The sequence below is a fragment of the Camellia sinensis genome, chromosome 10, assembly GCF_055761805.1.
Source record: "Camellia sinensis isolate YWXY chromosome 10, ASM5576180v1, whole genome shotgun sequence".
Lineage (NCBI taxonomy): Eukaryota > Viridiplantae > Streptophyta > Magnoliopsida > Ericales > Theaceae > Camellia > Camellia sinensis.
This window is the reverse complement of record NC_138970.1, coordinates 68713229-68785317: the sequence shown is the minus strand read 5'-3', so window position 1 is coordinate 68785317 and position 72089 is coordinate 68713229. Positions and strand designations below refer to the sequence as shown.

At 39.5% G+C, this 72089-nt stretch overlaps 1 protein-coding gene across 1 annotated transcript; it reads left to right on the top strand.

Annotated features, from left to right (window-relative positions):
• The first annotated feature begins 15186 nt into the window (after positions 1-15186).
• LOC114278285 (MLO-like protein 3) lies at positions 15187-52008 on the top strand. Its single transcript, XM_082891599.1, has 15 exons — positions 15187-15499; positions 15607-15664; positions 16072-16361; positions 17002-17118; positions 17315-17375; positions 21024-21112; positions 21526-21600; positions 21724-21815; positions 22318-22367; positions 26092-26132; positions 26254-26427; positions 26994-27029; positions 49905-49972; positions 50106-50166; positions 51417-52008. Exons 1-15 carry the CDS (start codon positions 15374-15376, stop codon positions 51795-51797), a joined length of 1719 nt encoding a protein of 572 aa, XP_082747725.1. The 5' UTR covers positions 15187-15373; the 3' UTR covers positions 51798-52008.
• Positions 52009-72089: the final 20081 nt, after the last annotated feature.

Genomic DNA, 72089 nt, shown 5'->3' with positions numbered 1-72089 from the left:
ACGTCGGCTAGACTGGCGACGTACCAAAAAAACCTGATCAAAATAGGTACTACAACGAGGACGACCTCTAGGTTTGGAAGGATAGGTGCCTACGGAGGGACGAAGAGGTAAAAGAGATGGCAAACAAATTGGCAGACCTGCAGTCGGTCGTCAATTTCATGATGCAAAATAACGCCATGCAGCCACCGTTCTCGCTGCAGGACACGCCGATTCCAGCGGCCAATGCCCAAAAGGGAGGGCAGAAAACAATCCCCTTAGCCCCTCAGCACGGGAGCGAAAGATACTCTCACCGACCTTCCAGGGAAGTCGGACGAAGAGAGTCAAGAAGAGAAGAATCACGGAGGACACATCGCACAAAGGAGGCAGACCCCAAAGGACATCGGAATGTTTAGGGACAGGCGCTGTGCTTCGACACAACTCATGGAGAAGGATCGAAAAGGGCTAACCACGAGGCCGAGAGTAGTATACCGAAAAGACTGAAGTTGAAAGATAGCCGAGCTCCTGGACGGACGAAGGAGGACTTAAGAGATTACCTCAAGAGGAAGCAACAGAATGCCGACGCCGAGGTAACCTCCCCAGAAAAGCCGATGACATCATTCTCGGTGGAATTAGATAGGTTTAAGGCGCCGAAGAGATTCAGTATGCCGAGGTTTCAAATATACGATGGTAAGTCAGACCCCAACTTCCATGTTGGACTATATTTGAACTCAATGGCATTATATAGTGGGAACGAGCCGTTGCTCTGCAAAGTGTTCCCCTCATCTTTTGGGGAGATTGCATCAGATTGGTTCCACAAATTACCAAAGGAAAGCGTAAAGACTTGAGAAGGCCTAGCCGAGATGTTTGTGGCCAGGTTCGTGACAAACAAGCTGCAGCCATTAAGGGTGGACGCACTAATGGACCTGAAGATCAGCAAGGATGAAGGCCTGAGGGCCTATGCAAAAAGATACTATAAGGTGTTCAATCGAATACCCGAATGTAATTAAGAGGTGGCGGTCGTATCTTTTAAGAACTGCCTGAAAGACAACTATCTACTACTAAAGTCTTTGGCAAAGACATTGCCGAAAAGTATGGAAGAGCTCATGACAAGAATCGAGAAGTACGCCAAAGCCGAAGAAGACACGTCGGGGACTAAGGAGATAAAGCAAGAGAAAGGAAATGGCTCGCCGAAGCGAGGCCGAGGTAACAATGGATCGAGCAAACAAGAGGCAGAACTGAGGGCCACACAAGCAGTAACAACTGTGTTCCGAATCCCGATTCCCGATTCCCAAAGTCTTGGACCGGATTCGGAACCAACCCTATTTTAGAACACCAGCAAAGGCACCAGGAGAGTTTATGGGAAGAAGCGTTGGCAGACATTGTGCTTACCACAATGAAAATGGGCACACAACTCAGGGTTGTAGAGCCCTGAAAACACACTTGGAAGAACTGGTGAGGCAAGGCCATCTGAGAGACCTCATCGATGAGGCCAGGACAAGGGAAGAACATGCAACATTGCCTCAAGCGGCAGCAGCTCCGCCTCCCCCAGCACCACAACCTCAGGCAAGAGGATCTCGGGTAGTTAATGTGATTCACTCGAAAGTCAACGAGAATGAAATTAGGGGGGAGACCCAGAAGGTGAAACACCTACAACATGTCCACCAAGTTGGGGAGAAGAGACATCGGGCAGAAGAGCACCAAGGACTAGTAGTGTCCTTTTCAGAAGCCGACCTTGAGATGGTACAGCATCCGCATAATGATGCCTTGGTAGTATCCCTCCAAGTTGGGGAGTGCTAAGTAAAACGCATCCTGATTGACCAAGGCAGCTCTTGCGACATTATGTACGTTCGATGTTACAAGGAGCTCGGCCTTCACCTAGACGATATGGAGCAATCCAATAGCCCAATGGTCGGGTTCAATGGAACGCCGACATGGCCACTGGGAACAACTAACTTGGAGGTGCAGGCGGGCACCAGGAAGGTAACAACAGAGTTCACCATAATCGACACACCCTCCCTTTACAACATCATCTTGGGAAGGCCATGGTTGCATGCAATGGGGGCAGTTCCCTCAACATTGCATCAACTATTGCAATTCCCAACAGAGCATGGGATAGAGGAAGCCAGAGGCGATCAGCTACAAGCGAAGAATTGCTCCATGGTAACAATGAAATCTACCTGCAGCATACGAGAGTCAGAAAAGGCAGAAATTGAAGATAAGGATGTGGAAGTCCTAGAAGACATCTGCAAGGAGCCAGCCGAGAAGAGCGAAGAAGCACTGAAGAAAATCCTTATCCAGGATGGGGATGAAGAACGCTTCTTTCTTCTCGGCTCGGCCTTAGCCGAAGAAGAGGAAAAAGAGTTGGAAGCTTTTTTGAGAGCAAATATTGAGGTGTTTACTTGGACACCTTACGAAATGCCTAGCATTGACCTCGAGGTCACTTGCCACAAACTGAATGTTGACAGGTCGGCCAAACCTGTAATTCAACGAGCCAGAAGACTGACGTTGATGCACGTCGAAGCAGTAGAGGAAGAAGTAGACAGACTTCTGGAGGCCAGGGCCATTAGAGAAGTTCACTACCCAACATGGTTATCCAATACAGTGGTGGTAAAGAAGAAGAACGGTAAATGGAGGGTCTGCGTAGACTTTACCAGCCTCAACAAAGCCTATCCCAAAGACAGCTTTCTTCTACCCAAGATTGACCAGCTAGTAGATGCCACTTCAAGACATGAAAGAATGAGCTTCCTAGATGCCTACAGGAGGTACTACCAGATAGCCATGTACCCTCCAGACGAAGAGAATATTGCGTTCATCACCCCAAAAGGCCTGTACTGTTACAGAGTAATGCCTTTTGGGTTGAAAAACGCAGGAGCAACTTACCAAAGGCTGGTAACCAAAATGTTTAAACACCTGATTGGCCAAACAGTAGAAGTCTACATCGACGACATGGTCGTCAAGACCAAGGAGCCTGAGGGTCATCTCGCCGATCTAAAAGCAGTCTTTGAAATCCTTAAAACATATCGGCTCCGACCCAATGCATCGAAATGTGCATTTGGAGTTGGATCTGGTAAGTTTCTAAGATACATAGTGACCAAAAGGGGAATCGAAGCCAGCCCAGATCAGATCAAGATCATCCTAGAGTTGAAGAGCCCGACGTCGGCAAAACAGGTGCAGATGCTAACTGGAAGGGCCGCTGCGCTGAATAGATTCATCAGTAGAAGCTCAGATAAGTGCAGACCTTTCTTCAACTTGGTGAAGAACGGACTTCCTGTGGACCGAAGAATGCGAAGCCGCTTTGGCCGACCTGAAGAAGTACTTGACCACAGCTCCAGTTCTTTCAAACCTAGAACCTGGGGAGGAGCTGTTCTTGTACTTAGCCGTTTCAGAACATGCGATAAGTGCAGTACTAATCCGAGAAGAAAAATGGGAGCAAAGGGCTGTTTACTATGTAAGCAAAACCCTAGCTGACGCAGAAACGAGATATCTACCCTTAGAGAAATTGGCACTAGCTTTAGTAATGGCTTCAAAGAAGTTGAACCATTATTTCCAGGCCCATAAAATTATGGTACTAACAGAGCACCCCTCGAAATCCTTACTGCAACAAGGAGACCTGACAGGAAGAATAGCCAGGTGGGCAGTCACCCTAGGCCAGTATGACCTGGAGTACAGGCCAAGGACAACAATCAAAGGCCAGGTTTTGGCCGACTTTGTGGCCGAGTTCATGCCAGAATCCATCGAACATCGGGCTCCGTTGAGCCAGGATGAACAATGTCCAACCAAGCAAGGAGAAACTCAGTCAAAAGCGAAAGAACAAAGAAAAGAGGAAAAACTCAGACCCTGCAGTATTTACATCGGCGACTCCTTTCGACTGTTCGTCGATGGGAGTTCAAACCGTCAGGGAGCGGGGACAAGAGTAGTGCTTATATCCCAGATGAACAGATAGTGGAACAGTCCATTCGTTTGGGGTTCAAAGCCTCAAACAACGAAGCAGAATACGAAGCACTCATTGCAGGGCTGAAGCTGGCAGCAGCAGTGCAAACAGATGAGATAATAGTTTTTTGTGATTCACAACTGATAGTTAACCAGACAACATGCGAGTTTGCAGCCCGAGATGAACGAATGTCGGCCTACACAAAGGAGGTCATCAAGTTGTCAGCCTTGTTTCAGAACTGTCGACTACTTCAGGTAAGCCGAGATGATAACAGCCACGCCAATGCGTTGGCCTACCTAGCTAGTGCAGTACAACCTGGAAAAGCAAGGACAATAATAATTGACTATTTGTCAGGCCCAAGCATCGAGCCACTGTCCACAGAGCATGAAGCAATGAGCGTAGACATGGACCAAGCTGGATGGATGCAATTGTTGCATTCCTAAAAGAAGGGAAGTTGCCAAACGATCACAAAGAGGCACACAAGATCAGATTGAAGTCGACGAGATTCAGTCTGACAGCAGAGGGGCATCTCTACAGCATGTCCTTCACTGGACCCCTTTTAAGGTGCGTACATCCTTTACAAGTTGAAAATTTTTTATATGAAATTCATGAAGGAATTTGTGGAAGCCACACTGCCCAGGGGTACTGGTGGCCTTACATGCAGAAGGATGCAGAAGCCTATGTAAAAAAGTGTGAACAATGCCAAAGGTTTGCACCTCTGATACACCAGCCAACAGCAGACCTGAACCTCGTATCCAGTCCTTGGGCATTTGCCCAATAGGGCATGGATCTCGTTGGGCAACTGTCCCAAGCAACTGGACAAAGGAAGTACTTGCTGGTGGCAACAGATTACTTCACTAAATGGATAGAAGCTGAACCTCTTGCCAAGATCCGAGATATGGACGTAAAGAACTTCATTTGGAAGAACATTATCACCAGGTTTAGAATTCCAAGAGCAATTGTTACGGACAATTGAACTCAATTTGACAGTAAGCTAATCAAGAACTTCTGTGCACAGTTCAATATCAAGAACTACTTTTCAATCCCAAGCTTTCCACAAAGCAATGGACAAGCAGAAGCATCCAACAAAGTAATTCTGGAAGGGATAAAGAAGAGGCTGTAGGTAGCAAAAGGAAAGTGGGTAGATGAATTGCCCAATGTACTCTGGGCATACGGAACTACGCCGGGAAGATCAACAGGAGAATCCCCCTTTGCCATGGCTTATGGCACAAAAACTGTCATTCCGCTGGAGGTCGGCATCCCTGGGATCAGAACCCAGGGAGTAGAAAACGGGACTAATCATGTACTCTTAGCTCGAGATCTGAATCTTTTAGAAGAAAGAAGAGAGAAAGCTGCAATCCAATTTGCAGCATACCAGCAGCAACTTGCAAAAGCTTATAACAAGAAGGTCAATCTAAGAGAGTTTTAAATCGGCGACCTAGTTCTGAGAAAAGTCGTCGGCAACAAGAAGGATCCTAGAGAGGGAAAACTTGGCCCAAACTAGGAAGGACCCTACCGAATCACCTCGGTATTGGGCAATGGGGCATATCGGCTTGAAGATAGTGGGGGCAAAGCATTGCCAAGACCCTGGAACACTTGTAACCTGAAATTTTTCTATCATTGAGATTTGACTTATTTTTTGACGACGTCATAAATAAAATTTTAGCAAGATTCTTCAACACTTGTGACTGATAAAGGTACATAATGTTGTTTCCGGAAGGCATAAATAATGAGAACCCAAGTGGAACTCAGGTTCACATAAGGGGACAGAGAGAAGACAAAGATGTTTAACACTTGTTGAAATTTGTGGATAATTTACAAGTTGAAGTTAAACCGAAATCATTGTTTAAACACTTGTTAAAATTTGTGGACAATTCAAGTTGAAGTTAAACCGAAATCATTGTTTAACACTCGTTGAAATTTGTAGCAATTTACAAGTTGAAGTTAAACCGAAATCATTGTTTGACACTTGTTGAAATTTGTAGACAATTTACAAGTTGAAGTTAAACAGAAATCATTGTTTAACACTTGTTGAAATTTGTGGACAATTTACAAGTTGAAGTTAAACCGAGATCATTATTTAACACTTGTTAAAATTTGTAGCAATTTACAAGTTGAAGTTAAACCGAAATCATTGTTTAACACTTGTTGAAATTTGTGGACAATTTACAAGTTGAAGTTAAATCGAGATCATTGTTTAACACTTGTTGAAATTTGTGGACAATTTACAAGTTAAAATTAAACCGAAATCATTGTTTAACACTTGTTGAAATTTGTAGCAATTTACAAGTTAAAGTTAAACCAAAATCATTGTTTAACACTTGTTGAAATTTGTGGACAATTTACAAGTTGAAGTTAAACCGAGATCATTGTTTAACACTTGTTGAAATTTGTAGCAATTTACAAGCTAAAGTTAAACCCAGATTATTGTTTAAACACTTATTGAAATTTGTAGCAATTTACAAGTTGAGTTAAACCAATATGATGTTCAACACTTATTAAAAGTTTACAAGTTGAAATTAAAACAGTATATGTTTTACACTTGTTGAAATTTATGAACAATTTACAAGACAAGTACTTGCCGACATAAATCACCAGTTTGTATAACCGAGGTGCATTACCCCGATAGGGTTACACAAAGAATGAAGAGTTTATTAGAAGATATACAAAAATATTCTAAGTGTAGAATCATATAGAAGCAGCCAAGAGAAGATAAAGGTACAAATACTCAGTGAAGGAAAGTTGTATTAAGCATGCAAGAAAAAAGAGGCACATCGGCCATATGGAAGGCTTACATTGTTTCAAAAACAAAGAAAAACAAAGTACAAAAGAAAAGACATCAAAATTAAGATTCCTCAGCATCAGCAACAGGCTGGGGTTGGACTTCGGAAGGCTGTTGAGAAGCTACCTCAGCCGCCTTTTTTGCCGCAAGCTCAGCATCAATTTCTTGTAAAGTTTCGTCAAGGCTCTTATCGGCAATGGTGATGTCGGCTGATGCCTTCTTAGGAGCAGTGTCTCTGGGAACCTCATCACCTTCCTCATCTTGAGTCAAGTCTAGGACTTGCTCATGCTGAGGAAGGGACTTGATCCCAGCAGCATCTTTTGGCTTCCTCACCAAAATCTCCTCCTCAGATTCAGAGTCACTGTTAGATTGAGCTAGAGTTGGAGTTGGGGCTAGAGGGAATGAAAGAGGAATGAGGTCGGCATTTCTGAAGGGCGAGTCCTCGAGGACATTAAGCTTCTTTAGAAGAGACATCCAACCAAGGGTGAAACCCTTGTTGCATGTCTACTTCACTTGAATTTCATAAGCCTCCGTGATGTCGGCCATACCTTGAGCATATCCCTTCTCGTCGGTGTCCTTGATTTCAGCCTTTTTGGTGGCCAAGGCTTCTTGAAGCTCTTTCTCGGCTTGGGCCATCTTCTCCTTGGTCTCTTTTCTTTGGGACTCGGAAACCTTTCTGATGGCTTCGGCAGTTTCAGCCTTCTCTTCGGCGTCAGTTTGGGCTTTGATTGCAGCCTCGGCTTGGTCCTCCAACTTTTTCATCTTTGATTGTAAACTCTTGTTGGCTTTTTGAAGAGCAGAGAACTCCCTCTTCATCTCGGCCAATTTCTCTCGATTTTTAAAAGATTGAACAGAGAAAGAATGGGCATACTGGATGGCCTGAAATTGAACAAAACAGAAGTTATTAGAAAATTTCTAAGTATGAGAAAGAAAGGAAAAAGTGACAAATCAAAGACACTTACTTGAACAGAACGTTGAAGCATCAGAGTGTAATTTTCATACTCGCTCAACCCGGCGTTTCGGTCAAGATTGCCGGGGAAAAGCAGAGCAGTACTGAGAGCTACGCCGACATTGATGTCCTCGGCGCTATCGTTGGCCATGACTGGCTTATCTTCCAAGGTAATTTCGGGGGCCTAGGGGGCAACAGGCTTTTTAGACCCCGAGGTCGTGCAGAAGATGACCTCGGCCTTTTGAATTTGGTAGTATCGGATGGAAGCGTTTTGGCGGACCTCTTCGCAGGAACAGATGCAGTTTTCTCGCTCGAAGTCGGTTTGGAAGTCGGCAAGGTATCCTCAGAATCGATCTGAGGCACCTTTGCCTTTGGCTGAGCCTTTGTGATTCGTTTTGGCTTTGGAGGAGGCAGGGTTTGTGTTGGTTGTGCATCAACATCAGAAGGGATGCTGGCCAATAGATCTTTTGCAACTGGTTTTGGGCGACCCATCTCGGCAGTAGAAACTGTTCGGCGTCAACGGCGGCGTTAGGATATTGGAATCACGTATGGAGCCGAAGTTGACGGTTGCTCAACTAGATCAAAGGTTGATCCTTGGTCTGTCCGAGATGTGGACGCGGTTTGTGGAGTTGTGGCAGAGGGTAGAGAAAGGCTTTTCTTCTTCCTCCTAGGGACGTCGGGCAGAGCTGACTTGTATGTTGGAATAAAATTGAGAAGCAAAGGCGCCGTTCGTTTATGGACTGGCAGATTCAAGAGTTTCTTCAAATCCTTGCTGGGAATGAAGGATTGGCGAAAGTTCTTTGGTGGCTTAGGAACAGCTGCAAGAAAAACAAACATTACGAAATAGATAAAATATAAAAGACTTTAAAAAACAAGTAGGTATGAATGCAGGGCTCTTACCATTGCCCTCTACAATGACTGATCGAAGGAGAGAGAAGAGATAGAGGTCTTCATCTAGGGCAAACTCCCAGTTCCCCGAAGTAATGAAATAATCGTCCCCAGCTCCCTTGTTGGAGTCAGGGAGGTCGGCAACGATTTTGTATTCAGTGGACCTCGACTTGAGGTAGTAAACGTAGCCAGTGTCTTTTTTGAGGCCACACATAGTGTAGCAATACTGGATGTCGGCTAATGTGATCCTAGCATTTTCTTGTTTGGCTAAGGCTATAATACCATTGATGGTTCGATAGGAATTAATGGAAAGTTGCATTGGGTTCAACTTGTAATAATGAAATATTTCACGGAAAAGGATGTTGAGTGGGAGCCGAAGTCCACACTCAATGAAGGCTGCCACAAGGAAAGATATGGAGTCATCAGTAGGCATGATGGAGTCATCATCCCCAGCCAACCTCAAATGGACGTCGGCTGGGATTTCAAACTCTTGTCTAAAGAACTTTAGTTTGGATGGGGTGTTTACCCTATGTTTCCACATACCCATGATGTCGGCTTAAATGGAGATATCGGATTTCAGGAAGAAGTATTTTTGGAAGGTTTAAAGGACCTCGGCCAAAAACCCAAAAGTACACTTTGGTAAGAGTTTGTATGGATCTAGAGGGAGTTCGTTTCAGTTTTTCCTAAATTGTAGGTTCTATAGACAAATCCCAAACCTAAGTCTATGGAAACAAAGTTGAAGGCACGAATCTGGAAAAGACACAAAAAACAGAAACAAGAACGAGTTTCAGAATCAAGAACAGAGATGATCCATCAAGAGCATAAAGAATACAAGAAGTATAAGGCCAAGAACAGTGGCAAAAGTACAGGGAAGTGGTGAAACAGTGCGTATGTTCAAGATATGGGCAAGGGCAAAATCGTGGAAAAAACACATTCAGATGCATGATTCACAAGTTAAAAGTTTAAACAAATGCAGTAATGGCGGCATGTAATAGAAAGCATCAAAGAATTGAAAACGAAAGGAACAGTAAACTCACCGAAGAAAAGAAGCCGACGTAAGGATCGCCGAAGTCAGACAATGGTTACAAAAGTAACAGAACAGAGGAAGCTTTACCAGAAGGAGGAAAGAAGGCAGTTGCAGAGCTTGAGGTCTGGAACAATGGCGTATTCAAGTGCTAGAGAGAGAAAAAAGCAAAGGAATCGATGTAAAAGTAAGAAAACGAAAGAGGGAAAACAAGTTTTGTCAAAAACTTGAAACGGTGAGAAAAAAGGACAATTAATGCGCCTGGAATAGAAAAATGCGTCAGACGGCGCATGTAAGCGCGAAACAACTAATAAGCGCGTCCAGAGTACGATCCAATAAGGATAAAACGCGTGAATGAAACGGTTGAAAAGTGATGTTTGACAGCTCATACGCATATAGGAGTTCATTGGAATTCTTAATCTTTAAGAAGACATGTCGGCCGGATTAAACCGATGTACTAGCATGAGGTACTGATATAGGTTCCATCACCTCAGAATGCCGAGGTAATAGAACCTAGGGAGCAGTTGTTGGGATATATTTTCTAAGTACCAACACGTGGCCAAGGTGATGCCGACGTGTCAACCGAGGTGCCACGTGTCCTAGTCATAATGCCGAGATTATCTCGGCAAGGCCGAGGTTATCTCCGAAGATATCGGAATCCGAGATAAGCGGATAAGGAACAAGAGTCCTAGAATGAGAGGGGACTTCAGTTTGGGTAAAGATAAGAATCTTAGAGAGTTTATCCTAATCCTATTGAGGAGTCCAAGATTAGCAGTAATCCTAAGTCCATTAGAGCTAGGCTTCTATTGGGACTAGGATTGTGTTGGCTATAAAAGGGAGGCAACCCCTATGGGTCTACGTAATTTATATTCTGTCTAGTGAGATTAACACTATTGATTATTTTTTAGAGATATACTGACTTGATCGTCGGAGTGCCCCCGGGTGGACGAACCACCGCCGGAATCTTCTCTTTTTGTTACAGGTTAGCCAGGTGTCATCTATTCTGCCAGTGTTCTCCAACTGAATACTGAGTTGGGCAGTGTGATCGGAAAATCACTCACACAATTTCATTATGGGATCGTTGGTTTGAATTTCTCTATATATGTGTTAGTCATATTTTCCGTACATTTATTTGGAATTTCTTTCTTATTGTTTGAAGTTTCTTTATATTAATTATGTGTTGTATTTTATTTTTTATTGTAATTATAATTTATTAAAGGATTATTTAGAATGATCTAAATAAATATATTCTTTTACTTTTTACGTAAAGATAAGTAGAAAAATAAAGAGGTTATATGACCAAAATAAACGCATTTATCTAAATAAGTGCATATTGTTTGGAATGATTTAAATAAGTATACTTTTTGACTTTTTATGAAAAGATATGTAAAAAAGTAAAAAAATGATGTAGCCTTAAAAAATAAAAAGATATAAAAATATGCTAATATAAATCATGCCAAACAAACTCTTATTTAGAGTATTCCAAACAAATTCTAAGTTTTATGGTAATATTATATATTAAATATAAAATACAAAAAGCAGTGGACCTGTAGCTTTCAGTGAATACTGTGATTCAAATCCTTTTCATTTTTCTTACGTTGGGTTTAGTTAGAGAATTTAAGAAGGAATTTGAAAATAAAAAGGGAAAAAATATGTGAAATTAAGTGAAATGTAAGTATATTTTATTCATAGTTTATCTACTTTTTTCTTTTTTCTTTTCAAATTTCTTTCTAAATTCCCCAATCAAACACAACATTAGTAAAGGCAGATTTCTTACCTATGATATGGAATTTTTTCGACGGGTATTTCCGTCCAGTCCAACTCAATTGGATTAGAGTTATCACTTATTTGAACAATCAAAAATTCTAACGCGATATCTTAAATTTTATTTTCATATTTTTTTCACTTGACCAGTTTTACAAAGATGTAAGTAGTTGTAGGGTGTTAGTTTTGAATTTTGCTGATATATTTTATATTTGTGTGCTAAATTTTGGAGAAATAACCATTTACGTGGTTGATTTTTGTTTTTCCTCATATTCATGATAAATTTTACAAATTGTAATTATTAAAGGTAGTTTAAATTATAAATACATTTCTTAAGGTTTGCAATAAATACAAATTAGTTTTTGTAATTTTAAAAATTACATCATGCCCCTTTAAGTATTAATTGCGTAACAAATAACTCTTTTATTAATAAATCATCAAATCGATTAGGAGTTTTTAATGATATCAGAAATATATTTTAATTAAAAATTCATGCGATTTTATTGTTACGTAGGAATGTAGTTAGAATTTTTATTTTTTCTGTTTATTCTGCTAAATAATTTTTTTTTAACAAAGATGTATTTGTAATTTCTAAAATTATAAAAAAAGATTATATTTTAAACAAATCTCATTAATTATATTTATAATTTTAAATAAATATTTTCATAAATATGTAATTGTTTTTAAAAATTATATCTGATTTATAATTTCCCCTTAAATTTATAAGGGTTTCCAATTCTAAGACATCGAGTATGATATTTGTCAATGGTTTGCCTTGATAAGTCATCATTTTCGACTTGGGTTTTCAACCCGAAAAATGCCTAACACCCCCAGTGGGGGTCACTGGGGGTCGCCCCTGATAGGCTGAAATTTTTTTTTTTTTTTTTTTTTTTTTTTTTTTGAATTCCACCCAATGGCAGTGTGCCACCTGCCACTGGGGGGTCACTGGGGGTGCCCCCAGCTGGGGGTCTGTACATAGCCCAACTTTTATGTTGTTGATAATCCAACGTGTGGACCATCTTCTCTGTTAATGTCAAATTCTCAGAAAACGATTAGCCAAATCACGGGATTCTATTTACAGTTAGAAAATTATTATGTATTTTTAATTTTTAAGTATGCTCTGTTTAATTATTTAAAATTTTATTTTATTGTAATTATATATTATTATTTTTTTCAAATTACGCTTAAGGTAAACCCAAATAATAAATAACAAATGAACAAAAAAAATTAAATTATTTCAAATCTTTTCAATACAAAAAATAATTTTCGAATACCAATAAATAAAAAAAAATCAAATTTATAAGCATATAAGTATTATAAATACAGAAAAAATCGAACTTTTACATAAGTATTATAAAATTTTTCAATACTGAAAAAAAAAATTTACATTATAAATTATCTACAAGAATGCTCGTGAAAAAGTAAAAACCAAACTTATAAGCACATAAGAATCAGACACTAACAAAAAAGAGTCGTTCTCAAATAATGTACTATTTAAATGACAAAATAAGAACAACTCCAATAATATGTTATTGTTAATTTAATTACCGTGCCCTTCAATTTTTGTCAAAAAAAAGATATAGAAAATAATTAATGGTACTCTACAAAAATTGTAAAACCCCTTTATATGAATACTTACCTCATTTTTGATTGGTTGCTTCAAAAAACTATTTTGATTATTATTCTCATATATTATTTGATTTTGTTCAAACTTTCTTTTAGGGTTTAGAGTTTCAAAATAATAAAAAATAATGATGTTGATGAGTTTGGATAGGGTGGATTGGAGTTTTGGATGGAAGAAGAAGAAGAATAAGAAGAAGAAGAAGAAGAAGAAGAAATAACTTTGATCTCTTGAGGAAGAAAATATAGATATTTGAATAGGAATAACTGATTAAGGTGTACCATGAAAAAAAGAAAATTATTTTGGGATTTAATATGCGTTGTCTTTATTAGTAAATTCGTATTAGGATATATTAGAAACTAAAATTTATAAATTTAAATTGGGCATACTGAGACATATTTTAGGTTCAAATAGAATCCCCCAAATTACTTGGATCTGCCCTCACACATCACACTTACTACAATAATAAAAATTAAAATAATGGTTAATTATATTTTTTTTTGGTCTCCAAAATACAAGTATTGTGTCATTTTAATTCTTAATATTTAAATTATGTCAATTTAATCCTTTATATATAAAAACCTTTCAATTTTTTAAAATTATGATAATCAAGTTCCCAATGTATAAATGTGTTTCATTTTAGTTTCAAAATCTAATTATGTTAATAATATAATTTGAGCATTAGAGGAGATTGGGATACTAAATTTCAACAATTTTGATACATTGAGAAGTAAACTGATACAATTTAAATATTGGTAATCAAATTGAAATACTTTTACGTATTGTGAACTAAATTGAAACGCTTCTATATTTTAGGGACCAAAATGTAAGGGTGATAAACGAACCAAGCAGCTCGAGCTCGACTCGTGTCTGATTTATTAAAAGCTCGTTCGAGTTCGGTTCGTTAAATAAACAAGCCAAGCTTAAATACATTTAAGAGCTCGTTACTGTTTTCAAACTAAGTTTGAACAATCAATTGATTGTTCGGTTTGGTTCAATAAGCCTAAAATTATATAAAATATTAAATCACTCGAGTTCAGCTTGATAAAAGCTCGTTTGAGATTGATTCGAATGTTTAACGAACCAAATTTAAATAAATTTTAAAATTCATTAAAGTTATCAAACCAAAGTTAAATATTTAACTGTTCGGCTTGTTCGGTTCGTTTATTACCCCTACCAAAATAACACAAGGTCCATATTTTGAAAACTAAAAGTATAATTAACCTAATATATATACATATATATATAAAGTGTTTGTTTGTTTGTTTGTTTTTTTTTTTTGGGTGGCAAAACAGTCTTCCAAATTAAGAAAATAAAAAATAAAAAATAAAAAATTCTGAGAGTGCTTCTTGAGAATTGAATGCTTCTCTCTCAAGTTCCTTCCATTTGAAAGTGAAAGAAAAACGTGTGAGGATGATTTTTACTCTTTTATCTTTCCATTCCCATCCTCCATTTCCTTGCATCGAAACGTGGTCAACCATCACGATTTAAATTTTGATTAGTGGATTGTCAAAACTCTTGATTTTCATGGCCAAATGTAGATTCTCAATTCTTGGATTATTTATTTGGGTTCACACCTTTTTCTGAAAGAATATTTAATCTAAGTTTGATCTATATGATATGTGATGTGCTATTCTAGTAACATAAGTATAAAATATTATTTTTTTTTGAGTAAATAATTGTATGCCTATATTATTAGATAGACATACGATTACTTAATAAATTTGACGAATTACACAATTTTTTTCTTTCATTTTTGTTTCAAAATTCGGCATTGAACATTCAGGGATCCAAAGAGAAGCATTATTTGGGGCCTTGTATTTTTACATATTACTTAAAAAGATAAAAATCAATTTAAAATAGTTATTAGAAAATTTTAAAAAGATAAAATCTATTGAAAATTGATTGAGGCCCCCAGTGGGGTGACCCCCACTACCCCCACTGTTTTTTCATTGGCTGAATTATTATTATTATTATTTTTTTATTTTTTTTTATTTTTTTCAGTCTTGCTCTCACAACAAGACATGCGGAGCTGGGGGCACTGGGTGTCACCCCCCACTGGGGTCCCAGCACGGTTGAAATCTATTATTATTCCTTCCTATTTTAACTATTTACATAACCAAAAAAAAAAAAAAAAAAATAGTAGACCAAAATCTAGAGTGATAAATTAATTGAAACCAATATCACTTAAACATTATTGTTATTAGATTTTTAATTATAAAATTGAATCAAGAGCTATTGACCGAAAAGGTTGACCCAAACACACAGAGGAAAGCAAAAGCCATTTTTAATTATAAATACATATAAGACTCTAGTTTCTTCTTGTAGTCATATCTCGCCAATGTTGATCCTGTCTCCACACCATAGGAAGGCAAACTAACAACCACCACTTCATCCACCATCACCACCAGCAGCAGCAGCAGCAGCAGAAGATCATGGCAGGCGGAGGTACATCCGGTCAGTCTCTTGAGTACACTCCGACATGGGCCTTCGCCACTGTCTGTTTCATCATCATTGCCATCTCCATTATTATCGAGCACTCCATCCATCTCATCACCAAAGTAAGTGCGCGCGCGCGCGCACACACACACACACACACATATATCTTTGTTACTTTGATTATTGTTGAATGAAACAGATGTTGATTCAATACTTCTAATTGGTACAGTGGCTCAAAAGAAATCGGAAGTCTGCCCTCTATGATGCTGTTGAAAAGCTCAAATCTGGTTTGATAATAAATAACTGTCCAGAGATTTCAATACAGCTCTTCTACTTACACAAAAATCAATAACATAATAAGATTCAACTCTCTCACACAAGCGTGAGACCTATAAAAAGGGTGGGACTCAACTCGTGAGGGGATTTTGTCCGTTCTCTGATTAGTTTCTGTGTTCTCAGACTATTTCATTTCAATTTTTATAAAATCTTAGAACACATAAACTTGTCACAAAAAGACACAGAATGTATGTAAACAAACAAGATTTCAAACAATAAATCCTATAAAATTTTGTCTATTCGTGTGAATTCTATGTTAATTTCTGTGTCTGATTTTTGTGCCTGTAGCAGAACTGTTATACCATGTTTGATTTAGATTTAGATTTTGTTTATGTTTTTTTTGGAATTGTTTTTGCAGAGCTTATGTTACTAGGGTTCATGTCACTCATACTAGCTGTAACACAAGAGTCCATTTCCAACATCTGCATACCCACTAGGCTTGCAGACATCATGCTTCCATGTCGAAAGGAGACTGAGGCGGAAACCACCACCACGGTGGAGCATTTTACAGTCGGAGTTATCAGAAATTTGAACTTTTCGGTGGCGGGTTTGTATAATGGTAGTCTCTGGACAATACCACGTAGAGGATTGGATGAGGATGATGTGGATGCGGGTGCAGTTAACAGTACTGATAAATGCACAGCTGAAGTACGTTCCTTTTCTGCTGTGCAAAAAAAAAAAAAAAAAAAAAAAAAAAAATTAAGTATAATGATGACATTAATATTATATATTGTTACTAACACTTTTGATAATAAATTGCCGCAACTTGTTTGGCAAAAAAAATTCAATTAATTTAGTTTAAAATTTAAAACTTTATACTTAAAGTAGTTGTTCTTCCAAAAGACTGTTTTAGTAAAAATTTTCAAATTTCAATTTATTCCTTTCTTCAATTCTATAAAGCTCAAAAAATTCTGTTTGGTTTGATTTCAGAATCTGTTTTCAAAAATATTTTTAAAAAATAGGGATTAATATGACAAAAATAAACATCTAAAAGATATTTTCAAAATTTTTAAAAAATATTTATGTACCCCAAATTATGAGTATTTTTTTTTTTATATATTTATACCAAATTAATTTATAATTTTCTTAGAATTCTTATAGAAAATTTCTTCTGAAAAACAAACCAAGCAGGTTTCAACCTATTCACATGTGGCAGTTATTGGATCATGGTGCATCTATGTATACTAATATAAAGGGAGAAATTAATTTATAATTTTATTTGAATTTCGTTAATTTAAAGGACAAATTTGTAAAGATGTAGTTAATATCTACCCACTGAAATTTGCAGGGAAAGGTTTCACTAGTGTCACAAGAAGGGATACACCAGCTTCACATATTCTTCTTTGTGCTAGCAGTCATGCAAATTGTTTATAGTGTACTTACCATGGCTTTGGGTAGGCTCAAGGTAACAAGCTATATTGTCCACTACAAATTTTAGCATCCATCGTTGGCTATACATTTTTCATTTCTTTTAAGTGCACATAATCCAATTACAGAAATAGACATAATCATATTTAATTCTGTAATCGAATTTCATGTGCTTAAAATTTTTCTATATTTCCCCTTTTGTTTTCGTTTTTATTTGTTTTTAATCCATGTAGATGAGGCGTTGGAAAGCTTGGGAGAAAGAAACTCAAACAACTGAGTACCAAGCTGCAAATGGTATGTCTAAAAACTTTAAAAAAATATTATAAAATAATGAGTTTCACGTTTATTTATTATTTATGAATTTAATTACTTTTGTGTTTAGGGCTAAGAAAATTTGAAAAAATAACTTGTTTTAATATGACTCAAAAATTTATTCTAATGTTTTGTTACCAAATTTAGTTGTTAAAATTGTCATTATTATATTTTTAGTGACAAAATTGAACATTTACTAATAAATTACTATCGTCTTGGGACTAAATTTGTTGTCTAAAAAAGTAAACCCTTCAATACAACATAATAGTCTCTAAAATTACATTTATTAGCAATATTTTACAATTGTCACTAAATGTAATTTTTTTTTCTCGAGATGACTCACATGACGACTAGAATTGGTTTCTTAATAATTTTTGCAATAAAATTCACTTGAGGAAGAAAAAGTTTGATACCTACAATTCTTATATGTTATAGTGAATAATCTTACCTTTTTTATCCGGTATCTTCACACCATGTATTTTTCCTATCACTCTAACTTTATTAAAAAAAAAAAGAAAAAGAAATTGATATAAGTATATCCTTGTAGTAGTTATTACATTTTTTTTTAAATATTAATGTAATTTATCCTTAAGTTGGGATCATATATAAATCGATAATCCAAACAATTCATTATACTTTTTTGTTGAAAACTTTTCCGATTCAAATTAATTTTTTTCTTTTCTTTTCTTTTTTTTGATCGGCGAAAGTCAGTAGTTAATTGTTAAATTAACACCTTGTAAGAGTTGAAACTCACATCCATACACGCTGTAAGAAAATTTTACTCTCTCATTTCACACCTAAAAGCGAAACCCAAGATCTCCTCTCTAGAAGAGATTTGATGACCAAAAAGCTAACCACATAGGCTAGAGTGGTCACAGCGGCAAATTGACCTAATCAACATAAGTTTGGGAACTTTGAAAAATTATATTAATATTAAAAATAAAATTTTAAAAAAAAGCAGAAAAAATAATGTATACAGGCCAGGGTTTTTTCTTTGCACGAGAGGTGGCCCTACCATGTATTTTTTGGGTCATTTTCCATGTGATTTTTCGGCTTTGTAGACTTTGCAGTGCCATATTGCTGCGCTATGGACAACTCGATTTGGGGATGCTGCTACGCGAACCACACACGAGCAATTACTATGCAGTGAAATGGACTCATTTTGAGTTTTATTTTGATAATCTAAACCGTTCATATTTTAAAATATATCAAGTAGAATGTGCCTGAAAAAAAATCAAATTAATCGGTTATCGTTTACCCATTCATCCACTCACATTTGTATCTACAAAAATAAATAATAAACCGTTCATATTTTAAAATATATCAAGTAGAATGTGCCTGAAAAAAAATCAAATTAATCGGTTATCGTTTACCCATTCATCCACTCACATTTGTATCTACAAAAATAAATAATAATTGTGATTTAAAGTATTAAAATGAATACAAATATGAGTGGATGAATAAGTAAACAATATCTGATTAACTTGATATTTTGCAGGCATGTTCTACTTGATATATTTTAAAATGTGAACGATTCGAATTATCAAAATGAGCTCTAAAATGGGTCTATTTTACCGCACAATAATTGCTACTACACGGGCTGCGCAGCAGCATCCCAATTCCATGGACAACTCTCTTCTACCAAAACATGCATATCAATTCTTTGGAAAAAAAATGAATTTGTTTACATAATGGAAACAAAACACAATATTTTAATTTGTCTAAAGAATGCTATTATGCTTTCCATTTTCTCATATGATTTCTCTCTGTTTCATTATTTTTCATATCATTTTATTCATATTGTATTTTGTGGGCCTTATTCCCAGCTCAAAATGATAATTTGTACCGTTTATCTTGTAAGTCCAACAGTAAAGATGAGTTGTGCAAAAATTTAATTTTATTGAACATTAATGCACTTGCACAAATTACATTTTGTTTTTAAAAATGGACGGAAACTATTTAAACGTGAACCATCTATTTTATAAAACAAAATATGATTTGTTCATCTATTAATCGATATTCGATGAATCTAATTTTTTAAACAGATGATTTTCACTGTAAGGTTTATCAGATGAGGTGTTAAGATCACTAACAAAATACATCAAGGAGAATAATGGTATAAAAAAATAGCCATTCCCACCTTTTAATGTACAATGTGTGATATAAAATATGGTAAATGTATCATTATTATTGTCTAAAACAGTGTACTCTCTTTAAAAAGTGTATTAATCTCATCTAAAATTGGAGATTTTATTATTTTAAACTAATAAAAAAATGTATTTCATTCACACATTTTGAAAGTTCGAACAAAATGAAACTCGTTGGTTGGGCGGTCTTTTTGCATGCATAAGTACTTATGTAATCAAGCCTAAGATATTCAAAAGTGTTGAAATTTACTTATTAAGGTAATATTAGATGTAGAAACTAATTCACTGGTCTGAGATAGAGTTCTATTTCTTTATCTTTCAAAAATTTTATTTTATTTGAAGAATTTTAGGTCTTCACGTTAATGTTTTTGGTAAGCTGGTCCGGTCAATGTTCACATAAGGACTCTTACAAAATTTAAAAATATTATTTATCCACAATTTTTGTATTAAAATTCATTCTAAAATAAGACGTATAATGATTGAAGTCTATCGATATAATTTTATAAATACTTTTTTAAATAATTTTTTTTGAGTTGTATTGTTATACTAAGGGGTGGTTTGGAATGATCTAAATAAGTGTACTTTTTAACTTTTTATGAAATATGAGTTGGGTATGGGTTGAGTTTGAAGTGATGTGGTAGAGAGGTGATCTGACTTAAATAAGATGATGCGACTTAAATAGAATAGTGACTTTTTGACTTTTTTAGATTATGACAAACAAGGCCTAAATTTCATGAAAAATTAATTTGTCACACTCTTTAGGAGTCTGTGAACAAAACACCAAACCTGATTAGTCTAAAATTATTTTTTTTGATAACCGAGGTATCCGGGCTCTGGTTTTTGACCCGTCCGACTAATCCTCTAATAGCAATCACAGCAACTCATCGTCGCGGCTCCCGCTTAAATCCCAAGTTTAATCCCACGGAGAATCGAACCCGTGATCGTGCGCCTAGAATTTTAGTGTTTTGATTCCCCCTAGAATTGTAGTATAAAATTATAGTGTGTTGATTCCACCTATAATTGTTGTCTATTATTTTAAATTAATTTAAACTTTGTGTTTTATTAACAAACTTTGACTCATAGATGAATAATAACTTGGTTGGTGGATAGGTGGACTCAATTTAAAATGGTAAATTACTTTGAAATTATGTGAATTTAAGACTTTTCATAGTGTAACTCAAATTTGTTTTACTTTTCTTTGGGAAATATCATCAACCCTGCAAATTGCAAGATAAGTTGCAAGTTACTGTTTTCTTACTTTGGAGGCCATGACCTAATATAATATCAACTAGCTATGCATTATATGGCTTTCTAGAGCTAGTTTTGATAGAATTTGCTCTTATTTAGGCTTGTAACATGAGCAAGTTAAATCCTGCTTAATTAACCCAAATGAATATTGTATATACATAAGTTCCAATTTCAATATCGTAAACAAAATAATCTAGCTTTTTTTTCCCCTTCTAATATATGATTTGTTTAATAGATCCAAATCGATTTAGATTCACTAGACAAACAACATTTGGGAGACGTCACATGACGCATTGTACAGATTCAACAGCTCACCTGTGGATTGTAAGTTATAGTCTATATCTTACCTCTCCCTATATGGCATGGGTTATTTGTTTGCTAGATTAAAGAGGAGGGATTGGAACTTCTTGTCTATTGTTTGGCAAAAATATCTTATCTTGAGATTTGGCTTTTATCCTTTTTAGGGGGATTAATTGAGCTAGGGGATAACTAATCGCACCCCATGGCATCAATTAATCCCTCCACTTCAAATTATCCTCTCTTCTGATCTAACATTCTAAAATAATCGTCTCCTTATTATTTCATTATGCATACACGTAATTTAACTCTTTTCCTATGGTATTCAATTTTTGAAAAAATAATTCAGCAAACAAACACGATCTTATTGTCCTTTTAAAGTAATATAGTTTTGATGATTTGCATTTGGGTACTTAATAAGTAACTGTGAAATTGTATAGAAATGCTTTTTCAGACAATTCTTCAAGTCAGTGGCGAAAGTTGATTACCTCACCTTGAGACACGGTTTTATCTCGGTAATGGTCTCTCAATTCTAATCTTCCTAATTTTCAAATTGATTTCATCAAAAAATTGTGATGGAAAATGAGTTCTTGATTGATTAACCATGTGATTTTATTTTGTGAAATTTCACAATCAAGGCTCATTTGTCTGAGAGGCACAACAACTTCAATTTCCAGAAGTACATACAGAGATCCTTGGAAGAAGATTTTAAAGTGATAGTCAGTATCAGGTTGTAGATTATTTTCACTCTTTGCTCTTCATGGATGTCATCGTATATTAAACAACATAATTAAACGTTTTAATTAATAATTTATATACCCCTTTCATATATTTCATTTACATATTTTGAAAGGACGGTTTGGGCCACTAGTAAAGCTTGTCATTAGCGTTCTTAACAGTGCAACTTTAGTTGAGTTACAAAAACAATCTCAAAGATTAAAGATAATACTACGTACATCTTGCCACTAGTAAGGATGCCATAACCTCATCAGCCAGAAAAAGTATCTTGAAAATGAATTGTGTGATTCAAATTTATTATGATATAATATACGTACATCATGCTAGAACAAATTTAAATCTATATATATATATACTTATTTTTTTTAGCATTATTTGGAGTAAATAAAAAATTCACTCATCTTTTCCATTTTCCTTTTTAAATTTTTAGCCTAATTCATGATCCAAAAGCAATCTAACTTACTCTGATAGTGTGTTGTCTTTGTCTTGGGCAGCCCACTTTTGTGGTTAATAGTTGTCATCTTTATGCTCGTGGTTGTTCAAGGTGAGTATATGGTTTTCTTCTAGAATTCCTTTATTTTATTATTAATCTTTTATTTTATTTTGTAAGTTGCACTTGTTAAAATTGATGTATTATTAATTGATATATTAATATGTTTACAATGATTCCTATATATAGAAGAGAAGAATAGGTAGGTAGGTAGTAGGTAGAGTAAGTGTAGTAGGTGGAGTAGATGGTGGTAGGTGTAGTAGGTGGAGTAGGTGATGGTAAGTTTTAACAGCCCCCCGCAAACGCAAGGGGGATAGGAACTAACCAACTTGAGTTTGGAGACAGGAACAAAACAAGAAAATAGACTAATACATAAAATAAAAGATGATAGGAAACACTGGATGGTTGTGTCATAACGTTGTAGAGGACACTGGATGGGTGTGTCATAACGTTGTAGAGGACACTGGATGGTTGTGTCATAACGTTGTAGAGGACACTGGATGGTTGTGGCAGACCGTTGTAGCAGATAAAGTCTGGACAGTTGACGAGGTCATGTCAGACCGTTGTAAAAGCTAACCGGAATTAATGTCGGGACAGTTTATAGGGTCATGTCGGACCGTTGGAAAAGCTAACCGGAATCAATGTCGGGACAGTTTATGGGGTCATGTCGGACCGTTGGAAAAGCTAACCGGAATCAAATGTTGGGACAGTTTATGGGTCATGTCGGACCGATGTAAAAGTCGCACCCTCAAAAGGTGTGCCCAATCTTTCAAAAGGCGTGCCATCAAAAGGCGTGCCCAATCCATAGAAAGGTATACCGGACATTATGGCGATGCGCGTGACTTGGCTTGCGCGCCCAGGTTGTCGTCTAGCGCCGAGCGGCGCACGATGCGCGTGTCTGCATTGGCTATTTAACCAGGACGGAGGCTGAGGCTGAGGCAGAGGCTGAGACAAAAAACTTGCTAAAAACCTCTGAAAAAAAAAACTCTTCGTTGTCTGAGAGAGAAACTCTGTAATACTCTGTAACACTCTGTTGCCCAGAAAATGGCCTCGTCTTCCCGTGGTCTGCTCACTCTCTTTCCCGACCTCAACGAGTCAACAAGAGAGATAACTGGTGCGGTGGCCCGTGAACCTCAACCAAACATCTCTGGTTTTGCTCCATTGAACTTTCCGATGCGGTCTGTGGAGCAAAAAATGGCAGTGCAAACGGATATTGAGGCCAATCAGTATACATTGAAGTCATGTGTGGAAACCATGACGGCGGTCACAAACTTGTCGCACCGGCTTCAGAGTAGGACAAATGAGGTGCAGCAGTTAAACGCCCAACTGGCTCTGCTCCAACGCATGTATAAGGATGCGCGAGCAGAGATAAGTGTGCTAAAGGCGGAAAATAAGGAGCTGAAGCGGAAGGCTACCGTGATGTTCCGATTTGGAGGTCCGCCATATGCTGCAGTGGAGGAGCAGGGAGTAGTGATCGTGCCCAGTGGAGTGGGAAACACGGAGGTAGCACCGTCAAGGGTCGCACAGGACGGAGGCAAGAAGAAGAGACCGGCGGCAGAGTAGAGAAGAAAAATCCCACTGTTCCGATTTGTGTTGGTTTTGTTGTGTGTTGTTTTGTTTTTGTTTTTGTTTTTGTTTTTTTGTTTTTTTTTGTGTGGTGTAAAATGGTGATCGGGGTGAGCCCCGACATGAATAAAATGAGTTTGGTGTGCAGGTCGTCTTCTTTTTTTTTTTTTTTTTTTTTTTTTTTTTTTTTTGTGCAAAAAAAATAATAATGAAAAAAAAGATTAAGAATAAAGTGAAAGAAAAAATAAAAAAAGAAAGAAATAATAAGAATATATGGGAAAACAAAACGAGAGAGTGTTGAGTTTGGATAATATAGTATAATAAAAAGAGATAGATATATAGATAGAAAATAAAGAAAGTTGGGTATGGAAAAAGATTAAAAATAAATTAGAGAAAATAAATAAAAATAATTGATTTTGAAATCAAACGGAGGGGAGAGAGGGGACAAGCCCATGTGATAAAGTGGAGAGAGAGGGTGTGGTGCATTGTAAAGGAAGATTCAAGTTTGATTTTCCCGCTGGTTTGGAGTGTATGGGGTTTTTAATACCGTGGGCCGGTTTTGGCTATCAAAATATAATATATTATATTATATAATATTTAACATAATATTTATATAATATATTATATTTGTTTGTGGAAGTATGCAACAGCTGGGCCGCTTTCCTGATGGGTTTGAGGGGGATGGTTGATGCCTTTCCAATATTATCACGTGGGAATGGTTTTTTTTTTTTTTTTTTTTTTTTTTTTTTTAAAGGGAAGTCAAAATGTTTTAATGGGAAAGAGATTGTCAAGGGGAATATCATTTAAGAACACAAAACCTGGATCATTTCCACCAAACATATGCAGCCACTGCTCCATATCTCTTATGTCTTGCGCATGCATCATGTCCGGGATTGCAAGTTGACTGTTTGGAGAGAGTGGTGGAGGGCGGTTCTGAGCCTCCGGGTCATACTTCAACACAAACTTGCCAGAGGGCTTGAGAACTTCAGCCTCGAATGTGGGAAACAGTGACCATCCCACAACTTTAACATGAGAAACACATATATAGAGTAAACCATCTGTTTCTTGTTTCTGAACTCTACCCAGGAGCTCAACCTGTAAAAATCCACCGACGCAAAGAACCGGTTCTGGCAGCACAAACTTCTGCAAGCGATTTTCCTGAGCCATTCGAAACTCTTGTGAAGTGTATGTCCATATGAATCTGTCATCAGCAGGAAGCTGCAATGGCAAAACCTTGAGATCTTTCTCTAAATCCTTCCGGGATTTGAGATAACCGATTCGAAATCGAAAAGATTTCGCTGAGTATATCGGAAGGCCAGCCTGCCAGACAGTTGCAGACATGATCAGAAGAAATCCGCAAAACATTTAACATTCAGAATGATTTCACCCCAGAGGAGGAGGTCCGCAGGGAGAACCAATGGGCCTTCGAATGAACGATCTGAAATGACGAGCCTCATCTCTGTGTGTGTGTCATGCCCATCATTGTTGCAGACATGGTGTTCGACGAAATGTCCCAGAGCGATTTTGGGTTTGCTTCGGCGAGGTGGTGAAGAAGAGTGAAGGTATGTGTAGAAAATTCTAGCGGACTAGGTTGAGGTCTGGCGGGCGGCCAAGGCGAGGTTGCCGCCCGCCGGTGAAACGAAAAATACTAAGTGCTTAACCTTGCTCTGATACCATGTTAAAATTGATGTATTATTGATTGATGTATTAATATGTTTACAATGATTCCTATATATAGAAGAGAAGAATAGGTAGGTAGGTAGTAGGTGGAGTAGATGTAGTAGGTGGAGTAGGTGATGGTAAGTTTTAACAGCACTGGCTTTGGTTAAGATTTTTTGGATTAAATACATCAAATCTCACAGTTTTGGGTTAACTTGCCCAATTTTTGTTAGTTAATTGGTAATATGATGGATGGAATACGATGATTTTTGCCAATTTTGTGCTAAAATATCTATTTTTCCCTTAGTTAATGTTGAGTTTGCTAAGGGTAAATTAGTATTTTTGCTTGTTTAGTTAACGGTGTAAATGTATAGGGGATGTCAAACTAATTTTCTTAAATTTGTAAAATTTACTGTATTTAATTCAAATATCAAGGAAATCAATATAATTTCTCTTTTTATTATTATTATTATTATTATTATTATTATTATTATTGTTATTTATTTTCAAATGAGAATGTTTGATCTAAAAAATTGTTTTTGGATCGAATCAGGTTGGCACGTGTATCTCTTTATATCATTTATCCCACTACTAGTAAGTATATACATCTTGCAGCAAAAACTACTAAATTGAAACTTGTATGAAGTTTCATTTGTCTCCTCTCCATGGATCAATGATAATTAAAGTGTCTAATTTTATATGTATATATATGTAGATAGTGCTAGTGCTTGGAACTAAACTAGAAGTGATAGTCGCAAGAATGGCTCTTCAACTCAACAATCAGGACAATGTAATCAAAGGAGCCCCTCTTGTTCAACCCCATGATGATCTTTTCTGGTTTGGGCGCCCAAGATTTGTTCTCACTCTTCTCCATTTGACTCTCTTTCTGGTACCTACCTACCAACTTTAATTCCTCCTTTGTGTTAATGCATTAAGGTTTGTGTTTGAATTTTCAATTTGTAAAATAAAACAAAACAAAACAAAACAAAAATAAATATTTTTCTATTAGGTAAATTACAATATATTCTCTGAGCATTGCTTAAAATTCAAATTGTCCCTTATAGTTTTGAAAATTACATTTCGTCCCTTAAAATTTCTTATTTCATAACAAATGACCTATTTTATTAATAAATCAACAAGTCAATTAACAATTTTAATGATGTCAAAAATATATTTCAATTAATAATTCAGGCAATTTTATTATTGTATAGGAGAGCAGTTAAAATTTTTATTTTTTCAATTAATTCCGTTAATTAAAAAATTCTAATCCACATTTTATGTAAACCTCATACAGTGTATTTGTAATTTTTCCTTCTCTATTTGCTTCAAATCATTTATAGAAAAAAAACAAGAACTAAAACGAGGATTTAAAGAAAAAGACAAAAATCTCTTCTTAAGTTGTTTTGGATTATTAGAGTACTAACAAATTGCTACATTTTTTCCTGATTATTTCAGAATGCATTCGAGCTTGCATTCTTCCTTTGGGTAACGGTAAGTCTTTTCCTTCTCCTTTTAAGTCTAGAAGTAGATTAAGATCTTATCATGTTGGGCTGAGCCAACAGTTCAACCCACTAACCCTTCCATACCAAGCCCATTCAGCAAGGCTTTAATTTAGGCTGTGTTTGATTAGGAGATTTGATGAAGAATTTGGAATGAGAAATTAAAAAGATAGGTAAAATGTAAATAATACTTTTTCTTTTTTTCTTTCTAATTTTATTTTTAAATCTCCTAACTAAATATAGCGTTAACGTGTTAGGCCGTGAACCGGCTCACCTAGCAAGGCCCGTTGACAGGTTTAGGCACAATTTAATGGGTTAAGTTTACATGTGGTTGACAGTCACGCCCAAAAATAAAAAAAAAAAAAAAAAAAAACTTTACAGGTAGCTGTGGGATTTTGTGAGACCCACATCCATCTATGTAGATATTTTTTTGAGAAAATTATTTAAAAGTTTGTGACTATCCTATCAATTTTTGCATTGATCTTGACCAATTATGGTAGCCCATATAGACAAAAAAAGGACAGAACTCCATATTTTCACCATATTAAGGCCAAGTTTGAGAAGACTAAATAAGTGTACTTTTTATCTTTTTGGACTAAAAAATTGAGGTTGAAAATATGGATGTTTGGGTTAACTTTTTGACTTTTTATTAGAAAATGTGTAATAAAAAATTATAAAAATTGATTTGTAGGGAAAAATTTGAATTGGGAGTTGTGCAGCCGTAATTGTTGACTTTTGGTGAACAGTGTTAACTTTTTAACTTTTTGAGTAACTTTTTAGCTTTTTGACTTTTTTGGAACATCCCAAACTTGGCCTAAATAAGTGGTTCCAATATGGTTATGTAGGGATGTAATCGGTGTAGGAAACTATTTATTAAAATAAGTGAATTGTATGTATTTTAAAAAAATATAAAATGACTTATACAATAAAAATTTAAATAATTTCATAATGTAAATTATTTTTTAGAAATCAAAAAATTATTTTGTAACAGAATAATATTTCCGTAGACCATAAAAAGAAAAGAATAGGACTACTGTAGAGAAGTGGTTTGGAAATACTCTTCAGATCCTGGGAGACGCTAGTGATCCTCAACTAGTCACCTGAAAAGATACAAACACTCCGGTCGGGAGTGCCGGAATTAATACTCTGACGGACAAGTCAGTTCAGACACTTAGGATAGCTTGTTTACTAAGTTAAGTGAAGTGATTCTTACATACCTTTCTAAATCTGTGGTTCTTGTATTTATACTTGCTTTTTGGGCTTCGGGGCCTGAGCCTACTTTTATCCCATTCCCCTTTTATTTATTCGGAGCTATTGATCTTCGGCTATTCGGCCTTTCTAACGTATTCAGCATCCTAGTCACGCAATATGAACCCGAATAATATCTGATTTCTGGGGTACGCACCTTCCGACTCTTCTATTTATTCAGCTCCCACAATTGCCCCCCAAGCACTTTACCAACGACAGTTTGGCTGGAGTGCTTGGTTCCGAATTTCAAAAGTCAGAGCCAAAATTCGGCGGTTGGCCTCATCCTCATGCGGATATCTTAGCGCACCCCTTTCGGTTGTCGTGTCGACTTCCTGCCCCCTCGTACGTGTCTATTTATTGCGATTTAAAATTTTGACGTCCTTTCGAGTATGTATTTTATGACGCTCGTTGCTGGATTGCCTTTTGAATCGTCCCTGTAACTCTCTTCTCCGATATCCTCTTCATCCTTTGTAAGTTCTCTCATTCCTTGCTCCGAAGACTCTTTCTGGTTTATTCCTTCCTTGGCATTCTTATAAACTGTTGGGTATAGCGAAATATTTAAAAGACCTTCTCTCGTCAGATCGAATTGCTGGCTTTAAACGCCATTTCTCTATTCCTGATGATGTCCGTCTGTCGTTTGTGGCAGACGACACTCTTGATATGGAGAGGGAGGACAAAACCACGATTGTCTTTCATTTTTTGTCAATCGCAGAGGGTGGAGTCCGTTTTCCCCTTCACCCGTTTCTTAGGGCTGTGCTTCGTCATTGGGGTTTAATCCCTTCCCAATTCAATGTGAATTTCTTTAGAATTATAATGGGGTTTATAGCGTTCAACCGTCGCCTTAGAATTAACCTTGGCATTCCAGCCATCCGGCATTGCTATGCCTTGGCTAAGTCTTCTGGTCGGCACGAGCATTTCTTTCTAAGGGCCAAGGATATCGACCATCAGCTAATTACTATGCTTTCCAGTTCTGGGAAACGAGTTGATGATGTTATGTTCGTTGTCCAGGGTAACTGGGAATTTGGCGAAGGGGAGGATCACGTCAACCCTATTCTTAGACGGAGGGGCGAGCCAGGTGGCCGATTGCCTTCTCGCTTTTATTATTTGTTCATTTTTGTTGTAAAGCCTCTTCTTTGAAATGTTACGGCTTGGCTTGTGCAGGGAACGATTTGAAGAAAGTCCTGTCTTCGACTGATGACGCCGTTCTTTCGGATATCAAAGTCGCACTCAAGTATTTCAGCCGTCGAAGTCTTCAGAAACAAGGGAGGGCGGCCCACGTTATGCTTCGTTACAAGCCGACATATACGACCTTCTCGGCGGCGGAAAATATCCCGGTTCCGGAGGGTGAAGATTCTCTTATCGCTCTTATTTTATCCGACTTCAAAAACTTGAGGCAGGTTGGTTTTGAAGGGTCTGATTCGGAGCGGGATGTAGCTAATGTTACCGAATCAGATTAGTACGAAACCGAGTCTGACGAGGTATTGAATTCGGCCGATCCTCCATCCACTTCGGATTGAGGGGATCTTTCACTTGACGGCATTTTTCACGGCTTAGAGGATCTTCTCGCCGCAGGCCCCGAAGACATGGCCGGGTTAAGCCTGACAAAATTTGCCAGGAAGGCGAATGCGGAAAGGTTGGCCGTGCGGTGAAGAGCGGAGGCCCTTCCGTCTGAAGTACCACCCGTCGCCGAATCTCAACTCTCCCTGCCTGTTAGCGAATCAGAGTCCTTGCACGATATTGAGGTGGAGACGGCAAAAAATCAGAATGCCAAATCTACTTTGATCGTGCAGGCTGGCCAAGAAGTTGAGGAAAAGGCAGAGAAACGCCCTGCCGAGTTTGAGGCTGGCTCAGAAGAACAAGGTGGCAAACGTCCTCGATTAGAGGGATCGAATGTGATCGTTCCTTTTGTCATTCAGCCGATGATAAAAAAAATGTCGATTTCTTCTGATGCTTCTGCGCTTAAAGATCCAGAAGTCGCATTCAGCTTGGCTACATCCGTGTTGTTGCCATCTGACAGGGAGGCTTTCCGGGTGGAACTAGATCTGAATGCGACAGCACTAGCTGCTCAATCGGCACTTTTGGTACATATTCGGACTTTGCTTCACTTAATCCAAATACTGTTGAAGTTGTGGTTTTAAATTCTTATTTTGCAGACCATCGGAAGGATAGCCGATATGGGCCGTCGACATTGCGACGCCATCAAACAGATTGGTCGTTTATGAAAGAAAGTTGAGGGCCAGAGGAGAAGGGCCGAGGTCGAAGCTTTGAAGGCGAACAAAGAAGCCTCAAGGGCCGAGGCCGAGGTGGAGAGGGCACGTAGTGCTGATCAATTGAGATCGGATGCCGAGAAGGAGGCGGAGGCGAGTGAAAATGCGCTCAAATTGGCCCAGAAGGCGGTCTCCAAACTGGAGGCTGAGTTGGCTGAAATGAAGGCGGCGAAGGAAACAGCTGACTCGGAGGCTTCCAAAGTATTCGAGGCCGGGAAAAATGCTGGACTCGCCCAGTATTTGGACCAAGTCCCCAAGTTTGAAAATCGGGGATTCAAACATGGCTGGCACAAAGCCCTTGCTGCTGCTAAAGTTTCATTGATTATGCCAATAGCATATGAGCAAGTGGATGTTGAGCCATTGGAGTTTGATTCCGATGACTGATCTGGGCGACTGATATAGTTTTTAGGATGTCGAATGTATTTTTACATTTTTTAATTTGGTATTTTTCATGTGTTGCTACAGTCATAGTTGTTTGCTAGGCATTTTCATGCGGGCTTGTAGCTTTTTGTTTAGTAATTTGCGTATATAAAATTTCATGAGTTGTGCTCAACTTGCTAAGGAAAATGTTGTTGATGAATGATATTGCTTTCGGTTATGGTTAGATCGGCTCTTAGCTTAGGTATTTGGCCGACCAGATTAGTAAATCTGCCCTTGCCTTAGCCAGGGCGCGAGCTTGCGAAGCCGAATGGGCCTAACTCGTGGGCTGGCTGAGGCACAGATTGATTGGCGCTTGCGCTTGAAAACATGGCCGACCAGATTAGTAAACCTGCCCTTGCCTTAGCTAGGGCGCGCGCATGGAAGCCGAATGGGCCTAACTCGTGGGCTGGCTGAGGCACAGATTGATCAGCACTTGCGCTCGAAAATATGGCGGATCAGATTAGTAAATCTGCCCCTGCCTTAGCTAGGGCGCGAGCTTGGGAAGCCGAATAGGCCTAACTCGTGGGCTGGCTGAGGCACAGATTGATCGGTGCTTGCGCTTGAAAACATGGCCAACCAGATTAGTAAATCTGCCCCTGCCTTAGCTAGGGCGCGAGCTTGGGAAGCCGAATAGGCCTAACTCGTGGGCTGGCTGAGGCACAGATTGATCGGCGCTTGCGCTTGAAAACATGGCCGACCAGATTAGTAAATCTGCCCTTGCCTTAGCCAGGGCGCGAGCTTGGGAAGCCGAATGGGCCTAACTCGTGGGCTGGCTGAGACACAGATTGATCGGCACTTGCGCTTAAAAACATGGCCGACCAGATTAGTAAACCTACCCCTGCCTTAGCCAGGGCACGAGCTTGGGAAGCCGAATGGGCCTAACTCGTGGGCTGCTGAGGCACAGATTGATCGGCGCTTGCGCTTGAAAACATGGCCGACCAGATTAGTAAAGCTGCCCCTGCCTTAGCCAGGGCACGAGCTTGGGAAGCGGAATGGGCCTAACTCGTGGGATGGCTGAGGCACAGATTGATCGGCGCTTGCGCTTGAAAACATGGCCGACTAGATTAGTAAATCTACCATTGCCTTAGCTAGGGCGCGAGCTTGCGAAGCCGAATGGGCCTAACTCGTGGGCTGGCTGAGGCACAGAATGATCGGCGCTTGCGCTTGAAAACATGGCTGACCAGATTAGTAAATCAATCTAAATTGGTCGTTGAGAAGAGAGTGACCCAACGGACCTCGGGTTATGAAAAGGGGTTTCAGGATGGCCTGAAGGTCGGGATAGAGAAGGTCGGGTTTCAGGACGGCCCGAGGAGGTCTGCCGATGTGAAAATCGTGGATTCAAGCATGGCTGGATCAAGGCCCTTCAAACCGAGAAAGCTCTCGAAGACGTGGGCATTGATTCGGCTTCACCTCTGTATCATTGTCACTACTTACCCTATTCCGATTTCGAAATTGAGAAGAGCGACGATGAGGGTGCCGAATAAATAGACTTTGGAACGCGAGAACAGACTTCGCACCGAACAAATAGAATTTCTTTTATTTTCAATGTTCGTATTTGGTCTTGAAATGTTATGTGCTTAATTAAACGTATTATTTCAACTTACTGGAAAGTTTTGTGTCGCATGGTGCAAATGTTTAAACATGCATTGACCGGCTCGAATTAAGAACAATTCTCAATGAATATTTATTCGGCCAGTGAAGTGGTCCAAATGCATCTCTCACAAAGGCTCTGAATCCGGAGACTATTTTGGCCAATCGTGATATCCGCGAAGGGCGCTCCGAATTCGGAGTTTTAATCGGCCTTAAGAGGCTTAATCAGCCCTAAGATGTTATGCACCAAAAGGGGGCTCCGAATCCAGAAACTTTATTTTGGCCAATCATGATATCCATGAAGGGCGCTCCGAATCCGGAGTCTTAATCGGCCCTAAGGTGTCATGCACCAAAAAGGGGCTCCGAATCCGGAGACTTTATTTTGGCCAATCGTGATATCCACGAAGGGCGCTCCGAATCTGGAGTCTTAATTGGCCCTAAGGTGTCATGCACCGAAAGGGGGCTCCGAATCCGGAGACTTTATTTTGGCCAATCGTGATATCCACGAAGGGCGCTTCGAATCCAGAGTCTTAATTGGCCCTAAGGTGTCATGCACCGAAAGGGGGCTCCGAATCCAAAGACTTTATTTTGGCCAATCGTGATATCCACGAAGGGCGTTCCGAATCCGGAGTCTTAATCGGCCCTAAGGTGTCATGCACTAAAAGGGGGCTCCGAATCCGGAGACTTTAATTTGGCCAATCGTGATATCCACGAAGGGCGCTCCGAATCTAGAGTCTTAATCGGCCCTAAGGTGTCATGCACCAAAAGGGGGCTCCAAATCTGGAGACTTTATTTTGGTCTTAGAAGGCTTAATTGGCCCTTAAAGGCTTGGGAGCGAGCTTGAGAAAACGAGAAGCTTTGTATTGCAACGGTGGAATATGTACAAGTATCAAGCCCACAAGTCGGGTCAATGATAGAATTTACGTAAATGTGTTGAATTCCAAGGCCGTGGTAGGCTTCTTCCTGACATGTCTGAGAGCCGGTATGCCCCTGTTCCTGCGATGGATTCTATCTGATAGGGGCCGTCCCAGTTTGGACCCAATTTTCCATCGGCCGGTCTTCGGTCGGCTGGAAGTACCTTCTTTAGGACCAACTCTCCTGGCGTGTATCGGCGCAACTGAACTCGCTGATTATACGACTTGGTGAGCTGTTGCTGATACTGTGCCATGGATGCCAGGGCGCGGTCACTTCATACATCGATTAGAATCAGATCCAGGGCAAGCATCATGTCGTTTTGGCCTGTATCAAAAACTTACGATTTCAGAGTTAGGAGGCCGATTTCCAGGGGTAAGATTGCCTGGGTTCCAAAGCATAGAGCAAACGGCGTTTCTCCAGTGGATCTCCTCGGCATAGTACGATGAACCCACAATACACTTGGCAATTCTTCGACCCATTTGCCTTTAGCTTTTTTCAGCCTTTTTTTGATGCCGTCTAAGATGGATTTGTTAGAGGCTTCGGCTTGACCATTGCTTTGGGGGTAGGCCGGTGTAGAGAAGTAAGGCCGAATGCCATATTTGCTGCATAACTCTCGATATACGCCACAATCGAACTGGGTGCCATTGTCTGAGATGAGAGCTCTCGGAATGCCGAATCGTGTTATGATGTTTCTCCATACAAAGTGCTTAATGTCGGCATCTCGTATATGTGTTAAAGCCCCCGCTTCGACCCATTTTGTGAAGTAATCTGTCGCGACGATTAAGAATCGCTTGTTTCCTGGGGCCCTCGGCAATGGTCCTACGATATCAAGTCCCCACTGAGTAAACGGCCAGGGGCTGGTGATAGAGTTCAACCCTTTGGCAGACAGATGGGTTAATGGGGAGAACTTTTGGCACTGTTCGTATTTTTTTACATAACTCTCCGCGTCAGCTCTCATTGTCGGCTAATAATACCCTTGTGTTATAGCTTGATGGGCCAGGGAGCGTCCGCCAGAATGGGCACCACAACTTCCCTCATGTATCTCTGTCAGAAGCTCCTCCACTTTGTCGGAGTGCACGCATTCCAAATATGGATCAGAGAGGGACTTTTTATAAAGCCCTCATTGCAGATCCAGATAGTATCGCAGGGCTTTATTTCACAGCTTGTGTGCTTCTTTTTTGTCCTCTAGGAGTTGTTCAGAAGAGAGGAATGCAACAATGGGGTCCATCCAGCTTGGTGCAGATTCTATAACGTTGACATGGATTTCCTCCGAAGGGCCAATACTCGGCTCCGGGATGAAACCTACTTCGATGGTCTGTTTGATTTCAGAATTGATGGCGGAGGCTAGGCACGCCAAGGCATCCGCGTGTGTGTTCTGGTCGCGTGTTATTTGGTTCAGTTCTTGATGGTCAAATTTTGCCAGCAAGGAGTTGGCCGTTTTCATGTAGGCTGCCATACGATCGTTTCTTGCCGCGTACTCCCCTTTTAGCTGACTAATTACCAATTTTGAATCACAAAACACAAGCAGACGCCGAGCGCCAAGAAGGTGCGCATTCTGCAGACTGGCTAGAAGGGCTTCGTATTCGGCTTCGTTATTTGATGCTTCGAAGCCAAGCTTGACGGCCTGCTCAATTACTGCGCCGTCTGGAGACATGATTACAACTCCGGCGCCGCTGCCCCTTTGGTTAGACGATCCATCACAATATAATTGCCAAATATCCCCGACATAAATTCTCCAGTTCGACTTTGGTCGAACTTCGTCAGGTTTGAGGTTAGCAAGCTCGCCGGTGAATTCGGCAACAAAGTCGGCCAACACCTGCCCCTTGATTGCGGTTTTAGGTAAAAACTGAATGTCGTATTGGCCGAGTTCAAGAGCCCATTTTGAAACACATCCTGATGCTTCTGCATTCCGTAGTACTGATCAGAGGGGATAATCTGTTAGCACCCCAATGCTATGTCCCTGGAAGTAATGCATCAGTTTTCTTGCCACCATGACTAGGGCTAAGATGAGTTTTTCCAGTGGACGGTAGTGTGTTTTGGTGTCAACCATTGCCTTGCTCACATAATAAACTGGCCGTTGATCCCCCTCATTCTCTTTTAGCAGTACGACGCTGACGGCCCTATCGGAAACTGCCAGATATAGAATGAGCGGGTCACCAGTGGTGAGTGTTGTCAAGAGAGGTACTGAGCGGAGGTAGGTCTTGAGTCTGTTGAAAGCTTTTTCGCATTCGGCGGACCATTCAAAAGCCTTACCCTACCGTAGTGTTTGAAAGAATTGTCGGCAGCGATCTGTAGACCGGCTGATGAACCTGTTGAGTGCAGCGGCCATCCCCATCAACTTTTGGACTTCTTTTACTGAACGGGGGGAGTCGAGTTCCAAGATTGCTGTGACTTGCCTCGGGTTGGCTTCGATTCCTCAGTGATTGATGATGTAACCCAGGAATTTGCCAGAGCCGATTCCGAACGCACACTTGGAAGCGTTCAGTTTCATTCTGTATTTGCGTGAGATGCTGAATGTATTTTCTAGATCGGCTATATAATTTTGTTCTTCTTTGGACTTGACCACCATATCATTGATGTATACTTCCATAGTGTGGCCGAGTTGCTCTTTGAACATGGCGGTGACCAGTCTTTGGTAGGTTGCCCCTGCATTCTTCAGTCCAAAAGGCATAACTTTAGAGCAGTAGGTTCCTCTTGGGGTGAGGAATGTGGTTTTGTCCTGGTCATCTAGATGCATGGCGATTTGATGGTAGCCTCTATAAGCATCGATGAAGCTCATGCGTTGATGGCGTGCCGTCGCATTGACAAGCTGGTCAATTTTGGGTAGAGAAAAATAGTCTTTGGGGCAAGCTTTGTTCAGATCCGTGAAATCGACGCACACTCGCCAAGTCCCATTTTTCTTCTTCACCACCACTGTATTGGAGAGCCACGTAGGGTAAGTGACTTCTCTAATTGCCCCGGCGTCAAGCAGTCTGTCTACCTCCTCAACAACAGCGGCAGTGTGCTCAGCGGCTGACCGTCGGCCTTTCTGAATGATCGGCTTACATTTGGGATCGATATTCAGATGGTGCTGTGAAACTGACGGGTCTGTTCCTGGCATTTCATACGGAGTCCATGCAAAGACGTTGAGGTTGTTGAGCAAGAAAGAGATCAGTTGCTGCCTGTCGGCTTGATTCAGAGAAGCGCCGACCATGAAGAACTTTTCTGGGCTTCCATCGATGTCAACTTGGTCTAAACCTTCCGTGGCCTTCTCATTTGGATGCCGCCCAACGTCATCAAGGATCTCCCGATTCGGCACCTCAATGGAGTTTACTTGCAGTTCCTTTGGCATTTTGGCGACAAGGAGATAACATGCTTGTACCGATTTCTGGGAGCCACGGATTTGCTCAATGCCGTGTTCTGTTGGGAAACGTAGCAGTTGATGATAGGTGCTTAGGACGGCCTGCAAGGTATGCAACCACGATCGCCCCATGATGAGATTGTACGGTGATGGCAGCCTGACAACCAAGAATTTCACATCCACCGTTCTGGAACCTGCTCGAACGGGTAAGCTGATCTTTCCCAATGGGTACTCTGGATTGGCATTGAAGCCAAATAGTGGATAAGGAGCCGGAGTCAGGTTTGATTCGTTGAATCCGAGTTTGATGAAGGTTTTATAATACATAACCTCCGAAGTACTGCTCTGGTCGATAAGAACGCGTTCGACAGTGAACCGGTTTACGCGTAGCTCAACAACCAATGGATCGATGTGAGAGAGTGTTAAGCCAATCAAACCAGAGTCGTCAAAGGTGATACTTGGCGTTTCTTAGAGTCGCTTTGCTGGCATGAGTTGCTGTTGGGGGCCTGGATGTGATTGGATTGCATGCACGACTGGGGCTACTAGCAGGCTGTATATCACGTGGACGGTGTCAAGCGGAAATGCATCATTCGGAAGGACTGGTGTTTTGGTCGCACTTCTCCGGACGCATTGTTGGAGACGTTCGTCATTTGCCAACTTCTCAAGATGATCTGTTGAGGCATAGCGACCGTCAGTTTCTTGCTGTCGGGCTCGAGATCGTCGTTCATCTGCCCTCGGGGGTCGCTCAGAAGCCTGGCGCATTATTTGTTTGGATTTTGCTATTTTCGAGGCTAGATCGCGACGAAGGCGTTCGTTCTCAGCGATGACGTTGTCCAACCTCTGTTTGGTTTGCCTAGCTTGTGCCATGGTCGCTTGTATTGTCTTTTGCGTTGGGTTTGAAGATGAGGAGAGGTCCAAGGCAAGTCTTGTTGCGATGGTTTTTGGTCCAAGCGAGTTTGCTAGAGTGAGGTCATCTCTCTGTGTGGTCTCGTCAGTGGCTATCGAAGGATCTTCAGTCACGCCTGCTATGGATGTATTTGAGTATTCCCACAGACGGCGCCAATTGTGGAGAAGTGGTTTGGAAATACTCTTCAGATCCTGGGAGACGCTAGTGATCCTCAGCTAGTCACCTGAAAAGATACAAACACTCCGGTCGGGGGTGCCGGAATTAGCACTCCGACGAGCAAGTCAGTTCAGACACTCAGGATAGCTTGTTTCCTAAGTTAAGGGAAGTGATTCTTACATACCTTTCTAAATCTGTGGTTCTTATATTTATACTTGCTTTTTGGGCCTTGGGGCCTGAGCCTACTTTTATCCCATTCCCCTTTTATTTATTCGGAGCTACTGATCTCCGGCTATTCGGCCTTCCTAACGTATTCGTCATCCTAGTCATGCAATATGGAGCCGAATAATATCTGATTTCTGGGGTACGCACCTTCCGACTCTTCTATTTATTCGGCTTCCACAACTACAAACTATAAAAAAATAAAATAATATAAATAGAACTTACATGATGTAGAAAATGTAGAAGTACACAAAAAGTTGAGGCGTGTGTTGGACACACTTTCCTTAAGATCGTTACATCCTCGCTATGGTGCTAGAGAACAATGATGCCAACGTCCCAAGATGCAACGACTACACCTAACAACACAACACTACGATATTGGGACTGGGAACAGACTATGTTGTATTCTCTCTTACAGAAACATAGAAGAACAAATATGCAGAAGTATGCACTCAAGGAGAAGAGAAAAACGAATAATGGAATTACTTGGACAAGATCTGAATTTATAGGCAAGATGGCGACTATTTAGATGGGTTTGGAACCCCTCTGAATAGGTGCGAATATGAAAACAGCTAGAATGAAGAGAGGTGATCGAAGAAGGAAGGGATGTCATTGTTCGGGTTTGAATTCGGAAATTTCTCACAAAAATTTGAATTTTCCCGCAAAAGTTTTTGAAAATTTTCAAATGAATTTTGTCCAAAAAATTAAAATTAGGACCCACACCACGCACCAGTGCCCGGCCGGACGACGGCGGGGCGTGCGTGTGGGAGATTTAGGTCAAACCCACTTTGCCCATAACTCTCATCCTTACAAAACTTGGGATGCCCCTTAGGACCCATCCCAATCCCAAGTATGTCAACCTAGAGTTTATATACTCATGTAAACTCTCTCTTTGTTCCAATGTGGGACAAGCCATTTAATGAGCAAACCCACTTTGTCTCTTCAACTTTTATTTTCACGAAACTGAAAATGACGTCAACTTCCCATTTGCTTGGAAATGTTTTTGATGAACCGTCTTCGAGACATGATTCAACACGTGACAAAGAACACGTCACCACTCGGACCCACCTCAAATAATGCATGGGTCCCACGTCAATTTGGGCTCAAAATTACCAAAAAATAAGCCTAGAAACTCAAAATTTCTAACAATCTCCCACATGAATGGAGTTGACGGAAACAAACATGCAACAATATGAAAAAAATGCGAGAGAGTACATTAAGGAGATACCCTACTTCAGGATAGGTAGCTTTTGGCTTTGAACCTCCCATAGTGAAAATCTATTGGACTTACTAGCGGTCCAGTGGATGCAATGTCTTGAACTGTTTAGCCGTTGGTGTAAGTCAAGGCAATAGATTACACACAGAGAATTACTAGACACAGTCTTGTTCTACAGTTGTGTTCATTTTGGCCATGAACTATACTTGGCTCAGTGAGTGCTCTAGATAATTTAGCCTTGTTAATTCTCATACAACCGGCTCAGTTCACATTAAGAATGTCCTGCCACACTCCACTTGGATAACCAAGATATAAAAATCATTAAAAGCAAAGCTTATCTTGACAACGCTGCAGGGATCACTTTTCTCTAGTGATCGAGGAATCTACATAATTCGGTTGTCCTATTGAACCTAGTTCTTGGAATCCCCAGTCTTCTAGGTTGGGTTGCCATTATGGCAATTCTTAGTTAATAGGCTTTAATCACATTCCCCTTGATAAATTAAACACTTTCTCTCTGGCTAGCCCCTTTGTTAACGGATCCGCAATATTATCTCTAGATCTTATATAGTCAATGATAATTAGACCATTCGAGAGCAATTGCCTAACGGTATTATGTCATCGACAAATGTGTCGAGACTTGCCGTTATACATATGATTTTGTGCCTGTTCTATTGCTGTTTCATTATTACAATGTATGCACATAGCTGGCACAGGTTTTGACCACATCAGAATATCTTCTAGAAAATTTTGAAGCCACTCTGCTTCTTCTTCTGTTTTATCCAAAGCGATAAACTTTAATTCCATTATGGACCTTGCAATGCAAGTATGCTTAGAGGATTTTCAAGAGATTGTTGCACCTCCCAGAGTAAAGACATATCCACTAGTAGACTTTGAATCATTGGTATCCGATATCTAATTTGCATCACTATACCCTTCAAGTACTGCTGGATATTTTGTATAATGCAATCCATAATTTTGGATATGTTTTAGATATCTAAGTACCCTAATTATAGCTGTCCAATGATCCTTCCCCAGATTACTAGTGTACCTACTCAATTTGCTGACTGCAAAGGTTATATCAAGCCGTGTGCAGTTCATTAAGTACATCAAGCTTCCAATGATTTGAGAGTACTCTAATTGTGATATGCTTTCACCTATATTCTTTAATAAATGAACATTAGCATCTATAGGTGTCTTAGCAAGACGGTTGTCATGCTTCCCAATTTTTTTCAGAATTTTCTCAACGTAATGAGGCTGAGATAAGGCATATTCATCAGATGTTTTAGAAATTTTCATTCCAAGTATGACATCTGCTGCTCCTATATCTTTCATATCAAACCTTTTGTTTAACAATTTCTTGGTAGACTTTATCATTTCGATATTACTACCAATGATGAGCATATCATCTACATAGAGACAAATGATGACATAACCTCAATTAGTATTTTGGACATAGACACATTTGTCACACTCGTTTATCCTAAACCCATCCAAAATCATAACATGATCAAATTTCTCATGTCATTGTTTTGGTGCTTGCTTTAATCCATATAAAGATTTGACAAGTCTGCAAACCTTCTTCTCTTGGCCAGGAACTCTGAATCCCTCGGGTTGTTCCATGTAGTTTTCTTCATTTAAATTTCCATTTAAGAAGGCGGTCTTAACATCAATTTACTGTATTTCAAGATTACACAAAGCTGCTATAGCAATCAATATACAAATGGATGTTATTCTTGTTACAGGAGAGGTGTCAAAGTAGTTAAGACCTTCCTTTTGTCTATACCCCTTAATTATAAGACGAGCCTTGTATTTATCAATTGACGTATTGGCTTCCATCTTCCTTTTGAAAATCCAATTTTATCCAAGTTATTTTCACCATAGAGGAAGATCAACCAACTCCCAAGTATGGTTTTGTAGAATAGACTCAGCTTCACCATTTATTGCCTCTTTCTATAAGGTGCTTTAGAACTTGATATCGCTTCCTTAAAGCTTTGAGGCTCATTTTCTAACATAAATGTTAGAAAATCTGGACAAAAAGATTTAGATGTCTTTAGTCTCTTTCCACGTGTAGGCTCATATTCCTCTTGGTCTTTGCCACTTTCAATGGTGGCTTTAAAGTTCGTTTATTAGAAGAACTTAGCTCTTCTAATCCAGACGACTCGGCTTGTTCAGCCATTGTCACTGTATCTACAAGAATTTGATTCTCTTCATCCTTTTTCCAAGGAAAGATATGTTCGAAAAAGGATGCTTTTCTTGACTCGATAATAATATTTGCATTTATATCGAGAATACTTGATTTAAATACTAAAAACTGATATGCACTACTATTATTTGCATAACTGATGAATACACAACCAACGGTTCTTGGTCCAAGTTTAGTCTTTTTAGGACTAGGGATCGCTGCTTTTGCCAGGCACCCCATACTTTTAAGTAATTATAAGAAGGTCGATGACCTTTTCATAATTCATAAGGTGTTTGGTTAATTTTCTTATGAGGTATCATATTTAGGATATAATTTGCTGATAAAATAGCCTCTCCCCACAAGTTCTGGGGTAAACCCGAACTTATCAACAAGGCATTCCTCATCTCTTTAAGAATGCGGTTTATCCTTTCACCCACTTCGCTTGACTGAGGAGAATAAGGTGTAGTGGTTTGATAAATAACACCAAGTTCTGAGTAGAACCCATCAAATGGTGCATCATATTCACGGCCTCTATCACTTCTCACAATCTTAATCTTTTTGCCAAGTTGATTTTCAACTTCTACCTTATATTGCCTAAAAGCTTCTAAGGCCTCATCTTTGATTTGCAATAAGTACACATACGAATATCTAGTGTAATCATCAATAAAAGTTCTGTAGTATTTTTTACCACCTCTACTTTGCACAAATTTTAAATTACTAATGTCGGTGAGAATTAAACCTAGAGGTTCAATACTTCTCTCGATTTTATTAAATGATATTCTAGTCATTTTAGCTTCAACACATACTTCACATGTATGATTAGGATCAAAATTAAAATTAGGTAAACATTATAGATTTACAAGTCTAAGCAAAGAATCATAATTAGCATGTCCTAATCTACCATGCCATAAATGAGAAGGATCGATAATATAACCAAAGATTTGTTCTTATTATTAGAAGCAATAGTTGGTACAACAGTTAACACATTGAGCTTAAAAAGCTCATCAGTCATATAGCTATGGCCTACATACATTCCAGCCTTAGTAAACTATTTCAGATTCAAACACTAGCCTAAACCCATTCTTAATCAACAATGACCCAGAAACTAAATTTTGTTGCGAATTTCTGGAACATAGAGTACATTGTTGAGAGTGAGTTCCTTTCCCAAGGTCATCTTCAGCACTATCTTCCCTTTTTCTTCTATAGTTAATGTGGAGGAGTTTCCGATGAAAAGCTAATTGCCATTTTCCACCACTTTGTAGGTTGCGAACATTTTCTTGTCTGCACAAATATGGCGAGTTGCTCCAGTATCCACCCACCATCATTTAGGGTTGCCCACCAAGTTAGCCTCAGAGACTACTACAGAAAGGTTGATGTCTGCCAATCCATCAGAAAAATCGTAACCTTTGGTTATGTTGGCCTATGCCAGTTTCTTGCTGGAACTTGCTTCATCCTTGCGGCTTCGATAATCCTTTGCTCGATGTCCATCGCCATCACACACATAGCACTTGCCTTTGAATATTTTGTTGTTCTCACCTTTGAAGGCTTGCTTGGTGTAGACGTCCCCGAACGCCCCGGGAGGACAAGTCTCATCCTGTTCGTTTTGGGTTCACTACAGTTCAGGACTCTCAAATTGTCACGGTTCTTAATCTGAACCAAAGAGTCCAAATCCGGCAAATCGTTTTGAGAAACAGATTTTTGAAAGAAGTGCCAAACATGGACTGCTTTGCCAGATACAGAGTCACCACCTAAATATTTTTTATGGGGGAATTTAGGAAACCCTGACTCGGTGCCAAAGGCCACGTGTCCGTCATCACCAAAGTTGCCTCGGCTCGGGAGCTTGGGTACGATTGGGGAAGGTCAGCTATGAGCACCCCCTCTCGCCCGATCCGTAGATCGGCCTCTACTAACCATGATATCTAGTTTTGAAAATGTTATGTGTTCTTATTCCATTTATTAGCCTAGAATTACTATGTTATGCGCGCAACAAACAAGTATAGACTAGATCGCCTAATTTGGAACAAAACATTACATATCCGTTTGTTTGGAAAACGCTTTGGAATTTGCTACTCATAAGTAGGCTAAAATACGGATTTCAACGAGTTATCCCAACTCAAACAATCCAACCTTCATCCACAGGCATTCAAGCAGTTATATCACATAAGTAGCTAGCCTCATGGTAATCATGCTATTATGGCAACACTCACACGCATGCGGTATGCTAAAGCATAAAAATACTTACAATGTACTCCGAGCCAAAACAAAAGCTAGTTAGTAATCAATGCATGATCCTAACTCATGTTAAGTGGCTAATGCAACGCATACAGAATGCAATCTAGAATAGGCTCGGCTAATCTAAGAATGACATGTGAAAATGCACAAGTAGCATGTATTCAAGTTAGATTTGAAATACTTATGCAGTTAGCATGATGCGCTGAGCCTGGTGCATGCAAGACTAATGAATGGTGCACGCATGCATAGCATAAGGTATGCTAAAGTAAACATGTCCTAATACTAACTATCAAAGCAGGTAAGTAAAAAGGGAGAAAAAAGTGGGGGTTGGAAGATATGCACACACGCACCCACACTTATTACAAATTCACCCTCGCTCGGAGGGGGGCCAAAGAATAATACAAATTAATTAACCTACAAGCTAATTAATTATTACAGACCACCTAATTAATTAAGGAAATTAACTAAGCTAAGAAAGCAGTAAAAGCCTCGGGAAGAGGATCCAATGCGTGCGTGCTCGGGTTTGCTCGGAAATCCAATGCCATGCACAAGTTTGCCTCTACTTTGACTGTTCTGCTTCTCTGAAAATTGCACAACTCCCAAGGTTGCTTCTCTGGGTGTTGTAGAACACCACCGGCTGAGTGGGATCATCACCGGCCATTTTGAAGTGGTCATCGACCATCCATTGAGCTCTCGGCCAAACATTCTTTGCCGGTCGGCACTAAAAACTACCGGCCGGCCAAATATTCTTGCTGAATCTGTTTTGACAGCAACAGAGGACAGAACTTGGTATGGCAATGTATTTCAAGCAATGTATGCACCAATCACACCCCTTATCATATTCATGATTCAAAGGGATATGATTCTCGATTCTCGGACCACCAATCGCGCATTTCCATGCATGATGGCCCAAAGCATCAAGTGTGCATTTTGATGTCAAATGAAATGCAATGCACATAAACAAATCAAGGGGCTTTTAACCTCTATCATGGCTTGATCAAGAGGTGAAGCATACATGCAAATGCAATGCAACCTAAGTATGTGAACTAGCATACAACATGGCAATACAATGCGAATATGCAAGTATGCAAGCAAACATACAGGGTGAGCACACAATCAAGCAAAGGGGATGGACTTAAACTAATTTAGGATGGCTCGCAAGCATGCCGAAATCAGTGGCCGAAGTGCTCAAACATGAGGACCAACACACACACACACACATGCTCATGTTAATGGGCCAACATTTAAACATCAAAAGGCAACTCTCAAGCACGCTTGGAAGAGACTAAACATGGACTAAGGGCATGCAATATAAGCTCTGAAAACCATGCTAATGGTGGTGCCAAACCAACTTAACCAAGACAAGCATAGTGTACAATTGGTCCAAGTACTTGAGGCTAGTCAAGGAGACTTAAACCATGGCTAAGCCAACCAAGCCTCACAAGGCCAAGAGGGCTTAAAACAGGTTCAAAGTAGGCCTAGACCATGCAAAGGGAACACGTAGATGGCATCTAAGTGGTTTAAACATGGAAGCATACAAAAGAGGCTAAACATGGAGCATATAACACAAGCTTTTAAGGCATCAAAGAGGCATCAAAGAGGCATCAAAGGCATGCATGCAAGCATGTTATGAGAACTGAAATAGCATGGTAAGTGGTTCCAAACCACTGAAAATGATGCAAGCAACGCACACTACACACTCACACACTTGAGGCTAACAATCCAAGATGCAAAGGGACTATGCAATGCATGTCTTGGTCGACCAAAACAGCCAAGGACAGACCTTAAGCATGGCAAGACAAATATAAAAGCTTCACAAAGCTAGGCCTAAACATGCTTGAATAAGGGCTCAAAGCATAGGACATGTTAAGGCTAAAACAAGGCATTACAAGGCATGTATGCTAAGAAAGCATGGTGTACCAAAACCAACATACAACAATGCTTTATTATGACATAATAAGCATGAAAATCAATCAAGGCATGGTCAATACACACTCAAACTATATGCTCCCTAAAGAGGCTAAAAATGGCCCTTTTCAAGGACAACAAGGAGAGGGGGTGGCCCTCTCCTTCCTAGGACCTCAAGGCACCATCCTCACCTCTGAAATCCCTCAAGATTTCAGTGGTGAGGAGGCCCAAACACAATGGTCCCTGAGCTCAACCGAAATGGCACAAAATAAAGGCCAAACAAGCCTTAAGAGGGGTCAAACAACCCCAAAGCTTAAAACACCGTTAACAAACTATTTAGAGCACTCAAAAACAAGACTTTTCTATGTTATATGCTAAGCTCAAAAATAGATGCAAGATAGGCTAAAAAGCTTTGCAAAAAAGGGGTAAAAAAAGGACAAAAGTCTTACCCTTGTTGCACAACAGCAAATCAGCAACTTTTGGACCAAGAAAAGGCTTCAAATCATCCCAAAACACCTTCAAGGACTTCAGCTCAATAAAGGGAGTAGAGAACTAGGTGTTTGTATGCAAAAGTGCAAAGAAAATGCACTTTTGAGCACAAACAAGCCCTAAACCTTAAAGAGAGGCAGAAAAATGTAGAGAGAGAGGGAGATTTTTTGCTCCTTGGATTGTATATCTCCTCCTCTTCCTCTTGTATCTCTCTTTTTTTGAGAGAGCTTGATTGATATAGATATATCAATCTGCAGCCCCCTCAAAAGTCCCACGTCTAGGCATGGGCTGGGGTATGGCCTGGAATGATAGCTACCAGCTGTCTACAGAAATATCTGTTGAAAACCACATTTGGCCGGCCGGCCATCAAAGTGATCGACCGGCAGTCAAATTGGCCGGTCGGCCATAACATTTGGCCGATAGCAACAAGACACAGCCGGTGGTCTCAAGCCACGACCGGTGGAGTGTAGGGATGTCCCAAAAGCCATTCCCTGCCCTCCAAAGCAAAAACACAAGTGTTTGGTGCAAAACCAGACACAAAACGGTCTAGTCGAGAGATTCTGAGGCAAGGCGCGTAGCCGAGACCTCCGGGAACTCAAGACGAACACAAATATGGATGATCACCGAGTGTTTAAGCGGTGACGTCCAAGTCTTGAGGACGGTCAAAAATGGGGTGTCTACACTTGGACCCTTTGCCATCATGCTTTCTCTTCTTGTTGTTGTTGGACCTCGAACTTTGTCATTGTTCCATAACATTTTCCTTAGCTTGCATGATTTGGTTCCCAGACTTCTTCTCGAATTTACTGTTGTCCTCTTCAATCCTCAATCACATAATAAGTTCATCCAACTTTATTTCCTTGCACTTGTGCTTAAGGTAATTTTTGAAATCCTTCAATACTGGTGAAAGTTTTCAATAATAGCAGCAATTTGAAATGATTCAGTCTGAATAATTCCATCGGCAATGATATCATGTAGGATCAACTGAATTTCTTGGACTTGACCAATCATCGTTTTAGAATCTAACATTCTAAAATCTAGAAAATGTCCGACAACAAAATTTTTTGCACCAGCATCTTCTATTTTGTATTTCAATTCAAGAGATTCCCATAGTTCTTTGCCCGTTTTCTTTACACAATACATATTGTATAAAGAATTGTCAAGTCCATTAATTGTGTAATTCTGAAACAGGAAGTCACCTTGTTTCCAGGCATCTACCATAGCGACAAGTTGACAATCAGCGTCCTTCCCCTCTGTCTCTTTAGGGGCCTCCTTACGGATGTACTGGGCCAAATGCAAAGTTGTAAGATAAAACAACATTTTTTGCTGCTAATCTTAAACTATGTTCTATTGAATTTTTCCAATTTTTTTCCATGGTTTATTGGCACTGTAGGAGTCACTGGCGGTGGTTCCGAGACTGTTGGGGTCACGATCGGAATAGTCTCAGCACTATCCGTTGACATGTTTATGAAATTCACAATTTAGAAACCCAAATAAATACACACACTAAATAGTAAAATAAATAACGATCTTAAGTTGTAGGAAACTATTTATTAAAACAAGCGAACTATGTGTATTAAAAAAAGATACAAAATGACTTTTATAATAAAAGTCTAAATAATTTCATAATTTAAATTATTTTTTGGAAACCAAAAAATTATTCTGTAACAGAATAATATTTCCGAAAACCACAAAAAGAAAAGAAAATGACTACAAACTGTAAATAAAATAAAATAATATGAATAGAACTTACACGATGTAGAAAATGCAGAAGTATAGAAAAAGTCGAGATGTGTGTTGGATACACTTTCCTTAAGATCGTTACGTCCTCACTGTGTTGCTCGAGAACAATGACGCCGACCTCCTAGGATGCAACGACTATACCCAACAACACAACACGACGAGATTGGGACTGGTGAACAGACTATGTTGTATTCTCTCTTACGGAAACACATAAGAACAAATATGCAAAAGTATGCACTTAAAGAGAGGAGAAAAACGAATGATGGAATTGTTTGGACAATGTCTGAATTTATGGGCAAGATGGTGACTGCTCGGATGGGTTTGGAACTCCTCCAAATAGGTGCGAATCTGAAAACTGTCGGAGTGAAGAGAGGTGACCAAAGAATGAAGGGATGCCACTGTTTGGATTTGAATTTGAAAATTTCCTACACAAATTTGAATTTCAATTTGGAATTTTGAATTTTTCCTCGAAAGTTTTTGAAAAAATTCAAATGAATTTTGTCTAAAACATTAAAGTTAGGACATGACCCACACCACACACCCGACATGGCCGGTTGAACGGCGGCGGCGGCACGCGTGTGGTGGATTTGGGTCAAACACACTTTGTCCATAACTGCCTTTCTTACAAAACTTGGGGTGCCCTATGTGGCTCATCCCAAGTATGCCAACCTATATAAACTCTCTTTATTTTTCAATGTGGGACAAGCCATTTAATAAGCAAATCCACTTTGTCTCTTCAACTTCCATTTTTACAAACTCGAAAATGAAGTCAACTTTCTATTCATTCGGAAATGTTTTTGACGAATCGTCTTCGAGGCATGATTCAACACGTGACAAAGAACACATCACCACTCAAACCCACCTCAAATGGTGCATGGGTCTCGCGTCAATTTCGGCTAAAAATTGCCCAAAAATCAGCCTAGAAACTCAAAATTTCCAACAATCGGTTCGGCACGGTTGGTGTTTAGGTGAATTTTACACCGAACTGATAATGTTGGTTATATTATATTAACAACAGATACAAATCGAATTTTTCACTAAACCGCACCAAACTGCACCAATTCAAACGGTTCGACTCGGTGCGATTTTCGATTTATGATCTTTCAAATTTGAGTTACTTCTTAAATTTGTAATATGGTAAATAATTTATATAAAAATATTGAATTAGCCATTTGTACATTGCTTCAATATCCAATCTAACCATTCACAAAAATACAAACAAAAGAATTAATAAATACTAAGTGTTTAAGCTTTTACTAAAATAGAATTAGAAACAAAATATAATTTGAAAACCAAAGTCTTGACACCAAAGCAAAACCAAAGTTTAAAACCATCATCCCATCAGACTAAATAACAAGTCTATCAAGTGGAGTTAAAACAAAAAAGTGAAAACAACATAAACATCTTTTATAGTTATATAGGCATAGTAGTAGCAAAACTTGACTCAAACACATATAAGTGGCAAACTAACAATTTATCACATTGCCAATATCTATTTTCAAACGTGGAATATTTAAGAAAAAAAATAAACAATTAAGTGAATCAACTGAACTTTGTACTCAACCAACTTCATTATATATTTAATATATATTATATTTAATATGTGAAACTTTCGGTCGATTTCGGTTTAATTCGGTGTACAAGGTGCCTAAACCGGTACCGAACCGAAAACTAAAAAAATTAATTTAAAAAACTGCACAGACCGATTCATATTAAAAAAATTGACCAAATATAACCAATATGATTCGATTTGGTCAATTTTTTCAATTTTTCTTACATTCCTAATAGTAAGACCCCAAATTCCACTTTGTCCATACAACCTATCATGAATAGACTGTGTGATCAAATCAAAGCCAAATATTTGGTCTAGAGCCATCCAATAATTTTTATTTTTTTTTTATATTTTTTTGTGATTTAATTTTTTATACACTGAAATGTTGTTTTATGTTTTCCACATTCAACATAATTTCAAGACAAGTTGAACTATTAAAATTAATATATTCTTACACTCACTATAGTTTGTGTTTTTGAAGTGCAGATACAGTTTGGGTTCAATTCATGCTATCATGAGCACACAGGGATTATTGTGACAAGAGTTGTGTTAGCGTAAGAAGCATCTATATAAACTTGCATTTTTCATTGCCACCGCCACCTATTTTAGTGCATAAAACTATTGTGAAATTATTTCAAATTCATGTTTGTTTTTCATTACTAATTCCATTATGATTTTATTCCTCAGGGTGGCAGTTCAGGTTCTGTGCAGCTATATTACACTTCCCCTTTATGCACTTGTGACACAGGTGAAACTACTACTAGTACTATTACTAACATGTTACATATTTTTACAATAATATTAATATTGAGAAAAATGCTAAGACTTTGAAATATGTGATCAAGTTCATCTTGAGTGTGGCTTACACCATACAAAATTCAAATTTATACTATACATTTAAATTTTGAGCATTTTTTGAGTATTTTTTCATTATAATATTTCTACTATATAAATAGTAGAATATTGTTTTTCATATGTATCCATATATATTATTATGATTATAAAAATAAAATGCTATATAGTGTGGATTTTTATTTCAAAATTTATTCCAAAAATGAGGTTTGTGGTGTTGATTTAAAGTTGGTAGGAGTTAGGCCACACCCAAAATGATAGTGGTCCATACTAATATATATAGGATAATTTTTCTGGGTATATAGTATTATTGTTATAAAAATTAAGTTTTATTTAGTCTGTGTTTGGATAATAAATTTGGATAGATATTTGAAAAGAAAAAAAAAATAAAAAAAAAATAAAAAATTTAGCATATATTTTATTCACATATTCTTGAATCCTTTAAATGTATTAGAAATTGGGCATATATATATATATATATTATCACAAAAATGCAAATTTAGGATAAAATAGTTGAGTGAGAATAACATTCATTTTTTGTTGAGTGTAGACCCAATTCAAAATGAATGCAAAATATGTTGCTAAGACATTTATTTTTCTGAAATGTAAGCCACATAAAATAACGGGTAAATTATACAAATAGTTCTAATAGTTTACACAATATATCAATTTGGTCCATTTTGTTTCAATTTGCTCGATTTTACTCCTTAATTTAACAGATTGTGTTATTTTAGTCAAATAAATAACGGTTGTTAAGCTTGGTGGGCGAAAAGGCAAACTATGTGTCAATTTAGTCCCTGTAGTTTACATAATGTGTCAATTTGGTCCCTATCAAAATCGAGCAAATTAAAACAACAGGGACCAAATCGACACATTGTGTAAACTACAAAGACCAAATTGACACATTGTGTAGACTTTCCATCCACTAAACTTAACAACCGTTATTTATTGCAATAAAATGTCATAATCTATTAAATTAAGGAGCCAAATCGCGGAGATTAAAATAACAGAGACCAAATTGACACATCATGTAAACTATAGGGACCATTTGTATAATTTACCCTAAAATAAATGGATATTGGGTGCAATTTTCTGGAAAAAAATTATGTATCCCTAAATACATAATAATGGATTGTTTGGTGACAGATGGGATCACAATTTAAGAGTAAGGTACTAGAAGAGAAAATAGCCAACATTATAAAGCAATGGCATGCCGAGGTGAGAGTGAAGAGGAAGAAGCAAGAACAGTGTTCATTATTAATGTCTCCTCGAACTTCATTGTCAACACCTGATTGGAGCCTCAGAAACAGTCCCACTGATTTCTCATCTCACCATCATCACCGACCCACTTCAACTACTCCAATTCCAACTGATCAAACCAACAAGAATAATTTCTCTAACAGAGGAGAGATCACTGAAGAAAAAGTAGATACACTAGATGATCATCGAGCACCAGACCCTACATGGCTTCCATACCAAGCTGGGGTGGTAGAATTGCCAACAGTGAGGCGAGATAAAGGAAATTGAAATGGTAAAGGATCTTGCTTCCTTTAATGTGGAGACCAGTTTAATTGATGGCTCATCACGCGTCACGTTTGAATGATATGAATTATTCATTTTGTAAATTATTGTAAGTAGAAATCGAATTAGGAGAGGTTTTCATCAACTAAGGCCGGCATGAAATAATTTGAGACTAACATGATAATTTTAAATGAATTTTTTATATATTTTTTAATAATCTTGTAATTTTTTTATTTAAATTTTTTCCCCCTCTTTTTGAAATGTAGAATAACTAAAAGATAATATTAAGAAAATTATTTTCCCAATATAAGTTTAGTTATATGGTGATGATAAGATATTGACAATTTGTTATGAAATTAGTAATTTTTGCACTGGGAGGAATTTGAAGAAATTTTTATTTTTAACTCTCAAACTATTACTCAAAAATTAATTAATGTGGCATCGAAACTTGATTTCAAATTTCATTTTACATTATCTCCCAAAGTATTATCAAAATATCAATTAGACCCCTTAATATATAAAATAAGCTCTAATAATAATTTTCATTTAAAAAATGAGAAAAAATAATTTAAATAATAAAATGTACAAAAAAAAAATATTCAAAAAATATACCTCAATTAAAATTGTCTCCTTAAGCCTCCAATTCCTTGAATCAAACATGAGAATTGAGTTTGAAATTCTAAGTCCACTCTCTCTCTCTCTCTTCCAAATTGAGTCCAAAACTCTGAGTCTACCTTGCAAAATTTATTTTTTTACAAGAATGATATTCTTAAAGTGTCCTTGTGGCTCAACAACGAAGGCACTAGCGACATCTTTCTCCTTAACTTATAGTTTTTTCATATTTTCAAGTGGTTGTAAACCTCTTTTCCATCCAATCCCCAATCTATCTATTATATTGTATGGATGTCACCATATATCGACATCCACTAATGTGTCCTTGTTGTTTCAAGCAATATTGGGTGTCTCCAACTTGAACATTTTCCAATGACGGTCCAGCACTGTGGGGGCTGGATAATTGGAAGAATCAGAAGCGTACTCTAGAAGACAGATATTACTCGGCTCTTTCCTGATGATCAGGAAGCCAAATAAAACAGATAAGACGAGTAGATACTGAACTATGGAGCCGAGTAAATAAAAGGGTAATGAGTGAAAAGTGAACCTGGCCTCGCGGCCCAGGAAACGAGTATAAATAAAGGAACAACAGACTAAGAAAGGTATGTGAGAATTTGTTGTGCTTAACTTAGAATATAAGTAATCTTGAGAGTTGAGACTGACTTGTCCGTCGGAGTGCTAATTCCGGTACCCCCGACCGGAGTGTTGATTCCTTTTCAGGTGACTATCAGCGGATCACGAGCGTCCCCCAGGATCAGAAGAGTATTTCCAAACCACTTCTCCACAATTGGCGCCGTCTGTGGAAATACTCAAGCATATCCATGGCGGGCGTGACGGAGGACACTCCAATAGTCACTGATGAAACCACGCCGAGAGACGACCTCACTCCACCAAACATGCTTGGACCGGACACCATCCTCATAAGACGTGCTCTGAATTTCGCCTCACCTTTGACTCCAGAGCATGAAGCAATGCAAGCGATCATGGAACAGGCAAAGCAAAACGAACAAAGGTTGGAGAACATGATCGCAGAAAACGAACATCTTCGTGAAGATTTGGCCTTGGAAGTGGCAAAGTCCAAACAAGCTGTACGCCTAAATCCGGAATGACCTCCGAGGGCAGGTGGTCGACGACCTCGAGCCCGACAGGACGACACTAATAGCGACTCCGACTCGTTATCCCCGGAGCCCAGGAAGAAGGGGCGACCTGAAACTACCAGTTCTTCTGAAGAAAGTCCCCGTATAAGGCACAAGCGAAGAAGGAATAGTTCAGACGGAGATCAACACGATCTGTTCGTACGACGGATTGCAAAGGCAGTCCTACCCAAGAAATTCAAAGCACCGTCATTCACCTTGTACGACGGCAAATCAGACCCCACCGACCACATCTGCCACTACAAGCAAGCAATGATGTTGCATGCAGACGACGAGGCCCTCATGTGCTGAATATTTCCTAGCAGTTTGGGACCGTTGGCTGTCAGGTGGTATTATAAATTGGAGCTAGCTTCATCAAAACCTTCCACCAATTACATAAATCCTTCAGGGCCAGATTCATCACTAACGAGGTCCAGCCGAAACAAGCCGACTCTCTCTGGGCAATACAAATCTTGCCAGGAGAAACACTAAGAGCATATTCGGTGCGATATTGGGAATGCTTTAATCTTGTTGATGACGCTTGCAACGACTCCATGGCCATCACCGCCTTCAAAATGGGATTACATCTAGATAGTGCCCTCCGCAGTTCCTTGACTAGAAAACCCCCCAAGACAGTCTGGGGGTTGATGAAGAAAGTAGAGGAATACTGCAAAGTGGAATATGACGCCTTGTGGGTCAAAGCCGGACAAATGGCCAACAAAACGGCCCCTCCTGAAATTGCTTAGCCAATAAGTTCTGTACCATCTCAGAGCCCCGAACCACGACAGCGGGCTAAACGAGACAAGAAACAGGATTCTCGCCGATCAAGCGATCAATGCTCACACCGAGCAAATGAGCAACTGCAAGTTGATACTAGGCGCACAAAGCGCACCAACAAGAAATACACGGAGCTGTTAGAGTCAATCAGCTCGGTTATGTCCAAAATTCAACATCTTCCGTTCTTCAAATGGCTGTCCAAAATGGTGGGACCTCCTGATACGAGAAGGCAGGATAGGCAGTGCGAATATCACAAAGATCACAGCCATGATACGGACAGTTGCTATGCTTTGAAGGACCACCATGAGGAATTGGTGCAAGATGGTCGGCTCCAGCAACATGTCCGAAAGAACACAATCAAAACAGTTGCCCTTCGGCAGGATTCACCTCCGCTCGGCGTCATTCATATGATATACAGCCTTCCAACGCCTCTTACCGTACACACAATTCGGTCAGCCCCCCAGAAGCAACGCACACTGACGAAATGGACCCACGAAGCTCCGAGTATTATCTTCGACGATTCCGATCTTATCGACATAACGCTTCCCCATATTGATCCATTAGTCATTGAACTTCACGTAAACCGATTTACCATTGAACGCGTCCTCATAGACCAGGGGAGCACTTTCGAGGTCATGTATTACAAGACCTTCATCAAACTCGGCTTTAACGAATCAGACCTGTCTCTAGCTCCTCATCCATTATTCGGCTTCAACGCAAATCCAGAGTACCCATTGGGGAAAATCACATTTCTCGTTCGAGCGGGCTCCCAAACAATAGATGTGGAATTCTTGGTTGTCAAGCTTCCATCGCTGTATAATCTCATTATGGGGCAAACTTGGTTGCATACTATTCAGGCCGTCCTAAGCACCTATCATCAGCTGCTACGCTTCCCGACCGAACACGACATTGAGCAAATCCGTGGTTCCCAGCAATCCGCACAAGCATGTTATCTCCTCTCTAGAAAGACACCAACGGAGTCGCAGGTCAACTCCACTGAAGCCACGGAAGCCCTAGGCGATACCAGCAGCAGCTTGCCAAGTCGCATAATCAACGCGTTCAGCTGCATCGCCGCACCGAGAGAGTTAATCCTGAAGGTACTTCCGGGTGACAAGAAACAGGTTGATGGAAAATTGGGTCCTAACTGAGATGGCCATTATCGTATAGATTCCATATCGGCTGAGAAATATGTCAAGAAAGAGTCTGCCACGGCCCTGGAACCCGAAGCACTTGCGAAAATTCTGTCATTAAACCCGACTTGTGGGAATGATCCTAGCTCTAAATGATTCTCCATGTACACATCCCACTTTTGAAATGCAAGGATTCTTGTTGAAAAGTTGTAATCCCACCCAATGCCAAATATAATTAAAAAGTGCTGCGACGGGAAAAGCCTTCAGATTCGGAGCGCCCTTCGTGGATATCACGATTGGCCGATAAAAGCCTCCGGATTCGGAGCGCCCTTCGTGGATATCACGATTGGCCGATAAAAGCCTCCGGATTCGGAGCGCCCTTCGTGGATATCACGATTGGCCAATAAAAGCCTTCGGATTCGGAGCGCCCTTCGTGGATATCACGATTGGCCGATTAAAGCCTTCGGATTCGGAGCGCTCTTCATGGATATCACGATTGGCCGATTAAAGCCTTCGGATTCGGAGCCCCATCGGCGCATGACGTCCTTGGGCCGAAAAAGCCTCCGAATTCGGAGTGCCCTTCGTGGATATCACGATTGGCCGATTAAAGCCTCCGGATTCGGAGCGCCCTTCGTGGATATCACGATTGGTCGATAAAAGCCTCTGGATTCAGAGCGCCCTTCGTGGATATCATGATTGGCCGATTAAAGACTCTGGATTCAGAGCCCCATCGGCGCATGACGTCCTTGGGCCGAAAAAGCCTCCGGATTCGGAGCGCCCTTCGTGGATATCACGATTGGCCGATAAAAGCCTCTGGATTTGGAGCGCCCTTTGTGAATATCACGATTGGCCGATTAGAGCCTTCATATTTGGCTAACCAAATAATGTCCCACCGGGCGACGCTCAAGGGCCGTATAACCACGTGAACAAAACAAAACGTGCCAACATTCGAAATAATATGCCTAATTAAACATAAAAAATTCAGAACGAGATATATGCACTTTTAAAATAACACATTTTATTTGATTAAACAGTAATTACAAAAACGCAATCCGCGTTCGAACATTACAATATCTATTTTCATACGGCGTCGCCTTCATCCTCGTCCCTCTCAAACTTCAAAGGCGAAAAAGGGGAAGTGGTCGTGTTGGTACAGCGGCGGCACCGAATTGACGCCCGCAGTAGAAGGAGGGCATCCGTAGCTTGAAAAGCTTTGATCTAGCCGGGCTTGAATACACGATGTTCATACGGGCGAGACAATCACCCTTGAGGTGGAGAACTTTGACACCATAGACAGCGTCAAGGCCAAGATCCAGGACAAGAAAGGAATCCCCCACGAAAACAGTAACACTCAACGGTCGCGGCACTACGTCGGCCTTATTTCTCGGTCGCGGTGACGGAGAACTTCCCCGTTGCTGTTTCTCCTTTCGGGGTGATCTGCTTCGACGACTTGGGGGCTGACGTTTTTCTCGTTCTTTGAACGCCCCACCTCTCGCATGGGTGGGTTCCCTACTACGATTCATTGCAGTATCATGCTCAGCCAAAGTTCGAGCTTCTCCTCTGCTGATTGAAGAAAACTCCATTTGACATTCATACTTATCCAATCCCACGCGGCGCAATTGTTTAAAATCGAGTCTAAACACAGTTACTTGCACGAAGAGTCCGAGGCGATTTATTTCTAAACCCTTGCAGTGATCCCGAGGCGATTTCATTAAACACTGAACTCCAAAAGACGGATGCCGATCGATATTGGCCACAGCCATTCCATGTACTAATTTTCGGCTTCTCGAAGTTAAAATGGCCCAATTATCTAAACGACAGTTAAAGATGAGAGTCTCCGGATTCGGCACCCTATCGGCACACGACGTCTTTGGGCCAAAAAAGCCTCTGGATTCGGAGCGCCCTCGGCGCGTGACGCCTCCGAAGTTGAAATACACGTGTGCCGAATAAAAATTACAGCTAAACAAAGTTGAAACAGGCAAAATTGAAATAAACAATGTACTATTCAAATTAGATTGTTTAGGCCATATAAACGTAATACATGCGCACATTCGGAATAAAACGTGTACTAATATAAAATGCGTAATAAGTGCATTACAAATTGAGAACTAAGCATTTTATTAAAATCAGCTAATAATTACATACTTTCACTTTCAATCTACGTAATCATTACAAGGTTTTCTTCGGTTCGGCGGCTTCTACATCATCACTCTTCTCAATTTCGAAAGCAGAGAAGGGTAAATCATTCTGTTGGTAAATCACTCTTCTCAACGCCGAATCTGACCCTGCCACGTGGAGATCCTCAGCTTGTTGAAGTGCCTTGATCCAACCGTGCCTAAATCCACGATTTTCACATTGGCAGACCTCTTCGGCGAGTTTCTCCTTGGTCTTTTGAATTCTGACCTTTCGACCGTTGTGGAAGCCTTTTTCATAGGCCGTAGCCCTCGCGGTGTCGATCGCAAACATGCTAGCTGTATTACGATCGGCGATCGTGTCACCTATCAGCCTCTGAGTAACCCTCTTTTCGACAACCGAGTTAGGGTGGCTGGTTGCTTGGGGCCCGGCAGACTTGATTTTTCTTAGCTCACGCTCGGCATTCTCGGTGCGAGCTTCTAACTTCCGAATGCATTCATCTCTCTGTTCTATGTCGTGGCGAGCCGCGCGGAGATGCATGCCGATCTCATAAGCTGTGTACAATCCCCTGATTGCCCCGTGAACGCCTTCACGAAACACTTCAAAGTCCGGCAGCCCTACCATCGACTGCTGAACTTCGGGTGGAAAAATCTGTCGAGCAAACTCGACTGCCACATTTGGATCTCGAATGATCGAATCCTTCTCTGTCATTGGTCTATTACCCACGAAGACCGCAAAACTTAATGGGCGAGGAGTCACGTCAGATTCCCTTCCAAGACGAGGTTGATGAGACTTACGCTGTGGCTGTTTGTCCCTCTAAGGCGACCTACTTCGACGACGAGGAGATTGATGTCCCTCCCGATCCCTCGAAGTCCTATTGCCCGTCCGCAAAGGTTCACCGCTTCGACTCATGGCACCTCCCAACTCAGCTAGCGTCTTCGTTTCACCTCTGCTGTTGAAGAAAAGCTTATTTGACATTTGCACTCGTTTAATCTTCTTCCAAGAGCTGGACTGAGTTGTTGACTCAGAACATAAATAGGACCCTCATTCACGAAGTACACGCCCATTTATTCCCTACGAGGGCAGCACCTCCGAGGCAATCTCATTGATATTAAAGCATCAACAGCCCGGCGCCGACCGAGTCATCTGCCCCAATCGCCCCATCCACCACTGTTAATCGGCGTTCTACGTTCATGAACCAGCTGGGGCAAAGGCAGATTCATCAATCTAGACGGCTTGAGCACCCCAGCCGTTCCACGAATCGATTCTCCAATACAAGATTCATAAGTAACGTGGTAATCGACGTTCTACGTTCATGAACCAACTGGGGCAAGGGCAAATTTATCAATCTAGACGGCTTGAGCGCCCCAGCTGTTCCACGAATCGATTCTCCAGTACAAGATTCATAAGTAACGTGGTAATCGGCGTTCTATGTTCATGAACCAGCTGGGGCAAGGGCAGATTCATCAATCTAGACGGCTTGAGCGCCACAGCCGTTCCAAAAATCGATTCTCGAGTACAAGATTCATAAGTAACGTGTTAATTGGCGTTCTACGTTCATGAACCAGCTGGGGCAAGGGCAGATTTATCAATCTAGACGGCTTGAGTGCCCCAGCCATTTCACGAATCGATTTATCTGAACAGTAGTCATAAATCCATTTTGTTTATGATTAAATCAGATCCCTAATTTTAATCGGCTGATTAAGTCTGCCGTCTTGCGTAAGCTTGACATTTTGTCCTAACTGTTAATTCTCCTAACTATATACTCATACAGTAAACAATACGAGAAATCATTTGAGAGCATAAAAAATTTTCATTCATAAATTGGGCGCTAGCAGCGGACATTTTACATATGAAAATCCAAAAAAGACGGAAGTCAACTAACAAAAAGCATACATTCAATTGAGTAAAGCCTAACAAAACTAGAATGTCACCCAAATCACATCTCAAGATTAGACTTAAGCGGCTCAACGTCCACTTGCTCATATGGAATTGGCATGGCCAATGTAACTCCAGGCAACAAGGGCTTTGAGCCAGCCGTGTCTGAATCCCCGATTCTCAAATTTGGGGACTTCTTCTATGTAGTCATTAAAAGCGGCGCTTTTCCGAGCCTCGAACGCCGCGGAAGCCTCAAATTTGGCTTTTTCCTTGTCCTGCTTCAACCCTTCCAACTCGACCTCCAGTTTCGCAAGTGCCTCCATGGCTAACTTGAGCGATTCCTCGCTCGTGCTTGCCCTCTCCTCGGCGTCAGACCTGAGTTGATCAGCAGTCCTGGCCCATTCCTTCTCAGCCTCTGCCCGTGCACTTTCCATTGCAGCCCTCATTGCCTCAAACTCCGCCCTGCTCCTTTGGCCATCAACTTCCGATTGCAAACGGCCAATCCTTTCAACAGCATCACGCTGGCGTCGGCCTAATTCGGCGATCCTTCTAATTGTCTGCAAAGCAAAGGATCGTCACATTCCAAGAAACATCGAATGCAAACCAAAAGATCATCACATTTCACGGATAAACACTTACCAAAAAGGCCGACTGAGCAGCTAATGCTACCGTTGCCAAGTCTGGCTTGGCATGGAAGGTCGCTATGTCAACCAGCAAGGAGATCGCGGCAGCCAAGCTTAATGCCACAGCTGGATCTTTCAAAGCCGATGCTTCAGAGGAGATCGGCATGTTTTTTTATCTTTGGTTCAATAATGAAAGGAGCAACCCCAACCGACTCCTCTAAGCGTGGCTGCTTATCAACAAGGCCATCTTCGGAGCCGCCTTTGCCTTCGGCGCTTCTTTTTTTGCCTCGACCCTCCGAAATTAGCAGCTCTTCTGTAATCGGGCACTCGACATCCTTTTCTGTCTCAATGATGACAACCTGGGCCAATTCCTCTACAACAATAGGTTAAACAAATTCAGTCGGGACAAATCCGGAACGGATGGCCTCGGCCTTTTTTCGGGCAGCCATGCGTTCGGCGTTCCTCTTCCGTGCCATTTATTTAAGATTTTCCCTACCCATATCTTTAGAGTAATCGCTGGGAAGGTCTCCCAAGTTCGAAAAATATCTTCGAAGGCATCCCCTCAGCCTGATGTAGACGGAGGGTCAGAATAGTTCAATCCGGCTTCCTCAAAGGCCAAATTAATCGCTTCGTCAACTTTCGCGGTTGACCGGTCTGAATCTTTGGCGATTAGTTTGGCCACTTGTTCTTCCACGTGTTCAGAATCAGATGATTCTAAACCGATCTACCTCAAGTTTTTGAAGCTGGGGAAGATGAGGACAGCAAGTTGATTGTTGCCTCGCGCGATTGGAATGTTGTCTGCAACCGAGAACATTGTGTAAGTCGGCTCGTACCGCAGAAGAATGTGGGCTACCCTCCCTTGTTTTTGAAGGTTTGGATGGCCGACAAACTGTAGTGCGGTTTTGATTTCTGCGAGCACGACGTCATCGTCTGAAACCAATACTTTCTTCAGATCGCTGCCTGCACAAACAAAACGATAAGATGAACATAGTGCCGAATACATATACATGCAAATATGAAGACCAAAGTGATCTAATCGGGCACCTGGTTCGCCTTTTTTCCGCGGCACCGAGTCTAGACAATCTTTGCCTTCACCAAGCTCCCAGTTGCCGCAGACAACCACCATCACATCGTCAACACGCTTTCCAGAGCTGGCAAGCATAGTCACTAAGTGATGATCAGTATCCTTAGCTCTAAGAAAGTAGCGCCCTAGCCGGCCAGTGGATTTGGCAAGGGCGTAACAGTGCCGAATGGTAGGAATACCTAAATTGGTCCTAAGACGACGATTTAGTTCTACGATCCCCATTATGATACGAAAGAAATTGACGTTGGGCTGGGAGGGGATCAGACCCCAGTATCTAAGAACGGCCCTCAAAAGTGGGTGAAGAGGAAAGTAGACTCCGCCCTCAGCAATTGATAAGAGAGGAAAGACGATTGTGCTCTCATTTTCCCTCTGCATATCAGTGATGCTGTCTGCCAAAAGTGACAGATGGACGTCATCAGGGATGGAGAAATGGCGTCGAAAGTCGGAGATTCAATCGGCCGAAAGGAGCTCTTTCAGATGTTTTGCCATTCTTTGTAAGCCAAACCCAAGGATTAAGGAAAGTTAAAAGCCAATAAGGAAGCGGGATCAAAAATGAAAGAGAAGAAGACTTACAGGAGATAGAGCGAAAAATGAGTTGTAGAAGCTGCGAAGAGATAGAGTTGCACTGGAGGGCGAGCAAGACATCTTTTGAACATTCAGGACACACACTAGAAGGGGCAATTTCAAATCATATTAAATGGAAGCAGTGTACGAAAGGGCGGGAAAGCGTTACGATGACTAAGAAGCGTGTGTGCATTCTGACACGTATTGGGAAGAGGGTTAATCACCAAGTTTTTGACTTCTTAATCTAAAAGCCAAACACGCTGACTAACTGACGATAGCAGGGTGTTTGGGAGGCAATTGTGGGGGCTGGATAATTGGAAGAATCAGAAGCGTACTCTAGAAGACAGATATTACTCGGCTCTTTCTTGACGATTAGGAAGTCGAATAAAACAGATAAGCCGAGTAGATACTGAACCATGGAGCTGAGTAAATAAAAGGATAATGAGTGAAAAGTGGACCTGGCCCCGAGGCCCAGGAAACGAGTATAAATAAAGGAACAACAGACTAAGAAAGGTATGTGAGAATTTGTTGTGATTAACTTAGAATATAAGTAATCTTGAGAGTTGAGACTGACTTGTCCGTCGAAGTGCTAATTCCGACACCCCCGACCGGAGTGTTGATTCCTTTTCAGGTGACTATCAGCAGATCACGAGCGTCCGCCAAGATCAGAAGAGTATTTCCAAATCACTTCTCCACAAGCACCATGCAAAAGAATTGATTTGCCAATTAATTGGAATAATACACCATTGTAATTGATTGTACAATTGATTGGATGGCTTGACCACCACTACTCAATTCTCCAATTGATTGAATGGCTTGATCACCACCAATCAATTTTTAAATTGATTGCACATCTAATTTTACAAAATAATCGATTGGTCAATCGATTGGAAGAATTGGTCATCCAATAACCAATCGAATAACTATTTGATTGACCACCGCCAATCGATTTTTCAATTGATTGGACGATTTGACCAAAACCAATCAACGTTACAATTGATTACACGTCTAAAATTTCACAAATTGATTAGTGAATCGATTGAAAGAATTGGTCACTTCAATCGATTTGTCAATTGATCGCATGACTTGTCGACAACCAATTAATTGGCCAATGAGTTAGCTTCGTCAATTGATTGGATAAATTGATCAATAACTTACTTGAATTTGTGTTACTTATGCATTTTGTGAGATCACATATGTGATTTTGGGAAAAATTTCGTGATTTTGTGTTCCTCAAAACTTTTATCAGATCACTTACGGGAAATTTATGTTAACTTACACATTTTTGTGAGATCTCATATGTTAGTTTGTAAAAATTTACGTGCTTTTGTGTTGTTTAAAATTTTATGAGATGACTTACTCGAATTTGTATTATTTATTGTCATTTTTTGTACATCATTTTCGTGATTTTGTGAAAATTTACGTGATTTTATGTTTCTCAAAACTTTTTTGAGATCATTTATGGAAAATTTGTGTTAACTTACTCATTTTTGTTAGATCACTTATGTGAGTTTGTGAAAAGCTTACGTGAATTTGTGTTGTTAAAAATTTTATGAGATCATTTACTCGAATTTGTGTTATTTATCTATTTTTGTGAGATCATTTATATGATTTTGTAAAAATTTACGTGATTTTGTGTTCCACAAAAATTTTATAAGATCACTTAAAGAAAATTTGTGTTAACTTATGCATTTTTGTGATATCACTTATGTGAGTTTGCGAAAAACGTACGTGATTTTGTGTTCACTACAACAAAAATGGATTTTTCTAACACCAAATACACATTGTGGATATGATTCTACGACGCGCGATGTAAAGCTTTGTTATGACCAGTCATGGAGAGTCATTTATTTCAACGGCATGCCGTAGTACGCCATTAAAAACCTTTTAACAGCAGATCTTGTATGTCGTATTTGATTTTTTTACAACTACTTTTGCACGCCATTAATTCAAAGTACAATCAACGACATTCATTGCTAGTTATTAAATATTTAATATAACAAGCTATTTTGCTTGCCGTAGATAACTCAAGTTTCACAACTTTTTTTGCATGCCGTAGAATATGTATATATATATATATATATTTTATTTAGTAGGATCTATTTCATTTATTCTGTATAATCTTAAAAAAATTACAAACAAGCTTCACAAACACAGACACACGCACACATACATATATATATATATACATATATATAAGCCTCAATTAATACCAAAATTTTGTTTCAAACATCCAAATATATATATATATATATATTTATCCATAAGTTCTGAATATCCAAAAACTTTACATTCCAAACCATCCCAAAAATATGTTTCTAGATATTAAAAACTATCCTCAAGTTCAAAACCGTCCAAAACATTCTAAATCATCAAAAAAAAAAAAAAAAAATCCTTAAGTTCTAAACCATACAAAACTTATCTAAATATCTTCTGGTGAGTGCACCATCATGGGTTGATGCAATTGCATCAACACTTGGCTTCACTACAAAAAAAAGCATATTCGTCGACCAAATTTCTCGACTAAAAAAAATTTGGTCGCTGAAAGTATAGGTTTCAGCGACCGAAACAACATTAGTAGCCAAAAGTAAAGTTTTTTGGCGACTAAACAATTTTAGTAGCCAAAAGTCTACAATTGGCGACTAAAACTAAGTTTGGTCGCTGATTATATGGGTTTTAATGACTAAAAAATTTTTAGTAGCCCAAAGTAAAGCTTTTTGGCGACTAAAAAAATTTAGTAGCCAAAAGTCTACAATTGACGACTAAAAATAAGTTTGGTCGCTGATTATATGGGTTTTACTGACTAAAAAAATTTTAGTAGCCAAAGTAAAGCTTTTTGCTGACTAAAAAAATTTTAGTAGCCAAAAGTCTACAATTGGCGACAAAAAAATAAGTTTAGTCACCAAAAGTGGTCATTTTTAGCGCGAGAGAACAAAAATCCTAAGGCGGGAATTAAATTTTTTAGCGACCAAAATTTTGGTAGCTAAAAGTGCATCTTCGGAGACCAAATCCGACTTTGGTCGGCAAAAGTTAACTTTTTTAGCGACTAAAAAACAATTAGTAGCCAGAAGTGATTTTTTTTTAATTTTTATTTTGCTACTAAATAGTTTATTTTACATAAATTATGTTCATTAAAATAATTATGTTTACACATATACTTTTATATTAATATGGATGTATATACTATATAAATAATATATGTCACATATATAACCATGTGGTGCTATAGAGGTGTAGTGGGATGAGTGTGGTGTATAAGGTTTATGGTGTGGGAGGTTGGCAGTTCAAGTCTCCGCAAGAGCGGATCAAATTATTGTACAACGATTTTTTTTTTTTTTTTTTTCACTTTTGAAGCTTTTGGCGACCAAAGTTGTTGGTCGGCAATTGGTTGCTTTTGGCGACTAACGGCGTTGGTCGGCAATTCCTTAATTATTGGCGACTAAAACATTGGTTGGTAAGTGTATAATTTTAAAGAAATATAATTGACTATTGGCGACCAAAATTTTGGTAGCTAAAGACTTATTTTTTGCCGACTAAAGGTTTTTTGGTCAGTAAAACCCCCCAAGACCTTTCCCGATAGGGTTTTGGTGACAAACGTAGCGACCAAATTTTTTGGTCGCAGAATGTCATTGGCGACCAAAGAACAAACAATTGGCGACCCATATTTTAGTCGCTAAAAGTGACTTTTTTTGTAGTGCTTGTACCATCCATGTCTTTGTTTTATGAAATTCGTAGCAGCTTGGATTTCGTCTTCAGATGCTTCCTTTCTTAGAGCAACCAAGCTTCAAACAACATCAGTAGAAAGGGCATATATTGGACCATAAGCATAAAAAAAGTACTCTTTCCCAACATCGGTAGACTAAGCATAAATTAGACCCAAAATATATACATTTTAGTTGTCAATATATATAATAATCCCATACACTCACCTTGTGCACACTACGTCCTAGTCGAAGCATAACTATTTCTTAGGCTGAATCGAAGTAAGTGTGAGACTCTGTACACTTAACATAAGCCATGCCATATGATGCAAATGAGTAATAATTCAAAATGCTTGTAATCTTGAATCACTGTGTGTAATTCCACTCAAACTTATATCATGAGGACATATGGTAATACATGAGCGCATTATGCAACAAAACAATGCCAAGTCCATGAATTTTTGGATATTATGCCCATGGAATTAATTCTTGAAATTTTTATCCAACAATGAAGACTCATGGTAGAATATCATACTAAACTTTCATCATTTTCTTATGTCATAAACTATTTTTAAAAATTCAAAATAGTAAGCTGAAAATAAAATTTTGCATAATAGTCAAGCTTACAGCAGCTTATTGTTTGATTTTTATATTTCTCGGATATCAATTTCAACATTAACTATTATCTATTGTAGACACCTCATTTTTGACCTCCTTTACGACTTGGACGCCACCGCTTGTGCACCCAATGATGAATTGTATATGCTTGTCAAGTGCTCGAAGTCCTCAGCAAAATGCCGCAGCTTTGAGCCATCAAACCCTACACATCTTTTGCCTTGTTCTTGGACCAAAGCCATAGTTTTTCAAGCCTAAAAAACCTTGGGACTTGTCAGCCACCATTGTGGGCTGCTGGCCACAAATGTGGGCTACCGGCCCCCGAATTTACTCTGGCTGAAGCCTGGGTAGTGCTGACGATTTTGGCCACAGATGAAGGCATGTACGTCAGCGCCCAATCCATCTATTTCATGAACAAACTGCAGTATGTTCCAAGAATGGGACTCGGGAGAAGTGGCTGGAAAGGCATTGCAACACTGACAGATATGCCACACAACCCACATGGGCTATGTACCCACCGAAGAGGACTGGATCAGGAAGGGAGAAGAGATGAAGGGCAGAGCCAAGGCCAAGCAAGCTGGGAAACATTATGACCTCATCCACAGGTAGGGATGGGCGTAGGGTTATCCGACCTGCACAAACCGCCCTACCCGAACCAAACCGCACGCGTGTGGGCAATTTCGGTAACACATTAGGGTAGGGTGCAGTTTGGATTTTATATAAATTTCGGGTTGCGGGCGGGTTGCGGGTTTGAACCGCACCCGCCCAACCCGCCCGCATTAAATTAATTAATTATTTTTTTCCCTTTTTCAAATCTAACCGTCCATCTCACCATCTCACTCACCTCATCTATAACAAACAAAACAAAAACCCTAATCGCTGTCTCCCTCCCTTTCTCAGTCTCATCTCATCTCTCATCATTGTCTCTCTCACTCTCTCGTTTCGTTGTTCATCTTCATCTTCTGCACCGATCACTCTTTCGTTGTTCATCTCATCGCACCGATCGTTGATTTTTTTTATAACAAGTAAGCCACTCTCTCTCAATCTCTGTCTCTCTCTCTCTCTCTCGCCCCGATCGTTGATTTTTTTTACAACATATATATACCAGATATCTCTCTGACCTTTTTCCCTCACTCTCTCATCTCATTAGTGTCACTCTCTTTTACATCTCTACACTGATCGACTCACAGGTAAGCCTCTCTCTCTTTCTCTCTCTCTCTCTCTCTCTCTCTCTCCTTCCCTGATCTCTCATCTCTGCATCGATCGAATTTGTGTGTTTCTTTGGAAATAAATTTGATTTTTTTTTGGACCAACAGATCTGATTTTTTTTTGAAATTAAATCTGTAATCTGTGTGTTTGTTTTGGAATTAAATTTGTTCTTAAGCAATTTGTTCTTAAATTTGATTTGTTTGTTTTGGAATGAAATTAAATTTGTTCTTAAATTTGTTTTGGAATTGAATCTGTAACAGTTCCCATACAAATTTGTTCTTGAATTTGTTTTGGCCTCTGTGTTTGTTTTGTTTGATCTGAATCTGTACATCTGAATCTGTTTTGTTTTGCTTGATCTGAATCTGTAAATCTGAATCTTTGCACCAAACAAATTTGTTTTGTTTGTTCTTAAATTTGTTTTGTTTGATTTGAATTTGTTATTAAAATTAAATTAAATCTGAATCTGTTAGTAATTTTGGAATCTGAATTTGTATAAATTAAATTTGAATCTGTAATTTTGTTTGATCTGAATCTGTTAGTAATTAAATCTGAATATGAATCTGCATGTTATTTAATTTTTGGATATTTGAAAACGATAACCAAAGATTGGATTTGGGTTCAACTGAAAACCCTAGGGGGCTTAGATACATACGTATCCCATATTTAGGAATTTTGGATAATTAGATGTTGTCGCTCATTGAGCTTTACTATCTCATTTTAGATGACAAACGTAAGGTTTCTTCGTAATGCTGTGTGGGTTATAACATTCTTCAGCTTCTGATGGTTCAAAATTATCTGTTCATTATGGTTTTTGTTTGGCACTTTCTTCATTGAGGCTTGAATTATGCGAGTTTTTCTGTGATTAAAGCTAACAAATTTTTAGTCAGTAATTAAGGTGTTCATGCAAGTTACTTCCCTATTAGAGTATGAATGAATTCAGCTTAGATTCAATGCATTACTTTCACAAGAGTAATATATGGATCCTACTATTTTTGCTTTTTCTCAGTTTCCTTACAAAAGCTTACTTGCTTCCTTTCCCTTTTGGGATGATCCTTTACCTTTCTTTTGCCTATTCTGATGGTTGTTCCATATTAGTAGTTGCTGAATTTAATTGGCATGAGAATAAAATCTTAATGTTTTCTATTCATGGTAACGTTACATTTATTTCCAAATTTTATTTGGTTTCTGTAAAATTTTGAACTCAAATCCATTTATTATGTTGGAATTTAATTTAGTCCATATATAATGTTTCCCATGTGTAACATATATTGGTCATTTTCCAGGTTGCTCGTGCCTTAGCTAATTTGGCTGCCCATGGGGATAGCAATAGTAATAATGCTGCTGTTGGACAAGAGGCAGGTGCTCTCGAAGCACTGGTGCAACTTACCCGTTCTCCCCATGAAGGTGTCAGGTAGTTTAATTAGGACCTGGAATTTTATGACTTGTTTTAGCTTCTTGGATGCATTTGATTGTGAATTTTCTTTAGCTACCTTCCCTTCGTAAGGACTGATTGAAGCATAAAGAGCCCTAAATGATTGATATGGTCAAAATACATATGATGATGGCTGGTAGTGATCAGTCCAATAAAAATGTTGGAACATTTTAAAAAATATGAGGAAAAAGGTCCAAAATAAAGATTGACAAAATGGGAAAAAAAAGGTTTAAAAATAAATTTTTGGAAAAAAAGTTCAATCCGCAAACTGCCCGCACATCCGCGAAACATATCCGCACAAACCGCAAACTGCATTGCGGGCGGTTGCGGGTTGACTTTTTCCCAAACCGCATAGATGCAGGCGGGTCCAAACTGAATCGCAAACCGTCCCAAATCGAACCGCGGACACCCCTATCCACAGGCCAATCCAAGGGACACTGAATGGTCTTTTTGTTCGGGAAGGAGAAGACTTCCCTTTTTATGGCTTTCCTGAGCCTTGGATGAATTCCTCGAAGCAGCGTGTCCCTGGGTTCGAGATCTTCTTTGATCTTCAGTTGCAAGACAATGATAGTGAAGAAAGGGCTGAGCTAAGCATCAAGGTTAAACAGAGCATGGAAAGTAACTCAGATGGCAACAAACTTAGAGTAGGGGCAACAATGGCTTGTCTCTTGACAGATCCTGCGGCCGACCTAAAGAACTTGAGAGATAAACTTACTGTCTCCGTGATCGGGAAAGAACCGGGTGTGAACCCAACCAGTGGCATTTTGGATGCATCAGGGGCACCATCTCTTATCTAGTAGCTGGAGGAAGGCTATCTGTCTAGTTCTGAATTGGGTGATGAGCTAGAATCTGATTCCACTGAGTCTGTGGGGTCGGGATCAGATTCAAGTTCTTCTGAGTCTGAGTCTGGTATTTCTGGGGGTGGTAACCCGGGTACCAAAGTCCTGTCTAGGTCTCCATTCAGCTTTTCTTTTGAGTCTGTAACCGAAGATTTGAACCTTTTGAATGAGAACTTTGTCGATTCTGTATACTTTTTTGTGCCATTGGTTTATTGTATTGACCAAGATTTTCAAAATTTTAATGAAAACGAAGGGGAAGAAATTCCCTTGGCTTTGAAAAACTTGATAAATCAAGAGGATGAGAGGTTTTCTAAACCCTGTGCTGATGAAATCATTGCCATTAATGTAGGAATTGAGAAGGATCCGCATCTGGTCCAGATCGAGTCCATGTTGTCTTCGGAGGAGCGCGAGCATTTAATCGCTTTGTTAAAAGATTTCAAAGATGTTTTCGCGTGGTCCTATAAAGACATGTTTGGAATCGATCCTGAGATTGTACAGCATCAGATCCCTCTTGACCCTGAGGCCCAACCAGTCAAGCAGAAGTTGCGTAGAATCTGTCCCGATTAGGCGCTGAAAATCAAGGAAGAGGTTACCAAGCAGATCGAGACAGGTTTCTTGTTAGTATTTGAGTATCCGACTTGGTTGGCCAACATCGTCCCAGTGCCAAAGAAGGATGGTAGAATCTGTGTAACGATCCGAAATTTTTCCATCCGCTCGAGCAGGGGAGTTGACGCTCGAGCGGACTTGAGAGGTTTTCAGTATTTTTGCAAACGGTCCGAAATTCTGAGAGTTGTGAATTCCCGCTCAAGCGTAGGAGTGGTCGCTCGAGCGGACAGCTTTGTTGGTCTGTGCGCTCGAGCGTGGAAAGCGACGTTCGAGCGTGGAAAGTGAGATTGCCCTTGACATTTTTATTAGTGTATTTGGAACCTCCTTATTTTATTTTGGGGTATTGATTGAGGTGGTAACATGATGGTAAAGTAAGAGTGAACCAAGAATTTAATTCGAATAATTTTTCCTGGGAACAGCCGTCACTCTTTTGCCCTTTTCTTTTTCCACACTTTGAATTTGGATGTGAAGCTAGAACCATTGGAAAGCTTATTTCCGAGGCTTCGATTTGGACACAAGAACGATCTAGAACGGAGTCCGGATGAGAGAGTTATACCCATTTGAAGTTTTGGAATCTGTGCTAGAAGCAGGTACGCTCGAGCGTGGAAAGCGACACTCGAGCGGACCGCGCGAATTCAGCAAGTTTAAAATCACTTTTCTAGATCATTCTTCACACTTTCGTCTCCTCTCGTCATCCCTCTCACCCTAGGTCCGAAAACCCTAGGGTTTTGACCTCAAATACGTTCCATTTCCCTAAGGATTGACCAAGATCTCTTACAAAGAAATGAAGAAGGCTTGAAGATCATACTTTTCAACCAATTGAAGTTCGGATTTGTGGAAGAATCTCATCAAAGCTTTGCTCCTTTGCTTGATTCTTGGGGTAGGGGTCCTAGTTCTTCTTCAATACTTCCATAAATAGATAGATTTGTGGTATTTTGATTATATACATACAAAACCTACATTTTTGAGCATATGGTGTACATTATGAGAATTGGGGGTTTAGGGTTTGAAATGTTAGGGGTTCAATTGTTGAGTTAATATGGTGGATTATGAACCTTAGGTGTATAATCAATGGGAAAATTGGAATAAAAAGTAATGGTTTAAGAAGTTTGAATTTTTCTTGAAATTCTTGATTTTCTTGAAAACCTTAGGTTGGCTTATGATGATAATTAATGATTTTACCCAAATTGAAAGTAGAATCATGAAATTGAGGTATTGAATTATATATGTACAAGTTTAATTGAATTTTGGAAATGTTTGAAAATTATGTTAAAAATTAGCGAATGAACTTTGTTATGGGCATTGTAAATCAAGTTATAATATGAAATGGCTTTGGGGGAAAAGATGTGTTAATGATATAGATGACATAAATTTGGTTATGGAATGTTGAAAGGGGATTCAAGAATTTATCTTGAATTACGTTGAAATTGCGAATTGTGTTGTTGAATTAAGTTGTGTTGGCTTATATTGAATTAAGTGTGTTGAATAATATTGAATTGAATTGTCTTGATCTATGATGAATTGTGTTTGAATCATGTTGAATAGTGTTGAGTTGTGTTGTGTTGGGTTATGTTGAGTTTGTGTTGTGTGTGTGGAGGAGCCCAATTGCCCTTCTGTGCTTGTAGGCCGGAAAATGTGGGGGTGTTATCGGTATGTTGGTAAAGGTTCCCAATTGCCCTTCCATGCTTGTAGGCCGGTAAATGTGGGGGAAAAGTTACAATGATTGATGGGTGTCCAATTGTCCCTCCATGCTCGGTGGCCGGAAAATGTGGAAATGTTTTAAGAATGAAATGGGTGTCAAATTGCCCCTCCGTGCTTGGTGGCCGGTAAATGTGGAGGTTTTCTAAATGTAAGAGGTGCCCACTTGCCCTACTGTGCTTGGTGGCCAGTAAATGTGGGGAGAGTTTGTGACATGTAACGTGGAAATTAATTATAAAATGAAGGTTCATGGTAAACTCATTG

Excerpts from the sequence above, each read along its gene's own strand:
- LOC114278285 (XM_082891599.1), top strand. The coding sequence starts at position 15,374 with ATGGCAGGCGGAGGTACATCCGGTCAGTCTCTTGAGTACACTCCGACA. Across the intron at positions 26,133-26,253 it reads TATCATTTATCCCACTACTA|ATAGTGCTAGTGCTTGGAAC; the intron begins GTAAGTATATAC and ends ATATATATGTAG. Across the intron at positions 50,167-51,416 it reads TTTATGCACTTGTGACACAG|ATGGGATCACAATTTAAGAG; the intron begins GTGAAACTACTA and ends GTTTGGTGACAG.